The sequence below is a fragment of the Lolium perenne genome, chromosome 2 (genome assembly GCF_019359855.2).
Source record: "Lolium perenne isolate Kyuss_39 chromosome 2, Kyuss_2.0, whole genome shotgun sequence".
Taxonomy (NCBI): domain Eukaryota; kingdom Viridiplantae; phylum Streptophyta; class Magnoliopsida; order Poales; family Poaceae; genus Lolium; species Lolium perenne.
Window position 1 is genome coordinate 302,219,603 of NC_067245.2, and position 70,724 is coordinate 302,290,326.

The 70,724-nt window shown below is 45.3% G+C and overlaps 6 protein-coding genes across 8 annotated transcripts in view; all 6 read right to left on the reverse strand.

Moving 5' to 3' along the window:
* Positions 1–22,552: 22,552 nt before the first annotated feature.
* On the reverse strand, positions 22,553–23,721 carry LOC127330853 (uncharacterized). The gene has a single exon (XM_051356930.2). The coding sequence runs from the start codon at positions 23,662–23,664 to the stop codon at positions 22,615–22,617; it is 1,050 nt and encodes a 349-aa protein (XP_051212890.1). The 5' UTR covers positions 23,665–23,721; the 3' UTR covers positions 22,553–22,614.
* Positions 23,722–32,835: 9,114 nt separating this feature from the next.
* LOC127337053 (protein FAR1-RELATED SEQUENCE 5-like) lies at positions 32,836–36,932 on the reverse strand. Its single transcript, XM_071826774.1, has 7 exons — positions 36,724–36,932; positions 36,364–36,615; positions 35,664–35,928; positions 34,806–35,497; positions 34,223–34,680; positions 33,860–34,141; positions 32,836–33,733 (listed from the first exon to the last, which is right to left on the reverse strand). Exons 4-7 carry the CDS (start codon positions 35,227–35,229, stop codon positions 33,437–33,439), a joined length of 1,461 nt encoding a protein of 486 aa, XP_071682875.1. The 5' UTR covers positions 35,230–35,497; positions 35,664–35,928; positions 36,364–36,615; positions 36,724–36,932; the 3' UTR covers positions 32,836–33,436.
* Positions 36,933–41,195: 4,263 nt separating this feature from the next.
* LOC139835861 (uncharacterized mitochondrial protein AtMg00810-like) lies at positions 41,196–42,886 on the reverse strand. Its single transcript, XM_071825743.1, has 3 exons — positions 42,800–42,886; positions 42,737–42,742; positions 41,196–42,182 (listed from the first exon to the last, which is right to left on the reverse strand). The coding sequence occupies exons 1-3, from the start codon at positions 42,884–42,886 to the stop codon at positions 41,196–41,198; spliced, it is 1,080 nt and encodes a 359-aa protein (XP_071681844.1).
* A 4,110-nt stretch (positions 42,887–46,996) lies between these two features.
* On the reverse strand, positions 46,997–49,686 carry LOC127337052 (uncharacterized). The gene is made up of 5 exons (XM_051363939.1): positions 49,573–49,686; positions 49,128–49,492; positions 48,102–49,037; positions 47,726–47,875; positions 46,997–47,602 (listed from the first exon to the last, which is right to left on the reverse strand). Exons 2-5 carry the CDS (start codon positions 49,164–49,166, stop codon positions 47,213–47,215), a joined length of 1,515 nt encoding a protein of 504 aa, XP_051219899.1. The 5' UTR covers positions 49,167–49,492; positions 49,573–49,686; the 3' UTR covers positions 46,997–47,212.
* Positions 49,687–56,621: 6,935 nt separating this feature from the next.
* Positions 56,622–62,048, reverse strand: LOC139836185 (disease resistance protein RGA5-like). Of its 2 annotated transcripts, XM_071826778.1 has the most exons (4): positions 59,425–62,048; positions 57,393–59,112; positions 57,153–57,293; positions 56,622–57,032 (listed from the first exon to the last, which is right to left on the reverse strand). In XM_071826778.1, exons 1-4 carry the CDS (start codon positions 60,333–60,335, stop codon positions 56,922–56,924), a joined length of 2,883 nt encoding a protein of 960 aa, XP_071682879.1. In that variant the 5' UTR covers positions 60,336–62,048; the 3' UTR covers positions 56,622–56,921. The 2 variants fall into 2 exon arrangements, with proteins under 2 accessions (XP_071682879.1, XP_071682878.1); XM_071826777.1 differs by having other exon boundaries at positions 57,153–59,112; positions 59,425–62,045.
* A 266-nt stretch (positions 62,049–62,314) lies between these two features.
* Positions 62,315–70,724, reverse strand: part of LOC127329672 (uncharacterized) — a 16,198-nt gene continuing 7,788 nt past the window's right edge. Inside the window, exons 4-9 of one of the 2 annotated variants that reach the window (XM_071826776.1) lie at positions 65,522–68,102; positions 63,394–65,440; positions 63,123–63,304; positions 62,848–62,938; positions 62,666–62,752; positions 62,315–62,567 (exon numbers count right to left, since the gene is read on the reverse strand). In XM_071826776.1, coding sequence (XP_071682877.1) covers positions 63,415–65,440; positions 65,522–68,102 — 4,607 coding nt within the window. In that variant the 3' untranslated portion in view covers positions 62,315–62,567; positions 62,666–62,752; positions 62,848–62,938; positions 63,123–63,304; positions 63,394–63,414. Of the gene's footprint in view, positions 62,568–62,665; positions 62,758–62,847; positions 62,939–63,122; positions 63,305–63,393; positions 65,441–65,521; positions 68,103–70,724 lie in introns of both variants that reach the window. The other variant, XM_071826775.1, reaches the window with a different exon arrangement.

The following is a 70,724-nucleotide window of genomic DNA, read 5'->3' on the forward strand; positions in this document are numbered from 1 at the left end:
TTCTCTGATTTAAACGAATAACCGTCTTGCATCAAACAAGATCTAGATATAATGTTCATGCTCAACGCATGCACCAAATAACAATTATTGAGGTTTAAAACTAATTCCGAAGGTAGATGTAGAGGGAGCATGCCGACGGCGATCACATCGACCTTGGATCCATTTCCAACGTGCATCGTCACCTCGTCCCTCGCTAGGCTTCGTCTATTCCGCAGTTCCTGTTTCGAGTTACAAATGTGAGCAACTGAACCAGTATCAAATCCCAGGCACTACTGCGAGAACCAGTAAGATAGACATCTATAACATGTATATCAAATATACTTTTCTTTTTCTTGATAAGGCCGCTCTTCAGATCAGCCAAGTATTTGGATCAATTATGCTTCCAGTGCCCCTCCTCCTTGCAGTAATAGCACACAGTATCAGGCTGAGGGCCGGCCTTGGGCTTCTTAGGAGGCGCAACAACTTTCTTGCCGCCCTTCTTGAAGTTGCCCTTGTTGTTAGGCTTGCCCTGCTTCTTGAAACTAGTGGTCTTGTTGACCATCAACACTTGGTGTTCTTTCTGTATCTCAACTTCAGCAGATTTCAACATCGAGAAGAGTTCAGGTAACTCTTTGTTCATGTTCTGCATGTTGTAGTTCATCACGAAGTTCTTGTAACTAGGTGGCAGTGATTGGAGGACACAATGAATACCCAGCTGGTTAGGAATCACAATTCCCAAGTCACAAAGCTTCTTCGCGTGCCCAGACATCTTGAGCACGTGCTCGCTAACGGAGCTGCCCTCTTATCATGCAGCCAAAGAAGTGTTTCGAGGCCTTGATACGTCTCAAACGTATCTATAATTTCTTATGTTCCATGCTACTTTTATGATGATACTCACATGTTTTATACACACTTTATGTCATTATTATGCATTTTCCGGCACTAACCTATTGACGAGATGCCGAAGAGTCAGTTGTTGTTTTCTGCTATTTTTGGTTTCAGAAATCCTACAAAGGAATATTCTCGGAATGGGACGAAATCAACGCCCAGGGTCTTATTTTTCCACGAAGCTTCCAGAAGACCGAAGAGCATACGAAGTGGGGCCACGAGGCGGCCAAACCATAGGGCGGCGCGGCCTGCCTGGGGCCCGCGCCGGCCTATTGTGTGGGCCCCTCGCGCCGCCTCCGACTCTGCCCTTCCGCCTACTTAAAGCCTTCGTCGCGAAAACCCCTGTACCGAGAGCCACGATACGGAAAACCTTCCAGAGACGCCGCCACCGCGAATCCCATCTCGGGGGATTCAGGAGATCGCCTTCGGCACCCTGCCGGAGAGGGGAATCATCTCCCGGAGGACTCTTCATCGCCATGATCGCCTCCGGATCGATGTGTGAGTAGTTCACCCCTGGACTATGGGTCCATAGCAGTAGCTAGATGGTTGTCTTCTCCTCATGTGCTATCATTGTAGATCTTGTGAGCTGCCTATCATGATCAAGATCATCTATTTGTAATGCTACATGTTGTGTTTGTTGGGATCCGATGAATATGGAATACTATGTCAAGTTGATTATCAATCTATCATATATGTGTTGTTTATGATCTTGCATGCTGCTCTCTGTTGCTAGTAGAGGCTCTGGCCAAGTTGATACTTGTAACTCCAAGAGGGAGTATTTATGCTCGATAGTGGGTTCATGCCTCCATTAAATGCAGGACGATGTGAGAAAGTTCTAAGGTTGTGGATGTGCTGTTGCCACTAGGGATAAAACATCGATGCTTTGTCTAAGGATATTTGTGTTGATTACATTACGCACCATACTTAATGCAATTGTCTGTTGTTTGCAACTTAATACTGGAATGCGGATGCTAACCCGAAGGTGGACTTTTTAGGCATAGATGCATGCTGGATAGCGGTCTATGTACTTTGTCGTAAAGCCCGATTGAATATCACTCTACTCATCATGATATGTATGTGCATTGTTATGCCCTCTTTATTTGTCAATTGCCCAACTGTAATTTGTTCACCCAACATGCTATTTCTTATTGGAGAGACACCACTAGTGAACTGTGGACCCCGGTCTAATTCTTTTACATCTGAATACAATCTACTGCAAACATTGTTCTTTACTGTTCTTCGCATACAAACATCATTTTCCACACCATACATTTAATCCTTTGTTTACAGCAAGCCGGTGAGATTGACAACCTACTGTTAAGTTGGGGCAAAGTATTTGGATTATGTTGTGCAGGTTCCACATTGGCGCCGGAATCCCTGGTGTTGCGCCGCACTACACTCCGTCACCAACGACCTTCACGTGCTTCTTGACTCCTACTGGTTCGATAAACCTTGGTTTCTTACTGAGGGAAACTTGCTGCTGTATGCATCACACCTTCCACTTGGGGTTCCCAACGGGCGTGTGCTTTACGCGTCATCAAGCTAAATTTCTGGCGCCGTTGCCGGGGACCTGAAGAAAAGTTACACCACATAGATTTCTAACTCCCACGTCAACTTCACGCCAGCAAGTAAATTTCTCGCGCCGTTGCCGGGGAGATCAAGACACGCTGCAAGGGGAGTCTCCCACTTCCAATCTCTTTACTTTGTTTTTGTCTTGCTTTACTTTATTTTATTTACTGCTTTGTTTGCTTTCTTATATCAAAATACAAAAAAATTAGTTACTTGCTTTACTTTATTTACTGTCTTGTTTGCGTTCTCTATATCAAAAACACAAAAAAATTATTTACTTGCATTTACATTATTTAGTTTGCGTTATTTACTACTACTAAAAAATGAGTAATCCTGAAGTTGAAGTTCATTCATTTAAGCAACAAGGGGGAGAAAGTTTTAAAGATGCTTGGTATAGAATTAGTGATGCTCATCATAGATGCACTAAGAAACACTCCACTATTATCCTCCTTAGAAACTTTTATGTTGGAATCTCTAGCTGGAATAGGTATGTTCTTGATACTCTTGCGGGAGGTAATTTCCTAGGCACTCCTGCTTTAGAAGCTAGTTGCATTATTGAGAGTCTAGTTGGAATACCACCTGTTAATGAAGCTAAAATTGAAATCTCTCTTGAAGATGTCATGAAAAAGTTGGAGACCGTAGAGCAAAATCTTCCAAGTATTAATACTAAATTGGGAATATTACTTAATAGCACTGATAAACTTGATAAATCTCTAGGTGGAATTAATGAGAGAATTGCCGTCTTAGAAACTTGTGCTACTCATGATAATCAAACCCATAGGATTAGTGAACTTGAAGAAGCTATGGGAACCTTGGGTTCAACTTTTTCTTCTCTTAAGTTTAAGGAAAAAGCTTATGTGGGAAAGGAGCAAAAGTTCATGTATGTCTCTAAGGTGCCTAAGCCAAAGAACTATTATAATCCTAAAATTGACCAAGCCCTTAGTACCACTATAGATAATGGAACAACTAAAATACCTATTGTGACAAGTTGTGAAAACTATGATGTTGATGCTTCATCTCTTGATAATACTTGATTCACACTTTCTGCGCCTAGCTGAAAGGCGTTAAAGAAAAGCGCTTATGGGAGATAACCCATTATTTTACTTCTGCACTTTTGTTTTATATTTGTGTCTTGGAAGTTGTTACTACTGTAGCAACCTCTCCTTATCTTTATTTTATTGCATTGTTGTGCCAAGTATAGTCTTTGATAGTAAAGATGATACTAGATTTGGATTACTGCGCAGAAACAGAATTCTTACTGTCACGAAATTGAGTAGCCCCGTCTGTAGGTAACTCACAAAAATCTTCCAATTTACGTGCGTGATCCTCAGATATGTACGCAACTTTCATTCAATTTGAGCATTTTCATCTGAGCAAGTTATGTGCCCCAAAAAAATTCGTCTTTACGTACTGTTCTGTTTTGACAGATTCTGCCTTTTATTTCGCATTGCCTGTTTTGCTATGTTTGATGGATTTATTTGTTCCATTAACTTTCAGTAGCTTTGTGCAATGTCCAGAAGTGTTAAGAATGATTATGTCACCTCTGAATATGTGAATTTTTGATTATGCACTAACCCTCTAATGAGTTTGTTTTGAGTTTGGTGTGGAGGAAGTTTTCAAGGATCAAGAGAGGAGGATGATACAATATGATCAAGGAGAGTGAAAACTCTAAGCTTGGGGATGCCCCCGTGGTTCATCCCTGCATATTTCAAGAATACTCAAGCATCTAAGCTTGGGGATGCCCAATGCATCCCCTTCTTCATCGACAACTTATCAGGTCACCTCTAGTGAAACTATATTTTTATTCCGTCACATCTTATGTGCTTTACTTGGAGCGTCTATATGTTTTTATTTTTGTTTTTGTTTGAATAAAATCGGATCCTAGCATTCTCTATGTGGGATAGAGACACGCTCCGCTGTTTCATATGAACACATGTGTTCTTAGCTTTACTCCTACTATTCATGGCGAAGGTTGAAACTGCTTCGTTCATTGTTATATGGTTGGAAACGGAAAATGCTTCATGTGGTAATTGGTATAATGTCTTGAATAATTTGATACTTGACAATTGTTGTGCTCAAATAGATCATGTTTAAGCTCTTGCATCATGTACTTTGCACCTATTAATGAAGAAACACCATAGAGCTTGTTGAAATTTGGTTTGCATGATTGGTCTCTCTAAGTCTAGATATTTTCTGGTGAGGGTTTGAACAACAAGGAAGACAGTGTAGAGTCTTATAATGCTTGCAATATGTTCTTATGTAAGTTTTGCTATACCAGTTCATACTTGTGTTTGCTTCAAACAACCTTGCTAGCCTAAGCCTTGTATTGAGAGGGATTACTTCTCGTGCATCCAAAATCCTTGAGTCAAAAACTATGCCATTTGTGTCCACCATACCTACCTACCTACTACATGGTATTTTTCTGCCATTCCAAAGTAAATTGCTTGAAGTGCTACCTTTAAAATTCCATTCTTTGTCTTTGCAATATATAGCTCATGGGAAAAATAGCTTTAAAAACTATTGTGGTATTGAATATGTACTTATGTGTCTTATTTCTTATAAGTTGCTTGTTGAGCGGTAACCATGTTTCTGGGGACGCCATCAACTATTTCACCTTTGTTGAATATCGTGTGAGTTGCTATGCATGTTCGTCTTGTCTGAAGTAAGGGTGATTTATCATGATCAAATGGTTTGAGTATGCATATTGTTAGAGAAGAACATTGGGCCGCTAACTAAAGCCATGATCCATGGTGGAAGTTTCAGTTTGGACAACAATCCTCAATCTCTTATGAGTTATGAGAATATTATCTGTTGTTGAATGCTTATGCATTAAAGAGGAGTCCATTATCTGTTGTCTATGTTGTCCCGGTATAGATGTCTAAGTTGATAATAATCAAAAAGCGAGAAATCCAATGCGAACTTTCTCCTTAGACCCTTGTACAGGTGACATAGAGGTACCCTTTTGTGACACTTGGTTGAAACATATGCTATGCAATGATAATCCATGTAAATCCAAGCTAATTAGGACAAGGTGCGGGCACTATTGGTATACTATGCATGAGGCTTGCAGCTTATAGGATATCTTATACATAACACATATGAATTATTACTACCGTTGACAAAATTGTTTCTATGTTTCCAAAATAAAAGCTCTAGCACAAATACAACAATCCATGCTTCCCTCTGCGAAGGGCCATTCTTTTACTTATATGTTGAGTCAGTTTACCTACTTCTTTCTATCTTAGAAGCAAACACTTGTGTCAACTGTGTGCATTGATTCCTACATACTTGCTTATTTGTATTCATCATATTACTTTGTGTTGACAATTATCCATGAGATAAACATGATTGAAGTTGAAAGCAACCGCTGAAACTTATATCTTCCTTTGTGTTGCTTCAAAACTTTCTACTAAGAATCTATTGCTTTATGAGTTAACTCTTATGCAAGTTTTATTGGTGCTTGTTTTGAAAGTACTATTCATGAAAAGTCTTTGCTATATGATTTAGGTGTTTATTCATTGTCTTTACCATTGCTTCGAATCACTGCATTCATCTCATATGCTTTACAATAGTATTGATCAAGATTATGATAGCATGTCACTTCAGAAATTATCCTTGTTATCGTTTACCTACTCGAGGGCGAGTAGGAACTAAGCTTGGGGATGCTTGATACGTCTCAAACGTATCTATAATTTCTTATGTTCCATGCTACTTTTATGATGATACTCACATGTTTTATACACACTTTATGTCATTATTATGCATTTTCCGGCACTAACCTATTGACGAGATGCCGAAGAGCTAGTTGCTATTTTCTGCTGTTTTTGGTTTCAGAAATCCTACAAAGGAAATATTCTCGAAATTGGACGAAATCAACGCCCAGGGTCTTATTTTTCCACGAATCTTCCAGAAGACCGAAGAGCATACGAAGTGGGGCCACGAGGTGGCCAAACCATAGGGCGGCGCGGCCTGCCTGGGGCCAGCGCCGGCCTATGGGTTGGGCCCGTCGCGCCGCCTCCGACTCTGCCCTTCCGCCTACTTAAAGCCTTCATCGCGAAAACCCCTGTACCGAGAGCCACGATACGGAAAACCTTCCAGAGACGCCGCCACCGCGAATCCCATCTCGGGGGATTCAGGAGATCGCCTCCGGCACCCTGCCGGAGAGGGGAATCATCTCCCGGAGGACTCTTCATCGCCATGATCGCCTCTGGATCGATGTGTGAGTAGTTCACCCCTGGACTATGGGTCCATAGCAGTAGCTAGATGGTTGTCTTCTCCTCATGTGCTATCATTGTAGATCTTGTGAGCTGCCTATCATGATCAAGATCATCTATTTGTAATGCTACATGTTGTGTTTGTTGGGATCCAATGAATATGGAATACTATGTCAAGTTGATTATCAATCTATCATATATGTGTTGTTTATGATCTTGCATGCTCTCCGCTGCTAGTAGAGGCTCTGGCCAAGTTGATACTTGTAACTCCAAGAGGGAGTATTTATGCTCGATAGTGGGTTCATGCCTCCATTAAATCTGGGACCGTGACAGAAAGTTCTAAGGTTGTGGATGTGTTGTTGCCACTAGGGATAAAACATCGATGCTTTGTCTAAGGATATTTGTGTTGATTACATTACGCACCATACTTAATGCAATTGTCTGTTGTTTGCAACTTAATACTGGAAGGGGTGCGGATGCTAACCCGAAGGTGGACTTTTTAGCATAGATGCATGCTGGATAGCGGTCTATGTACTTTGTCGTAATGCCCGATTGAATCTCACTCTACTCATCATGATATGTATGTGCATTGTTATGCCCTCTTTATTTGTCAATTGCCCAACTGTAATTTGTCACCCAACATGCAATTTCTTATTGGAGAGACACCACTAGTGAACTGTGGACCCCGGTCCAATTCTTTTACATCTGAATACAATCTACTACAAACATTGTTCTTTACTGTTCTTCGCATACAAACATCATTTTCCACACCATACATTTAATCCTTTGTTTACAGCAAGCCGATGAGATTGACAACCTCACTATTAAGTTGGGGCAAAGTATTTGGATTGTGTTGTGCAGGTTCCACGTTGGCGCCGGAATCCCTGGTGTTGCGCCGCACTACACTCCGTCACCAACGACCTTCACGTGCTTCTTGACTCCTACTGGTTCGATAAACCTTGGTTTCTTACTGAGGGAAACTTGCTGCTGTACGCATCACACCTTCCACTTGGGGTTCCCAACGGGCGTGTGCTTTACGCGTCATCAGGCCTCATAGCTTTCCACGGCCTCATGAGTTTCAAAGATAGATTTTAGCTTATGGACCAGCTCATAAGGGCCGTGATGCTCAAACCTCTTTTGGAGATCCGCCTCTAGGCTGCATGCAGAGGATGGCACACTGAACTTGAGAGTACCGAATCACCCGAGTCTCGTAAACATTCTTTACGTCCTCAGATACCATAGGAAGTGGTGGGGGACCTAGCGGTGCTTCGAGCACATATTGCAGATTTCCACCATTGAGGAAAATCCTCACATGACGAAACCAGTCGGTGAAGTTGCTACCGTTGCTCTTAAGCTTTTCTTTCTCTAGGAACTGGTTAAAACTGATGGTGGGGGACGCCATGATCTACAACATATTTGCAAAGAGTTTAGACTAAGTTTATGATAAATTGAGTTCAAATTTTAATTCTTAAATTAACTAGGTGAACTCCCACTCAAAACAACATCTCTCGCATTGTCTTAGTGATCACACGAACTAAATCCACTACACCAAGTCCGATCTTCACGAGAAAAGATTTAACTTCAGAGGCGAACACTCAAAGTGTTCATCATATCATTCATATGACCATGCTCTACCTTTCGGTATCCCGTGTTCCGAGACCATGTCTGTACATGCTAGGCTCGTCAAGGCAACCTTAGTATCCGCGTGTGCAAAACTGGCTTGCACCCGTTGTATGCACATGTAGAATCTATCACACCCGATCATCACGTGATGCTTCGAAACGACAAGTCTTAGCAACGGTGCATACTAAGGATGAACACTTTATTATCTTGATATTTTAGTGAGAGGGATCATCTTATAATGCTACCGTCGCGATCTAAGCAAAATAAGATGCATAAAGGATTAACATCACATGCAATTCATAATGTGTGATATGATATGGCATTTCTTCTTGTGCTTTTGATCTCCATCTCCAAAGCACGGACATGATCTCCATCATCACCAACATGGCGTCAAGGTCAGTGGCGCCGCTTCATGGTTGTCCATCACTTATAGCTACTATAACAACTACTTGAAATAAAGCTATTACATGATGAATAGATACGCATGTCTTTAACAAAATTAAAGACAACCATTAGGCTCCTGCCGGTTGCCATAATACAATAATGAACATCTCATACATCAAATATAATCATCATCACATGGCCATATCACATCATCAAACCCTGCAAAAACAAGTTAGACGCCTCTAATTTGGTTTGCATATTTTACGTGGTTTAGGGTTTTCGAGTAAGATCCAATCTACCTATGAACATGGACCACAACGGTGATACTAGTGTTGTCAATAGAAAGAGTATATTAAATTTTCACTATGGTGGGAGAGACAGACACCCGCAAAGCCACTTATGCAATACAAGTTGCATGTCAAGCGTGGAGCAAATCTCATGAACGCGGTCATGTAAAGTTAGCCCGAGCCGCTTCATCCCACCATCCCGCAAGATGCAAAGTACACTAACTAACAACAACAAAAGCATCAATGCCCACAAACCATTGTGTTCTACTCGTGCAACAGATCTATGCATAGACACGGCTCTGATACCACTGATGGGTTCGTTGCATAGAAAACAAAAAAATTCCTACCGCAAAGACGAAAAAATCCAAGATCTAATCTATGGAAAACCCAAGATCTAATCTATGATATCGGAGCAACGAGATGGAGATGAGACTAACCCTCGAAGATTCCAAAACCTACGAGATTAATCTCGTTGTTGGTGTAGACGATCGTCCCGGTGCTGCAATCCGGCAACACTTCCGTACTCGGTCGCGCGTACGGTGTCGATGAAGCCCTTCCTCTCCCCGTTCCAGAGGGCAGCGGAGGTGTGGTAGATCTCCTCCAAGTTACAGCAGCACGACGGCGTGGTGGTGGTGGTGGAGGAAGAAAAGCTGCAGGACTTCGCCAAGCCGGAACAGCGTATGGTGGAGGAAGAGAGGGGCGGCCAGAGGAGGAGGCAATGGTTGGGTTGGCCCCCTGTCCTCTCTCCTCTTTATATAGGGGGAGGTTCGGCTAGGGTGTCCCACCTGCCGCCCAAACCCATCTAGGGCCGGCGCACAAGGGGGGAGGGGGGAACTTCCCCCAAGTTGATCCCCCTAGGGTTTTGGGGAAACCCTAGGGGTTGGCCGGCCTGTGCCTTGAGGCTTGGTGCGCCTGGCCCATTAGGGCTGGGCAGCACCCCCTCGGCCCAAGTAGGCCCCTCCTAGGTCGTGGGCCCCATGGTGGACCCCTCCGGAACCTTCTAGAACCTTCCGGTCTTCCACCGGAAAAATTCCGAACTTTTCCGAAACCTAGAAATCAACTTCCCTTATATGAATCTTATTCTCCGGACCATTTCGGACCTCCTCGTGATGTCCTGGATCCCATTCGAGACTCCGAACAAACTTCGTCTGCATACCATATTTCAAATCTACTTATGCGACATCGAACCTTAAGCGCGTCACCCTACGGTTCACGAACTATGCAGACATGGTCGAGACTCCTCTCCGAGCAATAACCAATAGCGGGATCTGGAGATCCATAATGGCTCCCACATATTCAACGATAACTTAGTGATCGATTGAACCATTTACATACGATACCAATTCCCTTTGTCACGCGATACTTTACTTGTCCGAGGTTCGATCATCGGTATCTCCATACCTTATTCAACCTCGTCTCCGACAAGTACTCTTTACTCGTACCGTGGTACGTCATATCTTATGATCTAATTACATGCTTGCAAGCTAATCAGACGACGTTCCACCGAGAGGGCTGATACGCGTACAGCACGCGACCGTTGGGAACCCCAAGAGGAAGGTGTGATGCGTACAGCGGCAAGTTTTCCCTCAGTAAGAAACCAAGGTTTATCGAACCAGTAGGAGCCAAGAAGCACGTTGAAGGTTGATGGTGGCGAGATTTAGTGCGGCGCAACACCAGGGATTCCGGCGCCAACGTGGAACCTGCACAACACAACCAAAGTACTTTGCCCCAACGAAACAGTGAGGTTGTCAATCTCACCGGCTTGTTGTAACAAAGGATTAGATGTATAGTGTGGATGATGATTGTTTGCAGAGAACAGTAGAACAAGTATTGCAGTAGATTGTATTCGATATAAAAGAATGGACCGGGGTCCACAGTTCACTAGAGGTGTCTCTCCCATAAGATAAATAGCATGTTGGGTGAACAAATTATAGTTGGGCAATTGACAAATAGAGAGAGCATGACAATGCACATACATGACATGATGAGTATTGTGAGATTTAATTGGGCATTACGACAAAGTACATAGACCGCTATCCACCATGCATCTATGCCTAAAAAGTCCACCTTCAGGTTATCATCCGAACCCCTTCTAGTATTAAGTTGCAAACAACAGACAATTGCATTAAGTATGGTGCGTAATGTAATCAATAACTACATCCTCGGACATAGCATCAATGTTTTATCCCTAGTGGCAACAGCACATCCACAACCTTAGAACTTTCTGTCACTGTCCCAGATTTAATGGAGGCATGAACCCACTATCGAGCATAAATACTCCCTCTTGGAGTTAAGAGTAAAACTTGGCCAGAGCCTCTACTAATAACGGAGAGCATGCAAGATCATAAACAACACATAGGTAATAGATTGATAATCAACATAACATAGTATTCTCTATCCATCGGATCCCAACAAACACAACATATAGCATTACAGATAGATGATCTTGATCATGTTAGGCAGCTCACAAGATCCGACAATGAAGCACATAAGGAGAAGACAACCATCTAGCTACTGCTATGGACCCATAGTCCAGGGGTGAACTACTCACTCATCACTCCGGAGGCGACCATGGCGGTGAAGAGTCCTCCGGGAGATGATTCCCCTCTCCGGCAGGGTGCCGGAGGCGATCTCCTGAATCCCCCGAGATGGGATTGGCGGCGGCGGCGTCTCTGGAAGGTTTTCCGTATCGTGGCTCTCGGTACTGGGGGTTTCGCGACGAAGGCTTTAAGTAGGCGGAGGAGATAGGTCAGGGGGCCACACGAGGGCCCCACACAACAGGCCGGCGCGGCCAAGGGCTGGGCCGCGCCGCCCTAGTGTGTCGCCAGCTCGTGGCCCCACTTTGTATCATCTTCGGTCTTCTGGAAGCTTCGTGGAAAAATAGGACCCTGGGCGTTGATTTCGTCCAATTCCGAGAATATTTCCTTACTAGGATTTCTGAAACCAAAAACAGCAGAAAACAGCAACTGGCTCTTCGGCATCTCCTTAATAGGTTAGTGCCGGAAAATGCATAAATATGACATAAAGTATGCATAAAACATGTAGATATCATCAATAATGTGGCATGGAACATAAGAAATTATCGATACGTTGGAGACGTATCAGCATCCCCAAGCTTAGTTCCTGCTCGTCCCGAGCAGGTAAACGATAACGAAGATAATTTCTGGAGTGACATGCCATCATAACTTTGATCATACTATTGTAAGCATATGTAATGAATGCAGCGATCAAAACAATGTAAATGACATGAGTAAACAATTGAATCATAAAGCGAAGACTTTTCATGAATAGTACTTCAAGACAAGCATCAATAAGTCTTGCATAAGAGTTAACTCATAAAGCAATAATTCAAAGTAAAGGTATTGAAGCAACACAAAGGAAGAAGAAGTTTCAGCGGTTGCTTTCAACTTGTAACATGTATATCTCATGGATAGTTGTCAATGCAAAGTAATATAACAAGTGCAATATGCAAGTATGTAGGAATCAATGCACAGTTCACACAAGTGTTTGCTTCTTGAGGTAGAGAGAAATAGGTGAACTGACTCAACATAAAAGTAAAAGAAAGGTCCTTCAAAGAGGAAAGCATAGATTGCTATATTTGTGCTAGAGCTTTGGTTTTGAAAACAAGAAACAATTTTGTCAACGGTAGTAATAAAGCATATGTGTTATGTAAATTATATCCTACAAGTTGCAAGCCTCATGCATAGTATACTAATAGTGCCCGCACCTTGTCCTAATTAGCTCGGATTACCGGGATTATCATCGCAATACACATGCTTTAACCAAGTGTCACAAAGGGGTACCTCTATGCCGCATGTACAAAGGTCTAAGGAGAAAGCTCGCATTGGATTTCTCGCTTTTGATTATTCTCAACTTAGACATCCATACCGGGACAACATAGACAACAGATAATGGACTCCTCTTTTATGCATAAGCATGTAGCAACAATTAATTTTCTCATATGAGATTGAGGATATTTGTCCAAAACTGAAACTTCCACCATGGATCATGGCTTTAGTTAGCGGCCCAATGTTCTTCTCTAGCATTATGCATGCTCTAACCATTTTAGTGGTAAATCTCCCTTACTTCAGACAAGACGAACATGCATAGCAACTCACATGATATTCAACAAAGAGTAGTTGATGGCGTCCCCAGGAACATGGTTATCGCACAACAAGCAACTTAATAAGAGATAAAGTGCATAAGTACATATTCAATACCACAATAGTTTTTAGGCTATTTGTCCCATGAGCTATATATTGTAAAGGTGAAGAATGGAAATTTTAAAGGTAGCACTCAAGCAATTTACTTTGGAATGGCGGAGAAATACCATGTAGTAGGTAGGTATGGTGGACACAAATGGCATAGTGGTTGGCTCAAGGATTTTGGATGCATGAGAAGTATTCCCTCTCGATACAAGGTTTAGGCTAGCAAGGTTTATTTGAAACAAACACAAGGATGAAGCGGTGCAGCAAAACTCACATAAAAGACATATTGTAAACATTATAAGACTCTACACCGTCTTCCTTGTTGTTCAAACTCAATACTAGAAATTATCTAGACCTTAGAGAGACCAATTATGCAAACCAAATTTTAGCAAGCTCTATGTATTTCTTCATTAATAGGTGCAAAGTATATGATGCAAGAGCTTAAACATGAGCACAATAATTGCCAAGTATCACATTATCCAAGACATTTTAGCAATTACTACATGTATCATTTTCCAATTCCAACCATATAACAATTTAACGAAGAAGAAACTTTCGCCATGAATATTATGAGTAAAGCCTAAGGACATACTTGTCCATATGCAACAGCGGAGCGTGTCTCTCTCCCACACAATGAATGCTAGGATCCATTTTATTCAAACAAAACAAAAACAAAAACAAACCAACGCTCCAAGCAAAGTACATAAGATGTGATGGAATAAAAATATAGTTTCACTAGAGGAACCTGATAATGTTGTCGATGAAGAAGGGGATGCCTTGGGCATCCCCAAGCTTAGACGCTTGAGTCTTCTTGATATATGCAGGGGTGAACCACCGGGGCATCCCCAAGCTTAGATCTTTCACTCTCCTTGATCATGTTGTATCATCCTCCTCTCTTGATCCTTGAAAAGTTCCTCCACACCAAACTCAAAACAACTCATTAGAGGGTGAGTGCACAATCAAAATTTACATGTTCAGAGGTGACACAATCATTCTTAACACTTCTGGACATTGCACAAAGCTACTGAAAGTCAATGGAATCGAAAAATCCATCAAGCATGGCAAAACAGGCAATGCGAAATAAAAGGCAGAATCTGTCAAAACAGAACAGTTCGTAAAGACGAATTTTATTGAGGCACCAGACTTGCTCAAATGAAAATGCTCAAATTGAATTAAAGTTGCGTACATATCTGAGGATCACTCACGTAAATTGGCATAATTTTCTGAGTTACCTACAGAGAATTAGGCCCAGATTCGTGACAACAAAGAAATCTGTTTCTGCGCAGTAATCCAAATCTAGTATGAACCTTACTATCAACGACTTTACTTGGCACAACAATGCACAAAACTAAGATAAGGAGAGGTTGCTACAGTAGTAACAACTTCCAAGACTCAAATATAAAATAAAAGTACTGTAGTAAAAACATGGGTTGTCTCCCATAAGCGCTTTTCTTTAACGCCTTTCAGCTAGGCGCAGAAAGTGTGTATCGAGTATTATCAAGAGACGAAGTGTCAACATCATAATTTGTTCTAATAATAGAATCAAAAGGTAACTTCATTCTCTTTCTAGGGAAGTGTTCCATACCTTTCTTGAGAGGAAATTGATATTTAATATTACCTTCCTTCATATCAATGATAGGACCAACAGTTCGAAGAAAAGGTCTTCCCAATATAATGGGACAAGATGCATTGCATTCAATATCCAAGACAACAAAATCAACGGGGACAAGATTATTGTTAACGGTAATGCGAACATTATCAACTCTCCCCAAAGGTTTCTTCGTAGAATTATCAGCAAGATTAACATCCAAATAACAAATTTTTCAATGGTGGCAAGTCAAGCATATTATAGATTTTCTTAGGCATAACGGAAATACTTGCACCAAGATCACATAAAGCATTACAATCAAAGTCATTGACCTTCATCTTAATGATGGGCTCCCAACCATCCTCTAGCTTCCTAGGAATAGAAGTTTCGCGATTTAGTTTCTCTTCTCTAGCTTTTATGAGAGCATTTGTAATATGTTTCGTGAAAGCCAAATTTATAGCAAGAGCATTAGGACTCTTAGCAAGTTTTTGTAAGAACTTTATAACTTCAGAGATATGACAATCATCAAAATCCAAACCATTATAATCTAAAGCAATGGGATCATTATCCCCAATGTTGGAAAAAATTTCAGCAGTTTTATCACAGGTAGTTTCAGCAGTTTTAGCAGTTTCAGACAGTTTTTCGCGCTTTGCATTAGAAGTGGAAACATTGCCTACACCAATTATTTTACCATTATTAGTAGTAGGTGCAGCAACATGTGTAGCATTAGCATTGCTAGTGGTGGTAATAGTCCAAACTTTAGCTATATTATTCTCTTTAGCTAGTTTTTCATTTTCTTCTCTTTTCCACATAGCATGCAATTCAGCCATTAATCTTATATTCTCATTAATTCTAACTTGGATGGCATTTGCTGTAGTAATAATCTTATTATTATGATTTTCATGAGGCATAACTTTCGATTTCAAAAGATCAACATCAGCAGCAAGACTATCGACTTTAGAAGCAAGTATATCAATTTTCCCAAGCTTTTCTTCAACAGATTTGTTAAAAGCAGTTTGTGTACTAATAAATTCTTTATGCATAGCTTCAAGTCCAGGGGGTGTGTTCCTATTATTGTTGTAAGAATTCCCATAAGAATTCCCATAACCGTTGCCATTATTATAAGGATATGGCCTATAGTTGTTACTAGAATTGTTCCGGTAAGCATTGTTGTTGAAATTATTATTTTTAATGTAGTTTACATCAACATGTTCTTCTTGAGCAACCAATGAAGCTAACGGAACATTATTAGGATCAATATTTGTCCTATCATTCACAAGCATAGACATAATAGCATCAATCTTATTACTCAAGGAAGAGGTTTCTTCGACAGAATTTACCTTCTTACCTTGTGGAGCTCTTTCCGTGTGCCATTCAGAGTAATTAATCATCATATTATCAAGAAGCTTTGTTGCTTCACCAAGAGTGATGGACATAAAGGTACCTCCAGCAGCTGAATCCAATAGGTTCCGTGAAGAAAAATTCAGTCCTGCATAAAAGGTTTGGATGATCATCCAAGTAGTCAGTCCATGGGTTGGGCAATTTTTAACCAAAGATTTCATTCTTTCCCATGCTTGTGCAACATGCTCAGTATCCAATTGTTTAAAATTCATTATGCTACTCCTCAAAGATATAATTTTAGCAGGGGGATAATATCTACCAATAAAAGCATCCTTGCATTTAGTCCATGAATCAATACTATTCTTAGGCAGAGATAGCAACCAATCTTTAGCTCTTCCTCTTAGTGAGAAAGGGAACAATTTTAATTTTATTATGTCACCATCTACATCTTTATACTTTTGCATTTCACAAAGTTCAACAAAATTATTGAGATGGGCAGCAGCATCATTAGAACTAACACCAGAAAATTGCTCCCGCATAACAAGATTCAGTAAAGCAGGTTTAATTTCAAAGAATTCTGCTGTAGTAGCAGGTGGAGCAATAGGTGTGCATAAGAAATCATTATTATTTGTGGTTGTGAAGTCACACAACTTAGTATTTTCAGGAGTACCCATTTTAGCAACAGTAAATAAAGCAAACTAGATAAAGTAAATGCAAGTAACTAATTTTTTTGTGTTTTTAATATGGCAAACAAGACAGCAAATAAAGTAAAACTAGCAACTAATTTTTTGTGTGTTTTGATTTAGTGCAGCAAACAAAGAAAGTAAATAAAATAAAGCAAGACAAAAACAAAGTAAAGAGATTACGATGTGGAGACTCCCCTTGCAGCGTGTCTTGATCTCCCCGGCAACGGCGCCAGAAAACAGTCTTGATACGCGTACAGCACGCGACCGTTGGAAACCCCAAGAGGAGGTGTGATGCGTACAGCGGCAAGTTTTCCCTCAGTAAGAAACCAAGGTTTATCGAACCAGTAGGAGCCAAGAAGCACGTTGAAGGTTGATGGCGGCGAGATGTAGTGCGGCGCAACACCAGGGATTCCGGCGCCAACGTGGAACCTGCACAACACAACCAAAGTACTTTGCCCCAACGAAACAGTGAGGTTGTCAATCTCACCGGCTTGCTGTAACAAAGGATTAGATGTATAGTGTGGATGATGATTGTTTGCAGAGAACAGTAGAACAAGTATTGCAGTAGATTGTATTCGATATAAAAGAATGGACCGGGGTCCACAGTTCACTAGAGGTGTCTCTCCCATAAGATAAATAGCATATTGGGTGAACAAATTACAATTGGGCAATTGACAAATAGAGAGAGCATGACAATGCACATACATGACATGATGAGTATTGTGAGATTTAATTGGGTATTACGACAAAGTACATACACCGCTATTCAGCATGCATCTATGCCTAAAAAGTCCACCTTCAGGTTATCATCCGAACCCCTTCTAGTATTAAGTTGCAAACAACAGACAATTGCATTAAGTATGGTGCGTAATGTAATCAATAACTACATCCTCGGACATAGCATCAATGTTTTATCCCTAGTGGCAACAGCACATCCACAACCTTAGAACTTTCTGTCACTGTCCCAGATTTAATGGAGGCATGAACCCACTATCGAGCATAAATACTCCCTCTTGGAGTTAAGAGTAAAAACTTGGCCAGAGCCTCTACTAATAACGGAGAGCATGCAAGATCATAAACAACACATAGGTAATAGATTGATAATCAACATAACATAGTATTCTCTATCCATCGAATCCCAACAAACACAACATATAGCATTACAGATAGATGATCTTGATCATGTTAGGCAGCTCACAAGATCCGACAATGAAGCACATAAGGAGAAGACAACCATCTAGCTACTGCTATGGACCCATAGTCCAGGGGTGAACTACTCACTCATCACTCCGAAGGCGACCATGGCGGTGAAGAGTCCTCCGGGAGATGATTCCCCTCTCCGGCAGGGTGCCGGAGGCGATCTCCTGAATCCCCCGAGATGGGATTGGCGGCGGCGGCGTCTCTGGAAGGTTTTCCGTATCGTGGCTCTCGGTACTGGGGGTTTCGCGACGAAGGCTTTAAGTAAGCGGAGGAGATAGGTCAGGGGGCCACACGAGGGCCCCACACAACAGGCCGGCGCGGCCAAGGGCTGGGCCACGCCGCCCTAGTGTGTCGCCAGCTCGTGGCCCCACTTCGTATCATCTTCGGTCTTCTGGAAGCTTCGTGGAAAAATAGGACCCTGGGCGTTGATTTCGTCCAATTCCGAGAATATTTCCTTACTAGGATTTCTGAAACCAAAAACAGCAGAAAACAGCAACTGGCTCTTCGGCATCTCGTTAATAGGTTAGTGCCGAAAAATGCATAAATATGACATAAAGTATGCATAAAACATGTAGATATCATCAATAATGTGGCATGGAACATAAGAAATTATCGATACGTCGGAGACGTATCAAGGGCCCAGAGTATATCTATCCGTCATCGGGATGGACAAATCCCACTCTTGATCCATATGCCTCAACCTTACACTTTCCGAACACTTAATCTCATCTTTATAACCACCCATTTATGCAATATCGTTTGATGTAATCAAAGCATCCTTCCGGTGTAAGTGATTTACATGATCTCATGGTCGAAGGACTTAGGTAACTATGTATCGAAAGCTAATAGCAAGTTGAACTTAATGACTTGATCTTATGCTACACTTATTTGGTTGTGTGTCCATTATATCATTCACCCAATGACATAACCTTGTTATTAATAACATCCAATGTTCATGATCACGAAACCATGATCATCTATTATCAACAAGCTAGTTATACAAGAGGCTTACTAGGGACTCCTTGCTGTTTACATAACTCACATGTATCAATGTTTTGGTTAATACAATTATAGCATGGCATACAAACATTTATCATAAACACAAAGATATATTATAATAACCACTTTATTATCGCCTCTTGCGCATATCTCCAACACTCGGACCCAACATGACTGTGAATGGAGCTCAGCCGGAAGAGTCATCTGGCGGGCTAGAGGACGATGACCCCGACCTCGTGTAGACTCCAAGATATAAACCCTTTCTAACTTCTAGGTCAGAGCATTTTCTGAAAAAATTGGCAGATATTCTTCAACCATTCAATTTGTTACCCGCAAAAAAAGGAACTTGCAAAAAACCCGTTCAATTTGTTTCTTTGGACCGTCGATGCGGATGTGCACAAATGGCTCCCGAACTCCATGGAGCTCTTCAGTTTGAAAAAACTCAAAAAATATTTTAAGGGCACATTTGATTCATGAATATGATAGGAAAATATAGGATAGAAAATGTATATGATTGAGATGCCATGTCTAATTGAATTCTATAGTAGATGAAGTGCGTTTGATTGTAGCAATTTTTTTTCATGAGGTATCACCTAAATTTTATTCCTTTGTGATTTACACTACAAGATTTTTACAGGATTAGTTTTTATTGGACATGTTTCTATAAATCAAACAACTTATGTAGGAAATTTTCCTATAGGACCCAAATTCTACGCAATTCCTATACAAATCCTATGAATCAAATGAGTCCTAAATATTATAAAAAAAATCAGAAAAAGATATTCCATGGGTAATCAGTGATGTATACTATAGGGCATGCAAAAATCTGACAAATTTTGGAGCTTTGAAAACATGGAAGAGCAACACTTTTTTTTGTGCATTGAGATTTTTGCACGCTTATACTACTACCTTCGATTTGTATTACTTGCAGGATGGAGCTAGCAGGGGGATGGCAAAGGGTTAAACTTGTCTACGCCCATGATGATGGACTTGAGTTTCTAGAAAAGAGGACACTGGGGAATCAACAAACCGGTCAGCCAAACTAGGCAGCCGAAGAAAAGTATGATCAAGGGCGAATCGCCAAGATCATATTATATGAAACTAGGGTTACATGGTGTTGCGTCTGGTTGAATCTGTCTCCCCTCGATGGCTCCTCTTAGCCTTATATAGTGGGCTAGGTCTGAGAGTCCCCATCGAGGACGTTTACATAATATGTCGGTTTACCCGATATGGGTCTAGCTTTCCTAATTTACATAGGGTCATTATATTCGGCTTTCGTATGGATTTCTTCATTGGCTTTCCCCTATTTCTTCATGGGCTTCTTACCAGGGACGTCAATGTTAAGGATACGATATGGCATACCCATGTCAAGGGAGGCGAGCTGGGGCCATGGCCTCACCATGCTGATTTTTTGTGTGAAAGACCCCCTATATTTTATGCAGATTGGTCCTTAAATTGGCTAAATTTCCCTATGTGCCCCCTAAACTAAGGTTAATTTGGCTAGTGTGGGTGTACCTAGAATACATCTATATTAGAGACAATTAATATGGATCGGAGGAGTATATATTTCACGACTACAAAAGTTTTTTGAGAATTTTTTAAAACGTTGAAACTTGAAACATAATTTTTGAATTTTTAAAAGCAAAGAACTATTTGGAGCTCGTCCTAGGATCAATGTCAGCGGTGATAGTCAGATACTAGGGGCGTGTTTGGTAGACTGGGGGAGCTCAGATTTTCCCTCCCCAACCCAACTTTTGTTAAGATAAGTTGTTTGTTAGGTCGGCTCGGGCCAACTCCCCACTGCCCAGTTCATACGAAAAACAGGCGAGAGGCCTGCCCGAGAGCGAAGCTCAAATCGAGCTTCGCTACTCATCCGAGACGAGCTCATCCCGCAAAACACTATTTTGCCGGTCCCGCGAGACCCCTAGACCCCCACCCGACGCCTCATTCCCCCTCATCCTCCCCCTCTCATGTCATCTTCTCTCGCGTCTCCAAATCGATGCCCCTCGATGGCTCGACGACGGCCTGCGTTGCCGCCTCATCCTGCGCCGCCACGCTACGCTAGGGAGTAGCTCCGCCACGCCACGGACGAGCGAGGGGCAGCTTCACCAGGGGTCGATGCCTCCTCAACGCTGGCCTGCCCCGCTCCGCCACGGACGAGCCAAGCCAAGGGCGAGCTCCGCCACGCCACAAACGAGGCCCAGCTCCGCCAGGGTCCGCTGGCTCCTCGACGCCCGCCTGCCTCCTCCTCCTCGCACCACCAGCGCCAGATCCAAGCGCCACCATGGACGGCTCATCGCGCCGGCAAGACAGCTCCAAGCCTCGCGCCTCCCGCCGCCTTCTCGCGCCGCTAGGGCCATCTCCAAGCCCTGGAACGGCCGCCAGAGACGCGCCGCCATGGCCTGATTCTCCATGCCAGGGCCGCCAGATACGCACCACCATGGCCGGTTTTTTCCACGATGTGGTGGTTGGATAAACCAAGGACCCGATTGCTTTTTTTCGCTTTAGGGACCTATTTGTAAAATTTCTTGGCTCAGCTTCATCTCACCTCATACAAGCCACCAAACAACTTCTTGGCTCAGCATGGGTGAAACACATGAAAAAATCTAAGAGCAGCTTGTATGAGCTGAGCAAATCTCAGCTGAGAAGGACAATCTGAGGGGGACCGATCTACCAAACACACCCTAGATAGTCAAGTTTAAACTTTAAACCTTCTGTGGTCCTTTACCTCTCTCACCTCTCTCTTGCCTCAGTAGCACGGGCCTTGAGCATATCAATCTCGTGGCGAGGTTTCAGCTTCAAAACCTTCCGAAGAATTTCTTGAGGCGCGCAGAGTCCGTCATGCTTTTTGTCAACACGAGTAAAGTCGTCGACGCATTGCATGCTCCATATCATAGGAACATTCGTGGAAATCATCCCTCAAAGCTATCATCTCAAGGTCGAGCTGCTCGGCGAGCTAGCTCCTCCATGCTGGATGCTGCTCATCTCATCTTTTGTGTCTTCCACCTGACGCCGCGTAACCTTTGAGCTTGCCACACTATTTCTCAGCCCGTTGTAAAACTTAATTGACGAAATTAAAATAACATTGAAGGCATCAACCCCAGAACAGAGTGTCTCCAATTGCTTTTTCTACTTCTTTTCCTGATCAAACGAAAGAACTCAAAACAAGTACTCCTGAACAGTATATTACTACGGATAACTTCTGAACAGAAGTATAAAAGTAAACTATAGCTTCTTAAGTTTACCATTCAGTTTACTATACAAGTGTGACGTAGATCATTCATAACTTTTAGGCTTACGCCTAGCCAATGCAACCACAATATGATGATTATCAGAACTTGGAGTCTAACTCATCACGCAAGCAAGCTGCAATATTACTAAGCAGTTTATTGAGCAGAGTAATAGCAACCCCATCATATTATTCCATCCAAAAATATGCATTCAAACACGGGGACCCAAGAGGCTGAAGATGAGCCATGTCCGACAAAAAAATCATCAGCGCAAATTTTCTTAGGTTAAAAGAATATGGATCCTCCTCCAATTGATTAGGTCTTGCAATCAAGTCCGGAAGTGCAACTCTATTTTTCTGAAGCAGATGCAATAACCTGAATTTAGTTACCTACGCTCCTACTGATTGCGCACACTCAATTACATCTGCCACAGAAATCTGAGTTGCACTCTGTACTCCTCCGGAACAGCATATAACGGCGTGTACAGAGGAGTCGGCGTGGTAGCAAGGATTCTCCTTGCCGAGTTGCGTTTGGGCTGGTACGAAGCTGGAGGCTCGAGGATCTTGTACCCCTTCTGCGGGAACATGCCGTCGAGCTCGTCATCGGAGAGAGGCCTGCTGCGCTCCTCGATGTCTCGCTTCCACGGCAAGTACTGGTACAGCTCCGGAGTCGTCGTTGAGCCACAGGCAGCAATCTGGCTAGCTGCTGGCGTGGGCGTAGCAAGATGCTCTGCTCCGAGTGGCGTCTCCATACTCGCCTCCGTTGTCTCATCGTCCCATCTCGACCTCTGCTTCTTGTGTGTCTCGTCATCCCATCTCGGCCTCTGCTTCTTGGGTGTCTCGTCGTCATCCCATCTCGACCTTTGCTTCTTCCGTGTCGCAGCATCAGGGGCATCGTCGTCGTCGTCCCAAGCTGAGCTAGCGGTGTTGGCCCCGGCGGCGGCGGTAGCATCCCACCTGCCGCGTCGCTTCACCGGCGGCTTCTCTGCCTTGATTTTAGCGATTTCACGCAGAACCTCTTCCTTGCGATGCTGCAGCCTGTTCTCGCGCATGGCGTCGGCGTAGGTCCGCACGGACGGGTGCGGGGTGGCCTCCCCCGCGGCGAAGGCGTCGTGGCGGTCGGGCGATAAGTAGCGGTGGAGGCGGCGGCGCCGATACTCGTCCTCGCGGTCGATGATGCGCCGTGACTTGCCGTTGGTGGCGTGGTCTTCGTGGTCGCTGGGGAGGGCGGCGTCGTAGCCCGTGTATGACGCGAGGCGAGGAACCAGGGTGGGGCTGGCGGCGGATAGATCGTCCTCATCATCCCCGGATACCGGGATGGAGGTGACGTAGCCGTCGAAGCGGTTGCCGGTGGCGCCGTAGAGGTCGGTGTCGAAGGCGCCCTCCAGCTTGCGGTGCTCCTCCTGCGCCCGTGCGAGCGCCAGGTCGATCCCGTCCATGGCGATCGGAAATCGGGAGAGGCGATTCATCAGGGTTCCGCGAGAATTTTTAGATGAGTTCGGCGAGATTGAGGAGCACTCCTGTAGACTGCAGTTTCAGTTTGACGACCCGTGACCGTGAGATTGGGCAAGTAAATAAATGAGACTTTGCATGATACCACCCCTATGTTACTTTGTAACATGGAGTAGTAACTTATGCATGACACCACCTTATGTTACTTCCCACTATGAGTAGTCTCAGGGTAAATACTATCTATCGTAGTCCGATGGACAACAAAACATCGGACCCATCTGATGCCGTCCGATTCCAATTCCATCACATGGCCCGTACGCACGGAGGTTTCGCAGATTTTTTTTTGGGTCCGTTAACATCGCACGTTACCACCTCCACCGCCGATATTTTTGGTCAGCACCTTTCAAATCGATCCCAAAAATCTAGCAACCTTCCTCAGTTTTCGTCGCTACATCTCATCTTCCCTGCCTCGCCGATGACCATGCCTCCATGTGGTTCTCCCCAGCACCGCCGCCTCATGCTTACGAGAAGGATTATGTGGCCCTCCTCGCCATTCTCGATCCAAGCACGTGTCCTAGCGAGGCGATAGCGCCCAATACGACCACGCGGGCCGCTGAACGTGCGGCCGGGACTGGGTCAGGTGCAGCAGCAGCCGGGCACACCGGGGCCGGCGGTCGCAGTGCCATCCGGGTCTCATGCATGATGCACCTGTTGTTGTGGGACTTCACGTCGCCGCCCCTCCCGCCTTACCGTTATCTGAACCACCATCCATGTCATCGTCAATGGAAAGGCTGGTGAGGCACCTCGAGTCGTCGACGAGCACGTCCTCATACAGGCATGCCGAATAATGCTTTCTTCTCCTTTGCGCTGGCTCACCTTGGCAGCGGCCGTGCCGCGTCCTGGACTTGCATAGGTTACAATTCATCTCCTCAACTGATCTACTCATTGTAAGTGATGCCCTTCGCTAACAATGTATCCAAGTTGCAGATTTTTCTCCGCCCATGCCAATCCGACAAGTAGGCCATTCAGAAAAAAACAGCATCGCCACCATCTGTAAGGAACACAACCACCATTTGAAGGAAGCACGACCAGCGTTGGAAAGTAGGATGACCCTCATATGAAGGAAGCACGGCTACCGCCGCGAGGACGCATTCCCCAATTGGACAGAAGCAAGACAACTACGGGAAGGAAGCATATTGGCAAAACCAAAACCAAGATGCCACATTTTATTGTATGGAAGCAAACACAGTACACAGAGAGTATCGGATTCGTCAAGGGCGGGGCTTGCATGCATAGAAGCATGGTGTTGGTGCATATTACTAAAATATGTAAATTCATTTTAACATATATTTTTCCACGGAAGCAAATCTCCATTCAATAGGAGCAAATATTTATTCCGTTAGAAGCACACATCCGGTTCATCCGGTTAGAGAAAATATTTATTTCATGGAAGAAATATGAGCAAATTTTGGGATTTTGAAGCAAGGAGAACCAGTACAGGAAACAAGCAGCGGAAGCATGACTGTTGCTTCGAAGATACAATTTCATGTACATAAGAAGGGAATGTGCTTAATACATGAAACAATTGTAACTTCGTGAGAGTTCATCTACTTGCCACAACTTGTGTACAATGTTGTGTTAAAAGAAATTGTGCATTTGATATAGAATTTGTATCTATAGGAGTTTTAAAAAATGCTATGCAGCAAAGGCTATGTATCAGTGAGCAGAGGGGAGCATATTTGTAAAGTTTTCGAAACATTCTTGATGAAAGATTGGAGCATACAATAGTTGTGACTTAAGCGACTTAACGAAGCAAGACTATGTGAGAAGAAAATGATTGTATGAAATAGTTTATTTTGATTCTTAAAAGTATGGAATTAGTTTCATTCAAATTAAATACCAGCAATAGTAGAACAGGATATGGGAGAAAAGGATTCACCTGATCCGCCTCCATTGCTTTCCAGCAGGAGATAACTGAATTGTTGATTTACTGCCGAGATTGCAAATCCTGGAAGCACCTAGATGCAGAATTTTGGAAGCAGGCGTTGGATTGGATCTGCAGGCGGGACCTGATACGGGAGTAGTTAATTCTAGGCACGCCGTTTAGGGACGTTAACTAAACCTACCTAAAATAACGTGGGGTAGGTTTCCAGATCGTACGGAACGTGTGCTTCCTATCCAACGGCCTTCGACTGGTCCGATCGGAAGCCAATATCGGCATCCGATCTCGCAGTCCAAATTTTGTTGGTTATGTCAATAATTACAGTTTTAATTATCACTTAATTTTTTTTTGCAAATAGACACAAGAAATCAAGTAAGCAACCACTTGTGTTCATCAAATGCAAAACAATCTTCACTCTTTTTCCACAATCTCGGCAAGAACTAGTGATAAACACCATGACTTTCTCCTCCCCGCTACTAACCTCAACATTTCTCTACATAAAATATGGCCTTGGCCACATGATAAACATTTACAATTCTCACCACCTCCAAAACAATCAAAAAAGTGAAATGCATCATCGAAAACTATGGTACGGTATAGCAAAACAATATTAAAATCACTAATAAATAGATCATGCCAAGTCACCCTAAGGCTAACATGAATACCTAAATCTTAGAAAACCTAAACCTAACTAAATCTTACAAAACCATAACCATATCTACCTTCGAGCAATGACCTTAGTGCTTACTAACCATCATACAAAATTACGAACCACCATTTGCAAATGCAATACAAAGAAACCATATATTTTCTCACAAATGCAAAATTTAGGTTTTCAAAATTATGAATAGCGCCAAACAAAATCAAGATTTTAATTGGGAAAAACGAGGGGGTGGGGGAGAGTACTGATACGTCCAATTTGCATCACTATTTTATATCATAATTTGCTGTTATTCATTGATATATTTCATATTTGGGGATAATACTTATGTTATTTCATCTATTTTGCATGATTCATGATTATTGGAGGATCGCGCACCGGAGTCAGGATTCTGCTGGAAAAAGCGCCGTCAGAATGCAATATTTCGGAAGATCAACAGTTGACGGAAATTATATGAAAAATCCTATTTTTCCAGAAGATGAAGGGAGCCAGAAGGGGGAGCCGAGGGGACCCGAGGTGGCCCACCTCATAGGCCGGCGCGGCCCAAGGCCTGGTCGCGCCGCCCTGTGAGGAGGAGGCCCACAGCCCCCTCTCGCCTCCTTTTCTTCGCGAACGTCTTCGTCCCGAAAACCTAAGCTCGAGGGAATAGGTCGCGAAGAGTCACAGCCGCCTCTGCGGGGCGGAGAACACCAGAGAGAAAAGAGCTCTCCGGCAGGCTGAGATCCGCCGGGGAAATTCCCTCCCGGAGGGGGAAATCGACGCCATCGTCACCGCCATCGAGTTGGACATCATCTCCGTCACCATCACCATCATCTCCATCATCATCACCGCCGTCTCCACCGCTGCACATCGTCACCGCTGTAACAATTTGGGTTTGATCTTGATTGTTTGATAGGGGAAACTCTCCCGGTGTTGATTTCTACTCGTTATTGATGCTATTGAGTGAAACCGTTGGACCAAGGTTTATGTTCAGATTGTTATTCATCATCATATCACATCTGATCATGTTACATATGATGTCTCGTGAGTAGTTCGTTTAGTTCTTGAGGACATGGGTGAAGTCTAAATGTTAGTAGTGAAGTATGGTTGAGTAATATTCAATGTTATGATATTTAAGTTGTGGTGTTATTCTTCTAGTGGTGTCGTGTGAACGTCGACTACACGACACTTCACCTTTATGGGCCTAGGGGAATGCATCTTGTACTCGTTTGCCAATTGCGGGGTTGCCGGAGTGACAGAAACCTAAACCCCCGTTGGTATATCGATGCAGGAGGGATAGCAGGATCTCAGAGTTTAAGGCTGTGGTTAGATTTATCTTAATTACTTTCTTGTAGTTGCGGATGCTTGCAAGGGGTATAATCACAAGTATGTATTAGTCCTAGGAAGGGCGGTACATTAGCATAGGTTCACCCACACAACACTTATCAAAACAATGAAGATTAATTAGCCGTATGTAGCGAAAGCACTAGACTAAAATCCCGTGTGTCCTCGAGAACGTTTGGTCATTATAAGTAAACAAACCGGCTTGTCCTTTGTGCTAAAAAGGATTGGGCCACTCGCTGTAATTGTTACTCTCGCACGTTACTTACTCGTACTTTATTCATCTGCTACATCAAAACCCCCTGAATATACTTGTCTGTGAGCATTTATAGTGAATCCTTCATCGAAACTGCTTGTCAACACCTTCTGCTCCTCGTTGGGATCGACATTCTTACTTATTGAAGATACTACGATACACCCCCTATACTTGTGGGTCATCAAGTACCTCTAGGGATGGAGAGGAGTCAAAATCCACAAAGAAATGCCACCAATTCGGGGATATTTGGGAGAAAAATGAGTGTGTGTGTGTGGGGGGGGGGGGGGGATCGAGAGGGGCTCATGGTCCGGAGGAGGCTAGGGGGTGGACGGGTTGGAGGCCCACCAGTGACCCCTAGATACTTAACCCACTTCCTACCTTCATGGTCCCACTGCGGTCATTGAGCCTGGTTGGACGCTACACGGCATGTCAACGAGATGATCACCACGTCATCAAGGAACCATAATACCTTGATTTGGTCTATTATGACATAAAAAATGGCAAACATGTCAGATCTAAAAATATTTTCCACATATGTTCATTTTGCGCTGGATTATTTTTGAGGGGACAATTTGATCATTTCTCATAGCATATAGGTGGTGGACATTGATACGTCTCCGACGTATCGATAATTTCTTATGTTCCATGCCACATTATTGATGATATCTACATGTTTTATGCATACTTTATGTCATATTTATGCGTTTTCCGGAACTAACCTATTGACGAGATGCCGAAGGGCCAGTTGCTGTTTTCTGATGTTTTTGGTTTCAGAAATCCTAGTAAGGAAATATTCTCGGAATTGGACGAAATCAACGCCCAGGGTCCTATTTTGCCCGGAAGCATCCAGAACACCCGAGAGTCGTCAGAGGGGGGCCACAGGCCCACCAGACCATAGGCCGGCGCGGCCTGGGGGTGGCCCGCGCCGCCCTATGGTGTCGTCGCCTCGTTGACCTTCTGACGCCGCCTCTTCGCCTATAAGAAGCCCCTCGACCTAAAACCTCGATACGGAAAAGCCACGGTACGAGAAACCTTCCAGAGCCGCCGCCATCGCGAAGCCAAGATCTGGGGGACAGGAGTCTCTGTTCCGGCACGCCGCCGGGACGGGGAAGTGCCCCCGGAAGGCTCCTCCATCGACACCACCGCCATCTTCATCACCGCTGCTGTCTCCCATGAGGAGGGAGTAGTTCTCCATCGAGGCTCGGGGCTGTACCGGTAGCTATGTGGTTCATCTCTCTCCTATGTACTTCAATACAATAATCTCATGAGCTGCTTTACATGATTGAGATTCATATGATGATGCTTGTAATCTAGATGTCGTTATGCTAGTCAAGTGAATTTTACTTATGTGATCTCCGGAGACTCCTTGTCCCACGTGTGTAAAGGTGACAGTGTGTGCATCGTGTGGGTCTCTTAGGCTATATTTCACAGAATACTTATTCACTGTTATGAATGGCATAGTGAAGTGCTTATTTATATCTCTTTATGATTGCAATGTGTTTTGTATCACAATTCAACTATGTGCTACTCTAGTGATGTTATTAAAGTAGTTTTATTCCTCCTGCACGGTGTAATGGTGACAGTGTGTGCATCCGTGTTAGTACTTGGCGTAGGCTATGATTATGATCTCTTGTAGATTATGAAGTTAACTATTGCTATGATGGTATTGATGTGATCTATTCCTCCTACATAGTGTGAAGGTGACAGTGTGCATGCTATGTTAGTACTTGGTTTAGTCGTGTTGATCTTTCATGCACTCTAAGGTTATTTAAATATGAACATTGAATTGTGGAGCTTGTTAACTCCGGCATTGAGGGTTCGTGTAATCCTACGCAATGGTGTTCATCATCCAACAAGAGTGTAGAGTATGCATTTATCTATTCTGTTATGTGATCAATGTTGAGAGTGTCCACTAGTGAAAGTATGATCCCTAGGCCTTGTTCCTAAATACTGTTATCGCTGCTTGTTTACTGTTTCTTGCGTTACTACTGCTGCGTTACTACTGCTTGTTTACTGTCCTGGGCAAAGCACTTTTCTGGTGCCGTTGCTACTGCTTATATATATTCATACCACCTGTATTTCACTATCTCTTCGCCGAACTAGTGCACCTATTAGGTGTGTTGGGGACACAAGAGACTTCTTGCTTTGTGGTTGCAGGGTTGCATGAGAGGGATATCTTTGACCTCTTCCTCCCTGAGTTCGATAAACCTTGGGTGATCCACTTAAGGGAAAACTTGCTGCTGTTCTACAAACCTCTGCTCTTGGAGGCCCAACACTATCTACAGGAAAAGGAGGGGGCGTAGACATCAGACATTTCAAAATTTGTAAGAGAATTAAAGGTAAACGGGAAAGTGTAAGGGATTTCTGGCAAATATTGTACTTCAATTTGTGTTTACAGTGGTACTACTAATCTTTAAATAATTATTCATGCAGAATTTAGGCATTCAAATCCAAAAGTAGGCCAAATATGGGTTTAATTTGAGGAGAGATGTTGACAATTGGAATGGATCCAACAACCGGCTCCGATCAAACAAGAGAGACCTATTGGATGAGGATGAAGGAGTACTTTGACGCCCACAACACAAGTGGGAATGAGCAGAGCGTGCGTTCTCTTCGGTCTCGTCGGTCGGGCATCAACACCGATTGTCAAAACTGGGCGGACGTGCAAGCCAATGTTGATGTAATTAACCCAAGTGGCACAAATGATATCGATAAGGTAAGAAATTCTACTACTTTGTTGGTCATCTCTACGGACGATTGTTGTTCTATATGGCTCATCTATTCTCTTTTGTTTGCTTTGTAGAACTCTATGGCTCAATGCTTGATTAAAGATGTGGGAAAGAAGAACAAGAAAGGCAACAAGATTCTTGGCAAGCCATTCACGATGCATCATTACTATGAAGTGCTAGGGAACGAAGAAAAGTGGAAGACCCGCGGGAAATTGGATGCGGAAACCATGGCCGCCAATGCAACCGGTGAAGCAAGAATCATCGATGATGATGATTCAAGTGACGAAGGTAGGAAGAGAAGCTCCACTCCTCACTCGGTTACTAATGCAAGGAGGAATGTGCTTGGTAGTAAGGCCGCCAACGATATGAAGGGAAAGAAGGCCGGAGATGATGACATAGCCATTGCCATGGATAGGATTGCAAATGCAAGGTTGCAAGCAAATACAGATAGGAAGGTGGCAAGAAACTTGGAGAAAGAGACTATGGGGGCTATGGAGGCTCGGAGAGCCACTTTGTCGGAGAGGCTAGCCACCAACGAGGAGAGGAATTTGGCTTTGGAGAAGAAGCAAGCCAATGAGGAGCACCTGCGCCTAGTGGAGGAAGAGAGGAAGCTTTTCTTGATGGACACTTCCAACTTGGATGAAAGGCAAAAGGAGTACATCAACCTTGCTCGCGACGAAGTGTTGGCCAAAAAGAGATTGTTGGTGGCTAACATGAACACACCCACATCCGGCATGTTTGGAGGAGGCATGACCATGTTTGGAGGAGGCATGGCGCATGGGAGGCATGGCCATGGGAGGCATGGCAGGCATGGGAGGACCAAGCTATGGAGGAGTCTTCGGAGGGACCATGGGAGCATCGGTGAGTGGTGTCTATGGAGCCATGGGAGCACCACCGGGAGGGTTTGTAGCCTCTATGGATCCTACTCTTCCTCCTTCAAGCCAAGGTGTCGATGAAGAAGAAGCAAAAGATGGCGGTGATTTGGAAAATGTGGAAGTGTGAGATTCTATCTTGCATTTTTGATATGCAAATTGTGTGTTGCACTTTGTGTCCATTCAAACTATATGGTGTGTGTGGTTGTTGAACTGCGTCATGTTGTGTTTGGTTGCTGAACTATATGTTATGTGTGTTGCACTTTCTGTCCATTAATATGAGTATTTGATCTTATTGAATGCATAGTAGTGTATCAAAGTTGTTTTCCGTCGGCGCGCTGTATTTTGGAGCGCCCAGCGGAGGTTCTTTTTTTGCGTCCGCGCTCGTGCTGTAATTTAGCGTCTCCGGTGGAGGAAAACATCTCGCAGCGCGCGGTATACTTTTGCAGCACGGACACAGCGACGAAATATGGCGCGCGTGTTGGAGATGCTCTTAGACCATGTACTATGTGTGAAAAAAGCGGTTCTAACACTCTCTCTCCTCCTATTGAATCGATTCTATACATAACAATGAACCGAATCATTGGTCTGACACAAAAAAGCGGCTCCTATTGCGAAAACTCGCAAGTACGCTCGAGCTAGAGTGATCCTCTTATCTATGTGGCATCGAGCTGTTGGCCTTTCTAAGTGACGTCACTCGCATGTATGCTATACGGCGGTGGGCAATGTATGCCAAGTACATGGTGTAGAAGGGTCCAACCACATTTGACGTAAGAAACACCCCGATGCTAGGATTGCTGGGGCCATAGAACGCGTTTTCTGTTCCACGCCGCGAAAAGATCCTGTTCCGCACCCCCGCTCCTGTCGACATGTGTTTGGAGACTAGGACTGGAGCCTGTACCGACAAAGCATCCTGTTCAAAATGAGGGGTAGTCAGAGCAAGGAAAATGAAAACACAACTCTATCTGGTAAGCACAAACTAACAAAAACCATTGGCGACACTATAATGCCCCCGATTTTTTTTGGGGAACAGCTGGGCAAAGAACTGCTAAGGCAGAGGAACAGGTGTAGCTGAATATGGGTACCTGACCAATTGAGTCCTCGATGACCACCAGCACTGCCCCTACAGGGAGAAATTTTGCATCCATCTGAGATTCCAAAAAAGCGGCAGGATGTAAAGCTGGCTAGATTGCTATGGTTTTCTGGCTCCAGACCACGACCCGCCTGGTTTCTCTATGTTCGTTTGGCTCCAGCCGTGAGCTGAACCAATTTCGCATGGTGCTCTATATATAAGCAGTGGGCATACCAGGTTTGGGCGCCAGTTTTTCAAAAACCCCACAGACGCTCCTCCTCCAGACCTGATCAACAACGATGCAAATACAAAAGGCTCAGTAAAGATAAGAGTCTGTTGAATTGAACAACAAGCCAAGCTGCCCACCGAGGACGGCGTGGGACCAATGGTTGCCAGACATGTATACAAGTTCTCTCCCAACAGAATTCAGTTTGTTTTTGAAGAAAAGTCGCACCTACACTTTCTGATATGCTGACAGCAACACATCAAACAGTCCATTAAATTGTCCTAATAATAAAAAAATATTATTACAAACCAGATAGAGATTTTTTTTGTCTAATTCGCCGATTCAACCGCCTGGTGCGAACCGCCTAAACAGCTTCTGCATTCTTCATACAGTTGTTCTTACGGTGGCCTGGCAGACCGCAGTTTGAACACTTCGCTTCCTTCCGAGGCTTAGCAGCTCCTGGCGGGCGATCTGGACATGTTGTACTTTTGTGTCCAGGCAGCCTGCAGATAGTGCAGAATCTTGTCCTTTCCGATGTTGTCTCGTACGGTGGTTTGTCACGGCTAGTTGTTGGCCTGCCGCCACTTCTATTCTTCGACGGTGCTAGCAGGGATGCATCCAGGCTAATTGCAGCACCGCCATCCTTGGACAAACCGCTCGGCTGCACGAAATGTTGGTCAGCCCCGACATCCACCCTAGCCTTCTTCGCGGTCAGCCTCTGCTCAAGTCCCAACCCTCCCCCTCAACAGCCACTAGCTTCAACTTCGGCACCAAGACCTTTATGGACTCCATTGCCGTGGTGTAAGCATCCACGTTTACATCCCCGAGCCTAACTACCTCCATGCAATTTAGGTACAGCTGAGAATGCATGAAGCTAAAAGATGTCACCAGCCCCTGGTCCTTCTGGTACTGTACAAGGTGAAGCGGCAAAACATCGCGCGCGTCCACTGTCCACCTCTTCATCACATGGAGCGCCGGGATCTCCGTGCACCTGAGGTGTAGAAGCACCTGCGGGGGATTGCGGAAGACACCCGTTAGAACCTTTTTACAGAACTACTTGCGCACGCGGCAGCATTGAATTTTCTCTGGGGTGCACATACTCCCATGGAAGAGAGTCCATAGCACCGTCCTCACCTTAACCACATGGCAGCACAGCATCCCCATGTGTTCGTACATGCCGCACTCGCAAGTGTAGTATCCATTGTGGACCAAAACCTTGTACTCCACCTTGTACCACTTCTCCCGCCTACCGCTGTCGAAATGGGATGCCCTGTACACCTCTCCGGGCACCAATTCGTCGATGTAGTAAGATGCAGACTTGTACAGAACTTCCTGGAACTTCTCGAACATAGTTCTTGTATATATCTTTGCGGCATGCTTCTCCATAGGTCCGCCGACTTTGTAGACCACTCCACCCTGCAGGTAGACTCAGTTAGCATTTTATATGTCGATAATTCATCTACTTGGGGGTTAATGGATCAGGTTTTCAGTCAATACCAGGCGTGTCCTCTTCTCCTGGAAGCTCTCTTCCGAATCCCTATCGTACAACAGTTTGTTAAATTGTTTAACAAACACGTGCATCGCCGAACCGGGGGGCACGTATGTCTTCAACATGTGGTTAGCACTTTCGCTACGCTGAGTACTGGTCATCCTCGCACAAAAAATCCCACTGAAGTACGGCTTCGCCCACTTGTGCCTTGTTTCGTATATTTGGTACAGGTAGGGATTCTTCTCCAATGCGTAAGTACTAAGCATCTGCAGCCAGGCACCCTCGAACTCCTCCTTGGTCAGCATCTGGTTCACAATCTGGTGGAAATCAACCTTGAACTGGCTGTTCTTCCCATACAATGCACCTAGCCTCTCCTTGGCTTTCCTCAGGACATGCCATTTGCACCATCGATGCTTAGTTGCTGGCAGAACATTACTAATAGCCACCTCCATCGCCCTGCACTGATCTGCAGCCAGGAATAATAAACGTAACACTTGTGTCAATTACTTTTCGCGTGCATCTTACGAAAAAGGCTAGCACGGGGAAAAATATGAAATAACGCGAGATTCGCCGATGCACAGATTTTTGTACCTGTTAGTATGGTGACTGGTTTTTTTCCACTCATCATCTTGACAAACTCCCGGAAAACCCATTCGAAGTTCTCAACCTTCTCTTCACGCAGCAGCACACCCGCGAAAATGGCGCTCTGAAAATGGCTATTGACGCCAACGATCAGTCCGAAGGGCATATCATACACATTTGTCCTGTAGGTCGTGTCAAATGTTATAGCATCACCAAAGTAGTGGTACTGTGCCCTCCCCTTCCCCGTAGTCCATAGTAGGTTCATGATCCTACTGTCATCATCCACTTGCACGCTGTACGTGAATTCAGGGTCAGCAGCCCCCATCTCAGAGAAAACCTCAATTGTCTTCCTCACATCATCATCTGCTTGCTCGCTACTGATCTTCCCACACAAAGTCTTCAATGCCCTTTTTGTGAAGGGTATATTCTCCATTTTCCCGAAGAAGCTCCCAATGATACTGTAAACCTTCCCAAGGTTTACATTATTCTCGCGCAGCTGCTTGACCAGATCTTTTGTGTAGCTGTCGATGTGCCTGTGGGACGGCCAATGCGCCCTTTCGCCGAATGAAGCAGACAAATCATGAGTGTGCACGTCCCTGTGCTCGCATATGTACCAACCGTTGTCCTTCGTCCGCAGCAAACGGATTAGAGCCGGGCAAAGGCAAACGGGTGGAGTGCGAATTTGTTGCCCGCGGACGGCCCTGCACACATATAGACAACAGTTATCCGTAGGAAATAATGGCGGACCAGGTCGCCAGCAAAATTATTACACAAACAGACAATGAATAAAAAAATTAGCCGTAGGATACTATGCTTTGTCTGGGGCAGGTAAGAATTCAAGTGTTATGGAGGGAGGAAAAAACTCACCGAACAACCGCATACTATCTCCTGCATGCACTTAACCCGGTCGACATTGAGCCTGCTTTTGCCGTACCTCACCCCAAACCCCCGTTCACACGAGTATAGATTGTAGAAGTCGTAAGCCTCCCCGATAGAATCGAACGACACCCCGACCTCCGGCACAATGACCTCACCGTTAGACCTGGCTGGGAACTCGCGAAGCGTCCGCTCCAGTGCCGTGATGCGGGATGAGTTCAGTGCCCTTTCGGGCGGCGCCTTCCCTACTCGGTTCCTGCAGACAGACATACGGAAATTAGCTAGGTGTTTTTAGATAAAACCAGATCAATGAACCATTGACACACCATCCACATATGTTTTTTCGAAATGCCTGCATTGAATTTTGGCATTGCGGGTTTAAAACTTCCTTTACTGCAAAAATAACGCGCAACGTTGTGAACCTGCGAGAACTACTAGAACCGTATAGGCACTTCATTCGATTAGCAGAATTAGTAATGATGTTTCCCGCATACAAGATCACTGGTTTTGTATCTCTGCAAATAAGTAGAGATGTAACCACTGGTTTGTCAGTCACGAAATTTGCCTTACACGAGGTCGCCAATGTTTACATAGTTTATTTTCTAAACGGATCCAACACCCACGATTTACAGCTACAGCATAGATCAAGCAAATCCGCTTGGAAAATTGGGGGGCGGCGAGCAATACGTACCTCCTTTTCCAACCTGAGACTACAGCGCCCCCGCCAACATCGCCCGCCCTGGTGACGGACGCTTCAGCTTGCGTATGGTCTATGTCTCCCTCCTCGCCGATTGCACCAGCCACAGAATTTCCGGACCCATTGCTGCTGCTGCCGTCCCCTGGGACAACCGCCGGCGCAACGTAGCTCGGTTGCGAAGAGCATCCAACGACGGCCTCCACTCCACCGCCGCAGGATTCCGCTTGCGCCAGCAAGTTTTGCAGGCTGGACAAACCCAAAATTAGTCGCAGGAAAAAAGATTCTAGCAGACCCCTGTGCCGAGCTCAAAAGGGGGTTGGTTTCTACAAGCAGGATTCGCAGCAGGATGCGTACCTGGGCTCCAGATCTCTGAACACGAAGCCGGCCATCCGGCATACAACAGCCTCAACCACACTAGAATACCGCCGGGGACCCTTTTCCCTCGCTCCAGCGCGGTGATTGAGCGCCGCCACATGCAGAGTTACCAGGCCATCGGACCAGGGGGGGGGGACTAGGTAGCAAAGCGGCGGCGGGTGGTGGCTTAGAGCATCTCCACTCCTTTGCCCTCCCCACGCCCGAAATCCGGGGAAATTTCCGTTCGGATTGGACGTAAATTTAGCGTAGGGAGGAGTAGTTTCCTAGCCGCGATCTCAGGCGAAGACGGCGACGTAAATTTGAAAAAGGAAACCTGACAAACTACGGCAAAACACGGTCGAATTTAGACTAAATTTAATGATATTTACTATATAGAGGGCGAAGTTCATACATAGAGGACCGAATTCGAGGCTAGGGAATACAACTGTAAATAGTAAAACACGGCGCTCTACATGCCGAAATGGCGGTAGAACACCGTGTAGTCGCCGTCGCTGCCATCGTCGTCGGAGCTGTCAGCGTCGAACTGCGGCGGCGCCGAAGCCCCCTGGCTGCTGCCTTGGCCGGCGTCTCCCCACCGGCCACTGGTGCGAGGCGGGGACGGCGATGGCCTGTACAGGTCGTCGTCGGAGGCTTCGAGGTCGACGACGGGGACGGCGGCGCCGGATGGAGGAGTCGCAGGCCGGCGGTAGCGGGCGACGTCCTGGAGGAGCCTCGCCTGCCGCTCCGCCTCCTCCTTCTCCCATCTCCCTCGACCGTGCGCAGCCCGGTCAAGCGGCATGGCGTTCTGAGCGGGGACGAGGTCCTGGAGGGACCTCGCGATGACGGCCTCGAGGATGGCCGCGTCCTCGGCGCTCTCGGCCTCCTCCACCTTCACCTTCGCCGGCTTGCGCTTCCGCTCGCCGGAGGTGTCCTGTTCCCGCTTCGGGCGGAGGCGTGCCGCCGAGGCCTTGCGGATGACGATGCCGCCGCCGCGCGTGCGGTTGCTCGGCGGCGAATCCGGCTCCTTTTTCACCGGCGCCAAGGATGGCGCCGACCTGGACAGCGACCTCGACGCCGTATCGGAAGACGATGAGCTGGCAGCCATGCGCCGTGGCTGCCAGCTGTTTCCCCGGCGGCGGTTGGCCAATGCCCTCGATGGAGGAGGCATCGTGAGCGGCGGGGTGTTGCCGCCCTCGATGTGCTCGAGGACGTTGTGGAGCGTCCTATTCGGCGCGCTCCACCATCGCCGGCGACCCGCGGCGTTGTTGCGCGGAGGCGGAGGCGGCGGGCCGTCGTAGGACGCCAGTTCCCGCTCCCACCGCCGGGGGAAAAACGAGTTCCACCGCGTGATATTGTCGGGGTGGTGGCGCGGGTCGGCGCGCTCTTCCTCCGTCATCGCCATCCGAGCCTCCTCGATGGCGGCGTCGAGGGCGTGGCCCTGGGGCGGCGGTGGGATTGGCACGCCGCCAGCGCTTAGCCGCCACCCGCCGCCGGGAGGCCTGGTGTCCGGCGGGCAGGGGTACCCCGCCTGGTGGAGGAGGTGCCCCTCCCACGCGTGCAGCGACCGGCGGGGGAAGCCATTGTTGGCCGCGCCGTCTTCGTCGTAGAACGCCATCGAGGAGAGTGGAGGAGAGTGGAGGGAGAGTGGAGCAGGGGTACGCGTCGCGTCGAGCGGAGCGGCGTATATAGGTGCGGCTGGCGCCGGCGATTAATGCCGCGTGGAATGCGACGCGTCCGCGGCGAGCTGACCGGCGGCAGCCTTTACTGCGCGCGGAAGACGATGCGTGCGCGGAAGACGATGCGAGTGTCGCTGACCGGTCGGGGCCACCTCCGCGGCGAAGCCAAAACGAAAGCGCGGGAGAGATTTCTCGGCGTTTCGCGCGCTTTCGCTTCGTCCGGAGTCCCCGAGCGCTCCCCGGTAGGCCGGGGTTGGCGTGGGCTCGCCGGATGGATGAAAGCCCATATCCGGCAAAAAACGAGGAACCGGGGGCGCGGCTGGACCATTTTTCGCCGTCCGGATGAAAAAATGTCACGTCGGGGACCTGTTCGGGGAGACGAGTGGAGATACTCTTAGTTAAGGGGAAGGTGTTAGGTTTTCGTAGTCTGCAGCTGCGAAAAGGTGCTCACTTAGCCAACGGGCCCCGCTCCCCCCGGAACATGTTCCACCATCCAGTTCGAATCCTGTTCATGTACCATGTCTGGTCCTGCTCCTGCTCGACCGACCTGGACGGGGCATTTAATTAGCATTGCCAACGTATACCCTCCAACCGTGCGTACATACAGCGCACTTGCTCACGTGGCACACCGCGGCATACAACATTTAATGTCAAATTGCTGCCTCCGCGTCGCGCAGTACGTATTCCTATATCAGGCTCACCCAAGCCCGGGCGCCATTCGTCCGCCCTCCTCCTATTGTTGGTTCGCTTCTTTGCTTGTAAACCATGCATGCATGAGATAGGAGAATGGGCCCACATGGCATAGACTAAAAAGAAAAGGAAGATTCATCAATTGGCATGCATGTATGTCAGAGCAAAGTGATTCACACATAGCAGCGAATCAAAGCCGATTCCAAACCCTGCTATGTTTTCCTTTGAACCGAACACACATAGTACATGGTCTTAGAAGCTCAACCCCAAACATGATCCCCTGTAAATATGGAGATATTTGTTGGGAGAAGGCAGTATCCAACATGTTCCAAGTATCTCACCATCGAATCGATGGGTTTATTTTGAATCAAAATATACCGTACTCGTTTGTCACTTTGTTATTAACTAGTTTATTTCCTTGCTCAGCTTTTGCCCCCAAAACCTCAAAGAAAAAAAAAAAGCATATGCTTAAGAATATATGTATTTATCCAATTCGGCAGAGTAGTAGTTGTTGACTTATAATGCAGAATTGGATTTGGTTTTGTGAGAAATCAGGAACTTATACAAAATAACCAAAGGCTATTATTCTTTCTGTTTTTACTTAGGACTTAGGAGATGAAGATAGCCGTCGGATGAACATGAACATGATCTGCTAACTCTGCATCCACAACACGCCCCAAATTTCGAAAACAGCCGCCCGTCTCCTTCCTCCGTCCCCTCCCAAGCTCGCATCCCCTTCCACCATATAAGCGCACTGCAACCCGCCGACCCCTTTCCTTTCCCTCCTCACCCCAAACCCCCACCAAATCGCACCGCCAAATCGCGCAATGACTGGAAGCGACAGCTCCATGTTTCGGAAGAGGTACCGTGACCTCGCCGGGAAGGCGGACTCCGATGTCGCCGCGCTCGGCATCGCCGCCTCGGGGAAGGAGGGTCACGTCGACGCGCTCGACCTGGTCGCCGCGAAGAAGCCCTCCACACCGACCGCCGCGCTCGACATCGCCGCCGCGGGGAAGGAGGAGGGTGTCGACGCGCTCGTCCTCGGCGCGCCGACCACCGCGCTCGACCTCGCCGCTGCGAGGAAGGAGGATGTCGCCGCGCACGAGTTCGCCGCCGAGACGAAGGAGGAGCATGTCGCTGCGCTCGACCTCGACGCCGCGACGAAGGATGCGGACGTCGACGCGCTCCACCTCGACGCCGCGACGAAGGAGGAGAGCGTCAACGCGCTCGACCTCAACGCCGCGACGAAGGATGCGGACGTCGACGCGCTCCACCTCGACGCCGCGACGAAGGAGGAGAGCGTCAACGCGCTCGACCTCGACGCCGCGATGAAGGATGCGGACGTCGACGCGCTCCACCTCGACGCCGCGACGAAGGATGCGGACGTTGACGCGCTCGACCTCGACGCCGCGACGAAGGATGCGAGCGTCCATGCGCTCGGCCTCGCCCCGCCGACCACCGCGCTCGAACTCGCCGCCCTTGAGGAAGGAGGAGGGCGTCGATGCGCTCGAGTTCGCCAGCGCGAGGAGCGAGGACATCGACGCGCTCACCGCGTTCGACCTCACCGCCGGGAAGAAGGTGGACGACCTCGCGGCGCTCGCCGCCTTCCCCGACATCGTCCCGCCGCCGCTCCCTGACCTCGCCTCGGAGGACGCCGCGCAAGGGGGCGAGGGCCAACTGGCCATTTCCATGTTCGATCTTGACCCGGACTCCATCCTCGCCCGCTTCCTCCCCGTCGACCACTCTGAGAAGGGCGTGATCAAGTATCTGCCTGCCAACTCCTCGCGCCTGGAGATCCACCAGGCCGCCGGGTGTCTTCTGATCGGGCATATTGAAGCCCGCCGCCGTGCCCGTCACGCGGCGGACAAGGAAGAAGCCCGCCGCGCTCGCATCGCACGCCGAGAGGCCGAGCGGCGGCCGTCGAAGCCCATCTGGAGGCGCCTATTAGCAAACTAGGGTTTAACCGGTGTCTCGTTAGAGTCCGGGTTTCGTGTTTATATAGGCAGAAATAACCTCTGCCGTGGTTGTTACAGATTCGTATATATCGGAGCGGTGTACTACACCGTGTCCAATACATATCATATACAGGTGTTTCAACACCCCCTCTTAATCTAAACTACGAAGAAGATTTAGATTACGCCTGAATTCTAGAAGACCTCTAACAGGCAGTGCTTTGGTAAACCCATCAGCAACTTGATCTCTACTGGATACAAACTTGATAGCAAGTCTATTTTCTGCCACTCGTTCTCTAACAAAGTGGAAATCAATTTCAATGTGTTTTGTTCGAGCATGAAATATTGGATTTGCTGAAAGATATGTAGCACCAAGATTATCACACCATAGACATGGTTTTTCTCTTAGCCTGACGCCAAGCTCTCTTAAGAGTGCTTCAACCCATATCATCTCTGCTGTGGCATTTGCTAGTGCCTTGTATTCAGCCTCTGTACTTGATCTTGATACTGTAGCTTGTTTCCGTGCACTCCAGGAAACTAAATTTGGCCCAATGAATATTGCAAAACCTCCTGTTGAGCGTCTATCATCGAGGCAACCAGCCCAATCTGCATCTGAAAAGGCACTTAAGAATGTAGAAGAGGACGGCTGAAAGGTGATACCAATGCCAACTGTATCTCTAACATAACGTAGTATCCTTTTTACTGCTGTCCAATGAACTGTAGTAGGAGCATGCAAAAACTGACACACCTTGTTAACTGAGAAGGCAATATCAGGCCGAGTGAGTGTGAGATATTGCAAAGCACCAACAATGCTGCGATATTTTGTACTATCCTCAGGACCTAGGAGCTCTCCTGACACAAGAGAAAGAGGATCTGAAGAGGACAATGGTGTGGGAGAGGGCTTACAATCTCGCATTCCAACTTTATCCAATATGTCCATAGCATACTTTTCTTGTGTAAGCAACAAGCTATTCTGTATTTTCTTCACTTCAATTCCCAAGAAATAATGTAAGTCACCAAGGTCCTTGATAGCAAAATCTTTATTCAAATCTTTAACCAAAGCAGTAATGGCCTGATCTGAAGAACTTGAGACAATTATATCATCAACATAGATTAGCATAAATATTGTAACATGTGCCTTCTGATATAAGAACAAAGATGTATCTGCCTTTGATGATACAAACCCAAGACTATTCAACTTGGAACTTAGTCGAGAGTACCATGCTCGAGGGGCCTGTTTTAAACCATAGAGAGCTTTATCCAATTTGCAAACAAAATTAGGAGAATTTGGATTTTCAAAACCTGGTGGTTGTCTCATATAAACCTCCTCTTCCAGAACACCATGTAGAAACGCGTTCTTGACATCTAGCTGCCGCAACTTCCAACCTCTAGCAACTGAGATAGCTAAGACAATTCTAATAGTGGCTGCTTTAACAACAGGACTAAAAGTATCCTCATAATCTATTCCATATCTTTGTTTAAAACCTTTTGCAACTAAGCGAGCTTTGTACCTGTCAATAGTGCCATCTGCTCGTTTCTTGATGCGATACACCCATTTGCAATCAATCAAATTTTTGTTGGAGCTAGGTGGTACCAGGTGCCAAGTTTGATTTTTAAGCAATGCATCATATTCCTCCTCCATTGCTTTGCGCCATTTGGAATTTCCAAGAGCATCCGAGAGAGAACAAGGTTCACCTGTAGCTGCAAGTAACCCATAACGTATTGTACCATCCGTATAAATTTTCGGAGTTTTAATACCTTTTTGTAGCCTGGTTTGCACTCTTGCTGCAGGAATGACTGCAGCAGACGGAGCCACAGAGGATCCGGCGGAGACAGGAGCAGCATTGGGATCTGCAGAGGATCTTGAACCAGGTTCCTGGCCAATCAGCGGAGGGGACCGCAGCTGACGCGCGGAAGCAGGAGACTGGGACTGCGGCGGAGCCCGCGATGGCGATTGATGGCCTGGGTGCTGCTGCGCTGTCGGAGGAGCATTGATTGCTGGCGGGTCCCGCGACAGGGACGGCTGCCCCAGTCGACGCGTGTAAACGCGTAACGGGACAGAGCCAGCTTGAGTGTGCTGCTGTCCACTGCGTGCAGCAGGAGCAGCAGGGGAGGCAGGATCCGCCTCGGGATCGGCGAGGTCCGAGGTTGCAGGAGAATCCTCCTCAGATTCAGCGCCTAGTTCGTCATTTTCAGTAGGATTTTCCTGGGAGCTGTTCTCACTCGTTTCTTCTTCATTTTGACTCAAATTTTCGTCACTGTGATCAGCATCAGATAGGGATTCATCATCATCATCAGGTGGAGGTGTTTCCTGGCCATGGTTAGTGACAATTGGAATAATGGGTAAAGGCATATGATCATCATGTGAGACATCCCCATTTGTACATGCAATATTTTGTGGTGGTAGCAAGAGAGTTTCTTCACGGAGACGTTTTCCAGCATTGGGATGTAGGAATGCAAATGGAAAAACATTCTCATCAAAAACTACATCTCGAGAAATGTAAACACGACCAGTGGTCACATCTAGACACTTGACCCCTTTATGAAGGGGACTATATCCCAAGAACACACACCTTTTTGATCTATAAGCAAGCTTTCGTTTGTTATAAGGACGAAGATTGGGCCAACAAGCACACCCAAAAATCCGAAGAGAATCATAGTTTGGAGAAGTGTGGAGGAGGCGTTCTACAGGAGTTTCATTGTTGATGACTTTGCTAGGAAGTAGATTGATTAGGAATGTGGCTGTAAGGAAGGCTTCATCCCAGAATTTTAGAGGCATAGATGCATGTGCAAGCAAAGATAGCCCTACTTCCACAATATGACGATGTTTACGCTCAGCGGAACCATTTTGTTGATGAGCATGGGGGCAAGACACATGATGAGTAATGCCAATTTTCTGAAAGAAGGTGTTGAGTTTTTCATACTCACCACCCCAATCTGTTTGCATAGTCACTATCTTCCTACCAAACTTACGCTCGACATAGGCTTGGTAGTTAAGGAAAACTTGATAAACATCAGAATGTTTCTTGAGCAAATATATCCATGAAAATTTACTGAAATCATCGATAAAGCTTACATAGTATGAATGCTTGCTAACAGAGGCAGGTGCTGGACCCCATACATCAGAGAACACAAGCTCAAAAGGAACTGTGGACACACTGGTGGACACAGGATATGGCAACTGATGACTCTTAGCTAGTTGACAAGAATCACACACATAAGGGTTTATTTCTGGACTATATGAAAGCTGATTTTTCCTAACAATCTGTTGCACCACAAATGAAGAGGGATGTCCTAAACGGCGATGCCACGTGGATGAAGATGGCTTTATTATGACGAAGGCTTGCTTGGACGACCCGGTAGATAGAGGCACTAGCGGGTAGAGACCACCATAGCATGGTCCCTTAAACAGAATTCTTCGAGTTTCCCGATCCTTGATAAGAAAGAACCAAGGGTGAAATTCAATGAAAATATCATTATCAAGTGTAAGTTTGTGAACAGATAAGAGATTCTTTGATGCAGTGGGAATGTGAAGAATGTTGTTTAAATGCAATGTACTATGGGGAGTTTGCAACATAGAATGACCAACATGCGATATAACCATACCATTGCCATCGGCAGTGTGGACGCGGTCTTGTCCCTTGTACTTCTCGCTGGTTATGAGCTTGTTCAACTCACTTGTGATGTGATCGGTTGCTCCAGTGTCAGAGTACCAATTCGAGTCTACACCATATGAAGCAATGTTTGCTCCTTTCTTCCCACGCCCAGAGTCCTCATCGTCGCTGTCATCTTTCTTGAACCGCCACCAGCAATCTGAGGCCGGGTGTCCATGGATGGTGCAGATCTGGCACGTCACATCCACGAACGGAGTGGGGACACGGCCATGTCCACGGCGACGTCCTCCATCATCACGGCGGCGATCATAGCCACCATCACGTCGCTGTTGTGGGCGGCGATCATCCCAGCGCTGGCCACCACCATCACGGCGGCCCTGTCCACCACCGTCATCACGGCGGCGATCATCCCAGCGGGCGCCATCATCACGACGCCTGTCACTGTCGTCGCGGCGTCTGTCACCATCGTCACGGCGCCTGTCGCTATCGTCACGACGGCGGTCTTCCCAGCGTTGTCCATAGGCACGGTCACCGCGGTCACCACGCCCAGTATCTTGTCCGCGTCGAGCCGCATTTGCAGATGAAGTGAAGCCAACGTTGCCACTTTCAGAGAGCATCTCTTGACGCATATCATGAGCAACAATCTGATCATAGAGATCGTCGATGGTTGTGTCACTGTTGCCGTTTACAGCTGCGGCAACGTCATTGTATGAGGCATCCAGTCCATTGACCAGGTACCCAACCATCTCATCTTCCTCAACTGGTTTCCCTGCAGCGGCGAGCTCAGAGGTGAAGGCCTTCATCTTGGCAAAGAACACAGAGGCCGTCATGTCTAGTTTTTTTGTGCTTTGAAGAGCTCCGCGAAGCTGATTGATTCGGGAGCGGGAACGGGAGCCGCACAGGTTGTTGATGATTGCCCAGACTGCGGCTGTCGAGTCGACACCGATGGTGTGAGCAAGGATTTCCGGCGAGAGCGAATTCAGGATCCAGCTCAGCACCGTGGAGTCGCGTGCCACCCAGGCTGCATAGGCCGGATTTGCGACTTTGTGCTTGTTCTTGTCTGCGTCTTCCTCCTCCAGCTGCTTCACCGGTGCGACATCAGTGCCATCGAGGAGCTCAAGCACCTGAGCACCACGAAGGGCAGGGTGGACAAGTGTCTTCCAGAAGAGGAAGTTGGACCTGGTGAGCTTCTGGGAAGGTGGAGCTCCGAGAGAGGCAGCCAGAGCAGATGCTGTGGATGAAGATGCCATGGCTCGAAGCTGGTTTCCGATCTATGATCGTGGGGTTAATTTCCGATCGAAGGGATCGTGGGATTGGCTTCCGATCAGAGGGATCGTAGGAGGATTTCTGGGAACTTTCCGATCTAGAGGATCGTAGGCAACTGTTGTTTGGTTTTTGGGTTTCCGATTGTAAAGATCGTGGAGGGTTTCTGGTTTCCGATCTTGAAGATCGTGGAGGATTTCGTCGGCGGCTAGATCATGGAAGAGAGTCGCTCTGATACCATATTAGCAAACTAGGGTTTAACCGGTGTCTCGTTAGAGTCCGGGTTTCGTGTTTATATAGGCAGAAATAACCTCTGCCGTGGTTGTTACAGATTCGTATATATCGGAGCGGTGTACTACACCGTGTCCAATACATATCATATACAGGTGTTTCAACAGCGCCCAGCGGCCGAGCGCAGCAGTCCCACCTCCGCTGCCTCCCTCGCAGCAGTCCCACCGGGCACCTCCGCTGCCTCCCTCGCCGCAGCGAAGGCAATTGCGCCGGTTACCTGGGGTTTCACAGCTCCGGATGGCCAGTTTGTCACGCGGGAGTGGACGCCAAGTGCACATGACCTTGCCATGGATGGCTTTCTTGGGTTTCTTGGTCCAAGTTCCTCCTCACAGATGCCGCCAACTCCTGTACAAGTTTGTTCCTACTCCTCCTCCTCCTCTTCCTCCTCCTCGGACGACGATGACTACGACGAGCTTTACTAGTTGGTTGTTGCTTGGTTCCATTGCTCAGATAGTCGTGATGTGTTGATATCCCTTATAACTGTCGCGTTCCTTAGTTCCATTGCTCGGATAGTCGTGATGTGTTGATATTCCTTATAATTGTGGTGTTCCTGTTCTATCAAATTTGTTGGACGCAAGCAAGGTAAACATGCAGTAGAATATTTGCACAATGCTGATTGTTTTCTTTTATATAATGATGATAATAACAATGCCCAGTTGTATTTGATTTGGACCATTTTTGGGGGGAGTTGGGTACTTGGGCATGGTTTCTTCGTTGTGGTTCAAGATGAATCTTCTATCTACCAATCTGCATCTCAAAATTGTGCCTGAATTGCTGCATTATGCAGTAGCTGATTTGGCAGGATCTTGACGCCAAGAAGTTTTATTGTTCCTGTGCAAATTTCTGTACAATCTGTGACTTAACTGCCCATCATCTACTCAGATTTGGGTGGCAAATGCTCCTATGAGCCAAATTGAATATCCCCGCAATATTCTGTTTCTTTAAGAAAAAGTTACAAAAATATTCTAACAACTGCTATTGTCACGCAAAACCGCATTTAAGTTCAGAATACAACTGTTGAAACAATACTTCTGAAAATTATCTGCGGTGAGGACGAGACCCTATTGTCTCTAAGTTGTTTGACTATGGTTTCTTGCTCATCTTTGCTCCTTGGAAACATGCCTCCTACTCGAGGAGGTACTGCAGCCATTTTGTCACAATCCTTGCATCGTCTTAATTCTTTGAAGAGAACTGTCTCCAAATTTGGTGCGTGATCCATCACAGCACGTACAAATGACATATAATGGCCCACCAGGGTACTAAAGTTTGCAACCTGGAGCTCTCTCAATTGCCACTTACTGCAGCTTGTAAAACAAGGCATCTTCCATGAAGGTTGCACTCTTTGAGCACCAACGCTTAACCAATATGGTTTGACACATGAATGTTCAAACATCTGTATTCAAGAGCAAAGACAGAATTATGTAAGAGACACTATTCTAAATTTTGTCATTAGATGACCAGAAAATGCTTATATATGTTCAACTACCACAATCGAGAAAGGAATGAGTAAAAGTACCTCGATATCAAATATCTCAACAGTTGGAGCAGCTTCAAGGAGATTCATTGTAAATAACAGGTCAAATTCAACAGATATGCCATGAATAGATAGCTTCCTTAGTTTTTTGAATGCATAGCGGAGTTGCTCTCTTTCTGGCTGAATCCAGAGCTAAGAAAAAAAATGCAACGCTGTGTTAACTTTAGTCCTTTCCAAAAAAGACAAGGTTATTCATTTGCTATTAATAATATTAACAAACACTATGTAGCAATAATAAGAAAGAAAATATCTTGGAACACGACATGAAACAGAAAAACCTAATCTTGTGCAAGTATAAAATCCCTAGTTATGAAATTAGAAGCACATCTTACAAATAGGTACTGAGATATGAAATTACCTTTTCTCCTTGGAAGTTTAAATTGAGAGTATGTATGCTGGTGGCACCATTTAGAAGCTGGCTTAAACTAAACTCCGGTTGTTCGAGTTTTGCATCAGATAGGAGGAATAATTCATTAAGGGATGGGACAGAACCAAAACGCAGGGGGGGCTCATAATGCACCCACATGTCCAAACGGAGCTGCTCTAGTTTAGGCAGGCAGAGCAAGTCAAGCCTCTTCAAGCAAGAATAGTAGATTTCGAGAACTCTCAGACTCGAATTTGGTGCATTTATCTGCCACACGGAACAGTTCCCGGCATCACAATGATCCAGACTAAGGTGCTGCAGCTGCTTGCAGCAATCAAATAAGATGTGATGAATGTCCCCCTCAGCAAAATGCAGGTTATAAAGCTGGAGCCTCGTGAGGCAAGGAAGCATGTTAGGATAGGTACCGAAAAAACTGTTCACGTCCTGAGCTTTCTGCAGCATATCCGCATCTTTGCAAGCATTGGGAGCCTTGTCATCCGCAATGGTGAGGTTCAGTTCTTTTACCATGCCGTTGTCAATGGCGCCGTGGACCAGCAGGCCAATGTCATGTGAGTAGTTGCCACCCAGGTACATCTCAACGGACATCCTTGCGACGGTGTTGCTGCGTTTGATGCGCGAGAAACTCCTAGCAGCTCTTGCCAGGGATGCCATTGACTGATCTATGTGTTGAGCTGGTATCTGAGAGTAAAAATCTATCCAATGAGTGGGATCGGTAGGGTAATCTGCGCGTGGGGCGGGCAGGAAATCCCTGACATGGAGGTTGATCTCGGGGAGCAACCATGGCAGGTTCCTCCACCGTGTCGACAGAGTGCAGGTCCTTGCCGCCGTCAAAAGGTCAACCCTCCCCAAGATTAAGAGCAAAACATCATCGGACAGCATGCCGAGCCTGTCTTCCTCGTGTCGCGCTTTCTGCAACCCATGAATAGATACAGTGAGCAAGAACACTGCATTACCTTATACTAGGATGAACAAAATTAAAAAAGTTCAGCAAGAGCTTACACAGAGGTGACGGCAGACATTATTGGACGCCATGTCCATGGATAACAACGATGAGCTCGGAACCTCGGAGGCTCGGACCCCCCTAGGAAGCCATGAGCCAGAAGCGATGCCCTTTATTTAAAGGAAGGGGGAGGAGACAGCAGCGCCGGGTCCGACTAGAACAAGAAGTGGAAGACGGGTGCGAGCTCCCAGATGGAAACCGTGCAAGCTCCAGCTATCGTGCTACCACCATGATTCATGTATGTACAGCCTCCATGGTGATAATAGGTGCTCCACAAATTAGGGCATCGTAGAGCTACAAATCGACCGACGAAATTTCTCCACAAACGAATTGTCGATGATAAATAATAATAATACACGCCCCCCTGAAAATCAAGCGGATCTGCTCGTCAGAAAAGGGACACACCGACCGACGGCACAAGGAACACCAGAGAAGGGGGGATACCTTGTTCCTTCGTTCCTTCTCCTTTTCCGGCGACGGCGACGGGTGGCGGCGTTCCGTCCGTCCGAGCGTGTTCCTGGGAGCGCAGCGTCTAGACTCTAGACTGACTAGATGCCCTCCACAACCCAAAGTCCCAAACCAGGCCTGTACTCTGTCTGTGCCAAAATGGGCTGCTTTGGGCTATCGTTAGTCCGATGGCCCAATTTAACAAGATTTGACTCGATTCAAGTAAGGTAGCAGCGGCTGAAAAAGTGAGTCTTGTTCCCAGGTTTAATTGGATTTATTGCATTTTTAGGTAGATCATAGGGTTCAAACAAACAAACAAACAAACAAAAAAGGTAGATCATAGGTACATTCCACTATTCGTCAATCTAGAGAAAGCATACTTCATAATCCGATTGGGGGTTAAATATAGATCGATTGATTGCAATATCTATAGATACTGGTACCAATGGGGAGATTCAAAGACAAGGAGGCAGCCAAACGCAGCAAGGGAGAGCCAATACTGTTCTATTCAGGAGCACATGACGTCAACTCATCAACACAACGAGTTATCAATTTTTGTTTTACTCTGAGGGAACTTCAAACCTCATTCGGTACTTTGTTCCAGACTGGAGCTCTGAATTTCATCTTCGGTTCGAAAGACTGCACGCCTTGCACCGGAGTCATATTTCATCAATTCGCATACGTAGGAGGCAGAATAAATTTTCAGCTGGTATACAATTGGTTCTTAACAGAGATACGGCAAATCGTCCGAACATGATGTTGCAGGATAGGAGACACCGTCAGTTCGGTCGTTCCTACAAACAAACATGACATACAGGCAGGCTACATACAGAACCCTACTACAGGCCTGCGGGTTATATTCTACTACAGCTTAAGGTAAAAAAAAAAAACTACTACAGCCGTCTTATCTATATTCACAAAAAATATGACACCCTCCCCTAGACCACCATTACACTCTCGTGCAGGAAACTGCTTCCATGCTTTTTTGGCCACTGCCTCCGCTTCCCTTGTCTTTGCTAAACCTCGGATGCTGCTGGGGGCTCGTCACTGAATGATCCATAAGAGACTGTTACCAAATCATATAAGTCTGGGGCCCACTTAACACGGCAGTTTTCAGTTGGCGATGCTACCGTCTTTCTCGCGGCCTCCTTTCATAGCAGAGATGAGCCTCAGCGCAGGCTAGACAGAAACGGAACAGAGGAATAAATCAAGTTAAGCATGGATAAAATTAACTGCACAATGCTCCCAAAATTACAGTATCATCCATATAAAATGCAGAGCTTAAATGTACAAACACCAGGCAGCAAGTGAAGTAACACTAAGACACTAAGTGCAGTTTCAGGATCATTCAGAATTACAATGCTTTTAAGATTTAGCCTAATCATATTCACACCACAACATGACTGGCCTAGATTGCTAGCATTGATCAGCTTATCTGCAACAAAATACCACAACTAGTCTGAGACTGAAAAATAAAGAGCCTAAGCACTCTGGAAAAGCAATTATAACTTTTTTTTATTTCCCAATGCAGCTCAGATCATTCAGCAATAGAGTTTCCATTGATTGAGATAACTTTTCATGCCCGATTTTCCATTACACCGTGTATGCTAACAGCATGTACAGACAAAGGAAAGCCAACATAATTTAACATGCTGGCTCACCACAAAGGTAGGGCACTGTATGCCCCCGAGTGTTAGATTTCCCTTTGATGCACACAATCTCCTTTGCCTCTCTTTATTCCTGACTGATACAACCTGGGATATCCACTTCAATCTGTAGAGGATGTGGTTTATGAGTTACACAAATACAACTGTGTCATCCTTGCAACTCTGTCATCCTATCCTAATGATTGATAGAGTTCCTCACTAGAACATGGAGTCTGCCTGCTGGAGAAAGTCCTAACAGAACTGTGCCATCCTTGCAACTGGAATAAAGCATCATCCTCCATTGGTACTCCTTCAGAACCAGAAGGTAAATCACCCATGATATCGTATACCCATGCAAGAAATCTGCAAGAAAGCGGTTTTCAGAATTAGTGGTTAGCTTGTAGAGAACACAAGACTACGGAAGAGATCTCTTTGCTTGTGTTTAGAATACATTCAGAGGGTCATAAGGAGCATAAAAAGTGCCAATAACTGGTCCAAATTTTCTGACAAATTAACTACATGAGAAAAAAAATTGGTGGCAGTCTACTTTGAATTCATCTAGGATTTGAAAACTGTAAATCCCCAGGCTCAGTTGCACGAACTACCTACTTTGCTACAATATTTGTGATTTCGTGAACGATATCTATTAATTGGTAAATCAGATAGCCTATTTTCGATATCAAAGCATAAAGTGTGCTCCATTGACTTGACACTTCTGGCAGGGTGCTCAGTAGTGGGCACTGGCCAAAAGTAGACATAACCTTGTAGGCATGAACGGCTGATTTCAAATCGCACTATGGCTGCTTATGTCCAGCTAGATTGCTGGCGACACTCATCCCACACTATGTCTTCTAGGAATGAAACAGTTACCTACACGATTTTTTGTCCCCGGTCAAATTGTAGACGAGAAAGGAACAAAACTTCAATCACCATGATATTGGCTTGAACTACCATTCATATAGAGTACTAAGTTGTATGATACTTTAACAGATTGACCACCATATGGTCAATTTTAGCTCCTAATTTAGGGGTTTTTTGTCCTTTGCAAGGACGTAGCACTAAAACAATCAAGAAATCAATGTGCCAGGAGAATTAAAAGGCCATGCAGAGAAGACCTTACGGCAGTACTAATATTATTGTTGTTTATTTGGCCAGAATAGACATCAAAACAGATAGTTCAAATTTGTCTAATTATCGAAAACTCTGGACTAACAACTTTTGATACCGAAGGAAAAATCTGCGCAAACTTTGAACTGACTGGGCTGCTAAGATATGCCAATTAAATGAACAGGAAATCATGCGAAAAAAGTCATTTCGTTTAAATCTCGCAGGTGTGCAAACGATCTTTTCTCTCTAAGTGCCCATAAAATATTTTCCTCAAATCCATTGATAGATACATTGCATTAGATAATTTGGAAGTGTTGGCACAAAAGAGACCAACAACCAACAACCGGAAAAATCTTACTTGAGAAGTGATTACTTCTTATCATCACTTTAAAACTGACAATATATTGATAAGATCCCGAAAACATGATAAGACCCCCAAAACAAGAAAAAAGTAAAAGAAGTGAATTTGTTAGAAGAGCAAAAGTAACCCTCCCTCTCTCACCATAACATTATAAGTCCTGCCAACCATACGGAACTCTTGCATGACGACTTACTCCAGCGACGGACCAGCCAGCCCAGCTGCCATCGCTTCCCAGGAATGCTAGCCAGTGGCTTTTTTAGGAACGTTCAGTTAAGAGGGGTGCTACGCATGCATGCTCCGTCTGAAACATCTCTAGTGCCCCTTACTCAAGTGGTTGCCTCAAATTTTTTTTGGCGGAGGACTGCACTCGTTCCAGGCACACAAGTTTTGCTGCAATGTCAGATACGTCGCTTGGGACTCTTGAAATATCAGTACTAGTTAAAATTCAGTTCCTACATCTGATACTAGTTCCAATTCAGTTCCTACATCCGATACTCTTGGAATGTCAACACCAGCTGAGGAGCTTAGAAGACCATGGGATGCGGTTGGTTAGGCCGAGACTTCAAAGTAATCAGATAGTGTATTCTAGAAAGAGTAATAAAAAATTGTCCAGTTACTTCTAAAAATTGTAAGTCAATCATATAGGCTCAAGGATCTATCAGCCTGTTTGGTTGGAGGGAATTAGAGCTAGGGAATGGGAAGTACGGAGATATGGCACGAAAAATCTCTCGTATGGTTGGAGGGATTGGGAATTAACCACGGAAGGGGAAAGAGAATTATGGAGGCGAATTCCCTCGTAACTCTTCCCTAGGGGACCCCTGGTAATTTAACCGAGACTGGGAATTAACAAAGGGAAAAAAGAACGTGCGTTCATTGTACCGTCCGCGATCCAAGGATCCACTCGAAATAACCGCATCTTGAACTCCTGCTCTACAGAGACGATACCAGGCGAATAGATCTGCTCTGTAAGAAGGTAGGCCTCCTCTTCCTCTTGTTGTCCCGTATTCTAGGATTTTGCATGCAAATCTTGCCTGCTAATTTCTTTTGTATCCATCTCATCTGACCGTACCAACAATTCTGATTTGTCTAGCTTTTCTCATCACGGATCAACAGAATTATTCACTTTCTAATTCCATTTTCTCTATCACTAGTTCACATATCGATTTGTTTAATTATTTTGTCTCTGCAGATCATAGCAAAATTCACAAAAAAGACTACAGATGTGTACAGCGGCAACTATGCTTTGATGGAGTACCTAATAACGGCTGATTTCTCAATTCCCCACGGTAAGTCTCAACGCACACCAAACAAGGGAATGAGACTAAAAGTCTATTTCCCATCTATAACCCATCAGCCAACTCCCACCTCTAAACTCACATTCCCCATCCCTTAGGTTGCCAAACACGCTGTAAAGGTATTTGGCATAGAAGTGTATAAAACGAGAAAAAATAGATAAAAGTGTGGGAGGATCCCACCAATTAATTTTAATTTTATTCTTATCTTATAGGTAATTTTGCTGCAATGTCAGATACGTCGCTTGGGACTCTTGAAATATCAGTACTAGTTAAAATTCAGTTCCTACATCTGGTACTAGTTCCAATTCAGTTCCTACATCCGGTACTCTTTGAATGTCAACACCAGCTCAGGAGCTTAGAAGACCATGGGATGCGGTTGGTTAGGCTGAGACTTCAAAGTAATCAGATAGTGTATTCTAGAAAGAGTAATAAAAAATTGTCCAGTTACTTCTAAAAATTGTAAGTCAATCATATAGGCTCAAGTGTTCATCTTTGTTCTTATTATAGGTAATTTTGAATTGAACCCCCCAAACCCCCCTTTGCTGATCATATTCCTGAGAGGCATAGCTCCCCCCTGTAGCCCCCTCCTCTGCCTGACTGCCGAGGGTGGCACAGCCTCCCCCAAGCCGTCCTCCGGGGGTGCATACCCTCCCCCCAACCCCGCACCCCACTGTCGCCTGCGGCAGAGCTCCCCCCTATACCCGCGCCCCTGGTGCATAGCTCCCCCCTCTACTCGCGCCCATCTAACCCTAACCCTATACACACCTACACTAGACGCCGTACTCTATTCCTATTCTACTTGTGATGCCCTCGCTGAGACGAGCGTTTATAAATCCCTCTAATCGCTCCTAAACTTTCGATGTGGGACTAACCGAGTCGCAGCAGTAGCGGCTGGCGGCAGCTGCCGTCTTACCCGAGTGGCCTGCTCCGGCGCGCGCGCGCGCGCCTCCCCATGCTCCGCCGCACGTCTTCCGCCCCCGAACGGCGCCGCAGATGCGCTCGCGCCCTCCATCCCAGGTCACAGGTCGCCGGCGATGCTCGCGGCCGATCTCCTGCGCCGCGCCAAGAAACGGAGTCGTCGAGCTGGTCACCTACGGCGCGGAGGCCAGAGGTCGGTTCTGGTGGAAGAGAAGCCACGCGCGGCTTCAGGACGGCGGCGGTGGTGGAACAGAATTCCGGTGGGCGGTGGCGTGAGCAATGTGGACGGAGACTGGACGGAGTGAGACTGAGCCAGGTCGAGCTAGAATAGATAGTCTATTAAGCGAGTGGGCAGGCCGAAAGTGGCGACTTCGGCCCATGAGACTGCCACAAGTGCCAATGAAAAAGTAGGCTGTTTTCTCGCTCGGGCCAGAGCAGTTGCTTTCTTTATAGTTGTGTATATATTTCTTTCTCTCAAAAAAAAAAAGTTGTGTATATATTTCTCTGATTCGAAAAAAAAGGTTATATAGAGTACTTTATTTACTCAAAATAAACTTCATGTTTCTATAGACGTAGTCCTGCAACTGTATTTGCTCTGTTTACAACACTTTACACAAACAGTTTGATATTCCTTCATCTAAAAAAAAATCAGTTTGATATTCCTTGATATTCTTCACCTCGTCTGGCCCAGGGACTTCAGCTCTGAGTCTCACACCAACTTCACCAATTTCTTCAGGCAAGGAACTGACAGGATAGGACATCTCGACTACGAGTAACTCATAACGACGTAACGTACAAGAGAATGCACGCATCTCCTCTACGAATGGAGGGAAGAAATGGTTTCCACATTTGGCACCATAGGTTTAGTGTTGGCTCCATGCATCACACACCACGTGATCTTCATCTTGATGTTGTCTCGGTGGTCGATACCTTGAAACCCAATGGAATACAGAGTTCACACATATTTGCTAGCTAGGCCGCAGTTGGCACAAAAATCCATGGTCTTCTAAGCGCCCACTCTTGACTCCAGCCTTCAATTTCTCTAGGAGATCATGGTCGCCCACTGATTGCTTTACAATCTTCAGTTTCTCATGGACATGGCCAAATTTGCCAATACACACCTGACGCCATCATATATAGTGATCCTCAGTAAATTCATCATACTTAATATGAGATTTGTGTTGCAGTCTCCAGGGTAAGACAAAAACAAATAAGAGCCTGATTAATTAAGCTTGTAGGATGAAGATATGGACAGGAACCAAATACTTTTATAAACTAGCTTTTACGCCAACATGGCATTTTTTTAAAAATTATCTTTATAAGCAAACTTATTTTAAATTTTTGTTTTCTTCTATTTTTCTTTGTTACAATATAACTTGGCTAAAAGATTAAACCAATGTCCACCACCTAAAAGCAGGCATAGAATTGTAGCTCCTGGCATCCAGCAAAATATGTAGTCATCTCATCGCTAATCAGGTAAGCCCTGGTTGACTGCAGATTCCAGGTGTTGTGATATAACACAAAGACTTAAAACATCCTATCTGAGGTTGGGTTCCAAGCAACTAATGAATAATACGGTAATGCCTGGCAATTATGAACATTGCACCTAGTTCCTCACTGAAAGAGAATAAACAAAGGACGCGTGATCCACTTTGAACCACTGGACGAAGTAAATAAGTCATGCAATACTTTGAGTTATTCGGTATGCAACCTGTCACACCTTACACAGAGGGCACTGAATTGATAAACGAACGTGTACATACATGCGTATGAAGAAACAACACTTAACAGGAAAATGCAGATAACAAGAGGTGCAAACTGAAAGCGGCATATTGCAATCAGAAGTTTCCTTGATGGATCTCAGCAGGGTCAACAATTTTGCATGTACCCTTTATGTGAAGCTTTCCAAACGAAAATAAAACTCTATGTGAAATCTAGTGTACATGTTGATTCATCATTGCCGCTTCATTTTAATTGGGATAATGTTCCCTGAATTTAAATTGTGGAGATTGAATCTGACTAGGTAGTTTCTGCACGGAATTTACGAAATTTCCCCGGGAGCTTCCTTTGCTCTCTAATCAGTTCTTCATCAAAGAAAAACTCTGGATTCATTTCACTTGCCCTCTGTGCCTGAGAAATCAGGATGAGAGAAAAAGTTGAAAACATAATCATGAAATTAACACATGAGCTAGGTAGGACATAAAACACAATAGGCCTGTGAGAAAGAAAGCATTGGTTAGGTGTTTGTACCTCCTCTTGTTGTATAAGCGGCCTAATATCAAAGGTGATGACAGGATGAAGGGGATGGACATTAACTGTCTGCCTCAATGCAACCACTGCATCCTTCACGTCTGCAAGTGTGACACCATGACGATCAATTCCCACAGTGACCTGCCCAAGGGATAAGAGGTTCAGCAGGCCGAAGTAGAAATCGCCATTGCCATCATCTTTTTCCTTCTTGACATTGAAGTTAAAGAGAACCCCCTCAACCTTTGGAAAAGCGCCTCGCTGAAACACTATCTGCCTGGGTGATTCACAGTATAGTGTGAAGCTTGTTAGATAGTGGAAACCATCAGCGCCAATGGACAGCACCTTCGGCGTTTGCTTGGCACTCCACAACCAGAGACGACGAAGAACTGGCAACCTCCCAAGGATCAGTAGGTCCTCCTCTCGTAGTTCCACGAAGCCAATTACCAACTCGGCGAGGTCCGAGAGACACAGTGGATCCCTCTTTATCCACTCCGGCACCCCAGAGAATGCTCCGCACCTGACCGACTCAAATGCGCGGAGCTGCTGAGGTGGCAGCCAACTTTTCTCCAGGAGATCCATGGAAGGGAAATACCCACGAATAATTACACTTTGGATATTTTTCAGGTGACGTAAAGACTCAAGAAAAGCTTCCCCATACTCTAGGCTTGCATTACGCTCAAACTTAACTTTGAGCTCCCTTAGCATTGATAGCTTGCGCAACTCTTTCACAATGTTTAGGGTGGCACAGATCTTTTTCAACACTTCCATGGATGTAAGATTTCCCAGCCCATCAGGGAGGCTCGTGCGGTAACCATTAACAAGTAGACACATCAATCTTCTCAGCTTGCAGATACTGGATGGTAATTCTTTTAGGTTGGAATTGTATCTTACATCCAACACCTGCAAAAATAGCAGATTTCCTATTCCAGCTGGGAGCTGGCAAATATTTGTACCGGCAAGACCAAGGTACCTTAAGTGAAATAAATTCACAACATCCTCGAGGTTAAGGTTTTTGCTTTTCCCCAGATGACATCCATTTAGATCCAATACACGTAAAACATCAAATCTCGACAGTGACATCATTTGATTAATAGCAGGTGGAAAGGTAGTAACAGACCTCACTTGTGATTTACTCATGAAAGCAAGTGGCTTCCTTTGATCATCTTCATTTCTATTTTGGATTGACAGCCTGCGAACATTGACGGGTGAAGATATGCCGCAACCACCGCTGTGATTCAATATAGTAACAAAGTTTTCTTCACTAGACAATGAACAGATTAGGCCAAGCACCATATCATGCAGACGGCAATGTGTTACATCACCTTTAAAATCTATGCACGGCAGGATCATGCCACTATTTATCAGCTCAGTAAAGTAACTGCGTCCAACCTCAAATAAGCTATCATCTGAATTTTTATGTTGGATGAAACCTTCGGCTATCCATTTCCATATCAAGTCATCTCTATGGATCTCATGATCTTCTGGATATATACTTAGATACAATAGGCAAGTTCTCAGATGATAGGGTAAGTGGTAATAGCTTAGGGACAATATTATCCGCATGGTCTTCACATGAGGACTATGTTCAAGTCCAGAACCAATATAGGCACACACCTTATCCCACACTGCTTGGTTTTGGATTTTACTAGGTACATTCAATACACTAGCGATGGTAATGATAGCTAGTGGTACACCACCACATTTATCCAATATCTTTGTGGACGCTTCACCCAAATGTCGAGGTAATTTATCCTCAGAACCAAATATTCTTCCACAAAATAAGGTTTTTGAGCTCTTTAGATTAAGGGGATTTATCTTAAAAGAACCACCAACATTTGTAGCAATATCAAGGTCACGAGTTGTTGTGATTATTCTGCTTGCACAACTATTCTCATTCAAAGCATGTTTGATTTCTATCCATGATTGTAGGTTCCATATATCATCAATAACAATGAGGTACCTATAGATGTGTATGAGTTGTAATATTTGAGAACCATATCAAGAAATGAATAAGGATAAAATGTGTATGTTAATATAAGCAGCATGGGCAAAAATAATAAAATTCATGGAGAAATAAGACAAGGATGAAATAGGGGTTAAATGAAATAAGACAACAGAAAACGTGAAATTTAAATAAAGAATGCAATTGTTTCTAACTATTTGTACACATGTTCTATTCACCGTCTTGAGCAAAATGCATCGATGCACTTCACAATCACATCAATGAAAGTACATACAAACTATATATGAGAAAGCAAAGAATGATCAATACCTCTTGTTTCGGAGGAACATTCTGAGTTCATCAATGAGCTCTGTTGCATCGCGCGATGCTTCATTGATGTGGGCATAGTTTTTCTTATCAAGCTGATGTAGCATCTTCCTGAAAATCCCTACCATATCAGGAGTCTGCGACACGGAAACAAAGGCCGTGCAATCAAATTGTGGTTTGAGACTGTCATATACAGCTTTAGCCAAAGTAGTTTTGCCCAAGCCTCCAAATCCAACAATAGAGACTATCTCTATTTGGTCATTTTTGTTTGTTAACCTCTTGATTAACTCATCTCTTGGCTCATTGATGCCAACAAGGTCAGATACATTGTTGTACAAAGCAGGTAGACGAGGATCAAAAGTTGTTGTTGTAGCAGCTACATTAGCAGCAACAATACCACTGACCCTGTACCTCTTATGTTGTTTGGCCACATAATTGACTTGGTTCTTGATGTCCTTGATCTCGTTGGCGATCTGATGACAAGATTTCCAGTTGGTGAACAAGCCAATAATATTATCCCCAAGCTGTTTGATCTTGTTGGAGTTGGGGTCAGAGCTCTCGCCATTGACATGCACCAGGAACTTGTCTACAACGTCTTCCATGTTGTAGGACAGCTCCCTGAGCTCCCCTGCCCAGATCTTGATGCCCTCCTCAAGTTGGTCCCGTGGCACCTCTGCCACCTTGTGAAGAGCAGCACGCATGATCTTCATCTCTTTCTCCAGAGACTTGATGTCTTCCTTGACGCCCTTCTGCAACTTGTACTCATTAAGGAGTTTGCCAAGCTTGGGGAGAAGGGAGCCCATGGCCCCTGTTACGAGATCCATGAATACTCTCTCTTTCTCTCTCACTCGCCCCCTTCGTTGTTTGGTTGACAAGTGCCAATTAGGCTGGTGTGTAGGAGCGGTGGTATGCATGGATTGCTTTTTATAGATTTCAAACTTATAGTGTATATACGCATATAGCTAGCTTGAAGCATGTATTCAACTACCAATGGGATATATATATATAGTATGAAGTACCCAAAAAAAAAGGAATATGTTCATCTCGACCAATTTTCTTGCACGGAGAGACGTGGGTTTGTTTCTATGCAGAGGTACGCAAATTGTAAAATAATGGACACAATAATTTAATACACATACCGTGTTTTAGGTCAAGCAGTCTAGTGCTTGCCATCGAAATGCTGACGCAAATGTCCCTTGCTATGATTAACTACACACCACCATTTAGATAAGAAAAATTACCGGGTTCGATGTATCTAGCTAGACAGCCGTCATCATACTTGCCACTATAGTCAATTAATCATGCATGCTCGCTGGATGCGGTTGAATAAATGTATTTAGACGGTCGTCATTATACACTATTTTATAAATGCCAACGTAAGGTTTGGAACCGATTGCAGCATAATCTAATTAGTGACGTGTCACCTTATCTTTTCGAGACATCGTGATATGATCACCATTTTAAACCACAAACTGGATCCATCACATATATATATATCATGTCTACTCAATCTATTGAAGCATATATAGTTGTGATTGTTGCAGCGTCATTTTTATTTTCTCGTCTTAGAGTCAACGCACTCACTGACTTCGACTTAAATGGTTAAAGCGCTGGCCTGTTCCTTTGTATTAAACACACCTTGGCGTGTTAGGTTAGCTAGCTAGCTGTATGTCCCATCAAATTATATAACGTTAAAACTTGTAACAATATAATGCGCTAAATCAGCAGGTGAACTGCCTCGACAGGCCTATTCAAACAATGAAACAACTATTCATAAAAATATGTACACCAACTATTTATAAAAAGATGTACACTACGCCATGAAATGTGCAGGCCACCACGCATAATTATCTTTAGGTCGATTATATGAGGTAGAATCTTGAAGTATGAATCGATGGTGAAAACTACACCGGTAGGTAGCGGCCGGTAAATTTCCAGGTTACTATTACTGGATCCTCACTCACTAATTGAGATGGTTAATGTTGAAGGTTTCTGATAGGTATGTTACGTATGTATAACCCCTCCCATGCTAGCCTGAAGGGGAGTAGACACCATAATCAACCAACTTGGTCAGTACTGATTCAGAACGACGAGACTTTAGTTACCTGTGTGCCGCGTACCAGTGAGGGTGAGCCGCCAGGGCCAAGGGGATAGCCGGGGCCAAGATGAGCCCACCACGTCACTCCACCATTCGACGGGATGCTTGGATGCCTTGGATGGAGATCGCCGATGTTGACGGCACCCCGGGCGTTGGCCCCGCATGGACTTTGGCTGCAGGTTTTCTGGTGGGGCATTTCCTCGAACACGTTGAGGGCTTAATAGCCGCACTGGAAGGCCATGGCCTGGACCGGGTCGGTACGCGGACAGGCGCGCGCTTCTGCACGCCGAGGTAGATGGGCTTGCACATGAGTACCGCCACGGTGGTCGGACGGTTGAATCTGATGCGGTTGCCGGCGGCGCGGAAACGCTCGAGAAGAGATATGTACTATCTATTTTGACGGGGGAAACAGTGGCGCGGTGGCGCCCGAGGGCGTGACGACTGACCAGACCTTGAGTGTTGTAGTCTCCAGAGCAGCACGGCCCCGTTGGCGTTGGTGGTGACTTCGGTCGCAATTTCAACGATTTTACGGAATACAGTCTCATGACGATTCTAGGGTGTGTTTCATTTTTGCCAAGGTTTGCCCTACCAAATGTTTGGACTTTGGATGGCCAGAATTTTGGGTTGACTGACCATGATTTGGACAACGTTAGTTAGAAAAACGAACGGTGAAGTAGCATCCCTGCAAAAAAAAAAAGTAGCATTGACATGCCAAAAAATTGGCAACTGTCAAGCATACACCATTTTTGGGTAATGATAAAAAGCAAGCGGTAGGGGTGCCCACAATATCCAAAATAGCTAGAAAATAAATTAGAACACAAGGTAATACTATATCACAATTATGTAGGAAGTACAGCAACTAAATTTATCACGCGAATATAAATCTCCAAAAGTACTGAAAAATTGTCTGGCCGGTCTACAAACTACACTAATAAGATTATATAAATCTCCAAAACTGCCCAAAAAAAAGTATTCTTGGCATTTCACCAGGGGCAGGTTTGTGTTTTAAAGCTTCTAAATCAGTCATCACCGAAAGTGGTCTTCTTCCCTGCGAAAGAAAGGACAAATGTATGGTAAGACTGGTGGTTCTACCAATGAAAAGACAGCTAGAGCAATTTGCACTTTCACATAACAGAGTCAACTTACCCTTTGCTTGCACCAGTTTCATAGTCCTTCGGACTTGAAACTCTTGTGATCTCTCCACCTGAGCTAAAATGTTGCAGAAGTGAACTTCTGATCTGCCAATGGAAAATAGTAAGCGTAATACAAGAGGCATATGGATGTCAAACAGATGTACCCAAAAAAACATGTTTAGCGCTTCAAACTACCTGATCCTCCCCAAGAGCTGAATCAAAGCATCTAATAAAGACAGTACTGCTAGAGCTGTGATCAGGCTTCTTGTAAGAACTGTTCTCCCTCCTGAACACAGAAAATTGAGGGTCAATAATGATTATCTCATCACAGAAATTTTTAGGAAGATAACACACACACATACAGTGGGATAAAAAGTCAACCGAGAAGGAATAATATTGCCAACACCATCACTGCGCCACTGACGGCACTAATCAAGATAAATGTGAAGGCACACAAATTCTTTACATACCGTGGTAAGGCTTGCTATAGCATAGGTTCATCATAACAAAAGAGTTTGCTACTTTCAACACATGGTTTATGTGTCCAGCCATCATGTGATTCGAGTGCCTCGTGGAAAACCAAAAGGGTATATCACACTGGCACGATTGTGCCAGTGGTGGCAAACCTCAGCAATATGTGCATCGCTGATGGCTGCAGTCAGCAAAGGTAACAATTACTTTAAGCAAGAAGAGGGCAAAGGTACTGAGTAATAGTAAAGAGAAAATGGTCCAGAAGTGTACCTTGGAAGAAGACACTGTTGATTAATTCACTCGCTCACTATTAATCCTGACCTTTAGCTTCTCCGTTGCTGCCATTCTGCATTGTGAACCTAGCTCCTCACTGCAACAGGATAACTGAAGGTGTCTGAGCGAAGGTGGGAGGCCCATGTCTGGAAGCCTTGTGATGCTGCTACAATGAGTGATGGATAAGCTCTCGAGGGAGGTCAAGTTATGTAGGTTTGCAGGAAGCGATAAGAGTTTCGGGTGTTTCCAATATGTAAGGTCTTGCAGGGAGGTTAGAAGCTGCAGTGCTCTCTCTTGTTCCTCTGTTAGGCTCACCATGCTGTCTTTCGGTTCACTATCCCAAGATGTGAACTGTAGGTGCGTTAGAGATGTGAGCTGTTTGCAGAAGGGCATAGAAAGTACAGACGCGTCACTAGCCTCAAGAATTCTCAGTCTAGACCAGATTTCACAAGCCCCATGCTGGTGAGACACGAGCTCCAAACAGGAAGGTTGGCTGGGGGAGTAAGATAGTCTCAAGGATGTCAGGCTTCTAATGAGCTGGAAGCCCTCAACCGAAGCAAGAAACTCACAGTTTCTAATTTCCAAGTCTTGAAGTGTTGTGCAGCATCTCAGCTGTAGAGACGTCAGTTCTGGACTTCGTGATATCATTAACCTGGTGATGTTGGGGAGGCAGCTTAGGAGACCAGACTGGACCCTATCTGTGAGCATCCAGATCCTAAGTTCTTTAAGAGAGGGAGGGAGAAGCTGAATTTGACTTCCATCATTCTCTTGCTCCTGCAGTTTGAGCTCCCATGTACAAGACAGATCCGGATTCATCTCCATATGCAAAATTCGAAGGGAGGTGAGGAATCGCAAGCCCTCCAGTGCAGCCAGCTGGACACACCCCCAGATTCGCAGCTCCTCTAGGGCTGTACAGGAATGCAGCTGTACATACTTCAAACAAGGGCTGTTCGCGAGACTTAACCTTTTGAGGCAGAGAAGTCCCTCGGGAGTGAAGGACTGATAATTTTCTTGGAAAGAACTTATCGACAGGCCTTCAAGTGATGGCGGGAGTAATCCAACATCCATGTTACCATCATCTTTCCTTTCGCCCATGTGACCCACCAGCGATGAGACCAGCTTGGGGCAATCTTGAAGGACTAGCTCTGTAAGGGAGGTAAGTCCCGCGAAGTGTTTGTTACCCCCAACGAACTCCAGATCCAGGCTGCGCTGAATCCATAACCTCTTGAGAGAACACAGGAGATTATATGGCAGCTTCAATTGATGTTCATCTTGGGATGACGTCATCACTCCTGAAACCAAACTGCTGGTCCCTTCGGTTTCTGAAAGTTCACTGATTGATAGATACTTTATCGCTGGACATGCAGTTAATTCCAACACCTCAAGGGACTGCGTTTGTGAAAGCATTTGTGTTAGCCAGCTCCCTGTTAAGCCGCATCTGTCCATGACGAACAATTTGAGAGATGGTAGCAGAAGGCTTCTTACAGACCTACTATTTTCCACAACAACTCCTGACATAATGTTTGACTTGGCCAGATTTGGGCAGTCGTATATACTTAAATTCTCTAAGGCACTGAGCTGGCTGAAAACTTCACTTGAAAGAGATACCAGATTTGGACACTTTCTTATGTGCAACGATGTTATGCCCCTAAGGTTACTGAATGCCAAGAAACGGTCATCCAACACACTCAACTCATTAGATTCGATACTGAACTTTCTCTGTTTTATACTCATTTTTGGAAGTGCCGGAACTCCCATGATGGACAACTCAGAAGACGGAAGAGGATGTGACACTATCAAACAAGGGCAATCATGGATGGTGAGTCTACGGATACTACATAGCCATCTCTTTTGATCTCCTTGAGAAGGTAAAAATTGCAAAGATGGAGAATCTGTTAGACTGCCACAAATTTCCAGGTTTGGCATTTGAATCAACACTAACTTCTCCAGAGAAGGGACTGCCAACTCTCTCACATCATGTAGGCCCATCAGCTCCAACTCCTTGAGGGCCGCCATTTCTCTTAGTGGAAACATTTCCCACTTGCTGCAACATCATTTATCAAAGTAAGTGCCTAAGAATTCGCAAATGTACTGAACAGGAACAAAATTGAGAACAAAATTATACATTATTTGAGGACAATGCTCGATGGAGAGTTTGTTGAGTGACGGAAACCACGATTTCTGCTCAGCGTCGAAAGAAGAGTAACTCTGGAAATGAGTGCACTCATTCAGTTGAGGGCAGTTCTTGATAATCAAAACCTTTAGATGGGAAGTCAATTCCATTCCATAAGAACCAACACATTTTTCCAATTTTGGCATATCGGTCAAGATCAACTCTTCCAAGGAAGGAACTGCGACTACCATTACATTTAACATCCTGATCAATGCCAGCTTCCTAAGGAAAGGCATTTCAAGAGTTGGAAGAATTCGCCATTCCTTGCACTTCTCTAAATGAAGTATCTGCAGTGAGATAACTGAAAAGTTACCGGAAAGCCAGGTTGGGGAGGTAGCACCACCGTATCCAGTTATTTCTAGAGTTTTGAGGTTCTCGTGTGGTTGAAGACCTTCAAGCACATCTTTTGCTGTTTCAGGTTGAAGGGACATGCTGCTATCCTCCCATGACAAGGACAACTTGTCTAGATGCTCTTTATCTAACAGCCTGGCCCCACTCGCCTCTTCTTTAGTCTTCACATTTTGAAGTTGAGAAATTTCAAGTACTACAAGCACATTCATAGACTGAAGTTGTCTTGTCCCAAAACTGCCAACATTTTGAACCTTGAATCTTAGTTCCTGGAGAGAGGTCATTTTGCCAACACAAGCTATTGCACGATGCACTTTCTCATGAGAAACAAGATGGCGCAAATTAACAAGATTATGCATATCAGTGGGCACAACAAAATTGCCTGAAACACCCACGTCCAATACTTGAAGGTGATAAAATCTTGTCAAAGCTTGAGGAGACACATTGTACTTGTAGACTCTGTATAACCATGTTTGTGTGCTGGCAACACAAACACATTCAAGATAGCGAACATGGCATGGATTTAACAAACTGATTATAGAGCTGATGTCAGCACCTGTCACAAAACAATTTAGGAGCCGTAAACATTTTGCCTCCTTGCATAAAGTACGCAAGGACTCCAATAAACTCATACTGCTTCGCCCAAATAACATCAAGGTCCTCAATTTTGGCAAAGGGCCAATCTTCTGAAGTACTTTCTCAAACATCTCAGTAGGAAAACTGCCACGGTCTTTATCAAAAGCAGTAGTTATGATTGACAAATGGCGAACCCTTGGTCGAATTGCCTCAGCTTTCAATCCATGTATAGTAGCACATTCATGTGATGAAACTTTACCTGCCAATTCATGCATTAGGTCATGCATAACATAGCGTAAGCCAACCTTTTGGAAGAAACCTAAATCCACTAATCTATCCAAATATTTCTGCCCTGTTTCTTCCAATCTCATGGTAGGGTCTTCACACTGCACAAAATTCTGTGATATCCAAGCACAGACCAATTTTTCTCCATTAAATTGGTAGTCCTCTGGAAACAAAGAGCAGAATGAGAAACAGCGCTGAAGGTGGACCGGTAGGTAATCATAACTGAGCTTCAAGATGGGCAAAATGTCATCAGCATCTTCTTGAAGAGATTTCCATTTGTCTTGGACTGTCCTCCAATGCTTATAGCTAACACATGTATTCAAAAGTGCACCAACACTTTGTGCAGCTAGTGGGCAGCCCTTTAATGCTTTAGCAATCTGTTTGCCAATAGATTGCAAACTAGGATGACCCTCGTACTTCTCATTACCAAATGCAAATGCCTTGAATAAAAGCCAGAAGTCCTTTTCATCCAGACCATTCAATTCAACTTCAATCATTGTTCCTAGCAATTTTGCAACTGATTTTCTTCTAGTTGTTGCTAAAATCATGCAGCCACTTACTTGACTATGCCTCAATGGGGCTAACAGTTCATCCCATCCACTCTTGTCCCTGTCTTCCCACACATCATCTAATACAAGTAGAAATCTTTTGTTTCTGATGTACTTCAAAAGGATCTCCTGTAGTACATTAAAATTGCTTATATTTTCATACTCTTGTCTATCTTTACATACATGCTCTAAAATCTCAAGTGTAAGTCTTCTTTCAGTGAAGTCCGTGGATACACAAACCCACATTTGCAAATCGAAATGATCTGTAGTTCTTTGATCACAGTATACATACCTAGCAAGTGTCGTCTTCCCAACACCACCAATGCCAACCACTGGCAACACATTCAGATCATTACATCCCTTGTTTATCAACATGTCTATTATCATGTCTCTCTCTGCATCTCTCCCATATACCTTACTTTCAATTGGAACAGAGGTTGTCATGCGGGCATTCCTAGCAATAATCCGACTCTCACTTGGTGTTGTAATGGGGTGAGCGATCACAAGCTGAAGAACTCTCTGTACAGCATTGCCAATAGTGCACAAATGATTCACTATTCTATTGATCCTCTTAGAAATGTCATGTTTAACCTCAATAGTGAGCAAGGTGCTATGAGCTGGCCCCTCATCTTCCCGTTTCCTCTTTCTATCGCATGATGCCCAACTAGTTACTTGTCTTGTGGCATTGTATACGAATTCAAAAGCAGAAGATGGAGTGGATGATGACGTGTGGCTTCCTTCGGGATTAAAACCACTAGGAACACTAGAACCATTTCCTGCATTAAAAGAAGAAGTTATTTGGGGACAAGCATACGAAAGCCACTTGAGCAAAAGCAGATATTATCATGTAACTGTTAATCTGCTAATAATTCACAAAAGTTACATGGTGTACAGAAGTCCTCTACTTTTCTCCTAAACATATAGTAACAAAAAATGAATCGTTGAAAAAAGATCATATCTAAGCAAGAGATAACTGAAAAGTGGTGCCTAACTGCCAATGATATGCGGCTGCTCTTAGAGCATTTCTAGTCGCGTCCCCCAAAGGGTTTTGGGGCGCGCCGGACATATTTTGGGCCCCGGTCGTGCGCCCCAAACGCCCCTTCTGTCCGGCGCGGCCCAATACTGTGTCCGGCGCCCCGAGCCTGTCCCCGCTCCACAGGGGACGCTCCGGGTGCGCCGGACAAAGTGAGAAGCGAGGCAAGGAGTGGCGGGACCGACGCGTCATTGACACACTGAAATTTAACCAGTCTCCCGCCACATCGTGCCTCTCCCGCCACAACCCGCACTCCTGCCGCACATTTCCATCCTGCCAAAAGATTTCATTTCTCCCTCCGCCACCGCTACTCTCTCCCAGTCATAGCGCCGCCGACATGCCCCAAAAAAAGTGGCCAAGAAAGCGGCCACCAAGCCACCGGGCAAGGAGCTAGTGACGAAGGGGCCGAAGGCGCCCTTCGCAAAGCCGCTAGCGCTAGAGGGGTACACAACTTCTACAAAGGCATGATCCTCGGTGACATCGAAGCCAAAATGGCGGCGGCCGAGGCAGCAGTAGCAACCCCACCCTCGGAGGCAGAGCCGGCACCAGCAGGGGCGTCGGCGACAGCGTTGCTAGTACACCTAAGTCGGCGGCATCGGTATCGGCATCTGCATTTGCAACGGCGTTGGCCTCAGCATCGGCGACGAGCAGCCAGACCGGGCAGAGCACGATGAAGTCGTCGTGCTCGACGGGCCTACGTCGACTCAGGATGCGCCGTCGGCGTAGCCGAACCCCTTCTTCTAATTTATGTTCAATTTGCACCACTGATCTGTAATACGATCGCGCGTCCAGTACTTTGATCGCGACGACTTCAGCGGGAACGATCTCTTTTGAATTAAACTATTTGAATTTATGTTTGGGAGTGGTTTTGGGGGACGCGGCTGGGCAGCGACGTCCCCCAAATGCGGCCAAACGCTCGATCCGGCGCCGTTTGGGGGACGATTTGGGGGATGCGACCGGAGATACTCTTAGCTTTTTAGAGATAAGGCCTTAGCCCAGCTTTAAATTAATGACAGATACAAACGTGCTTACAAACAACTCACAGGAACAGGCAACACAAGCAAACTAAAGATCGAAACATGAACATCACTTGGAACGCCTACACCACAACTAGACATCGAGGAGAGCACCACGAAGGCAGAGAGAGCTTGGGGAGGCCACCGGACCGTGTCGTCATCCGCACCCACTGGGCAAATCTAGATCCAACCTCCACCGTATCCGCCTCCGGAAAGAGACCCCTTGTCCCTCGCCCTGGATCGAAGGGCACCGTACCGTCGGGAGGCGAAGGAGTTCCCCCAAGAACACAGCGGAAAAGATGGAGCTAGACTGCCAAAGGGGAAGCCATTAGAGACGGCAGGGAACATCGCCGAGACCACCACCATCGCCAGAGCAACCACCACATCAAACTGAAGTTGCAGGAAGACGCAACGAAGAAGAAACGAAGGAAGAGGGCACAACCAGCCCCCACGGATGAACAGGACCACCATGGCATGGCCGCTCGCCAACCCAACGTCGCTACTACCGTAAAGGGGAACCCTTTCCCCTTTCACCCAGGCTCGAGGGCGTCGCCACCGGCCAGCAGGGGCAGTTGTAACACCCCAACTTTTGCAACCTTGTTTATGTGTCCAATGTGCAAAAATCAAGGGGAACAAAAACTTTTTTTTCTCTAGTGTTGACATGTTTTGATTGCAATGCTTGTCTGGCTTTGTTTGTTGAGTGATAATAGCTAGTGCTAAATGAAGTACCTCAACCCAAATCTTCTAGTCTCAAGAAAAACACTCATGCTATGGTCCCTCTTGTATTACTTTAATCTACTCTCTTCAAAAGTATTTGAACTTTTTGACACAACACAAAATCTCTTTTGTTTTGTCTTTTGACTCAAAGTCTAAATTCAAAAGGTCTTGACAAAAATATTTTATTTAAATTGGCTAGGGTCACTTAGATAATAGTATCACAATATGGGTTTCTAAAATTGTTGTTGACACAAAGTATTTTCCAAATGGCATACCCCTACTTTGTGTGACATTAAATTTTTATAAAAGCTTTTATATGCAGTTTTGATTTCCAAACGTAAAATGGAGTGATCATATTTTTAGTTTTATTCGACTTTGGATCATACTACTCTTCTAAAAACCCTCTCTCATCTCAAAGGTTTCAATTAAACTTTTTATCTATTTTAAATCAAATAAGGGTCGTAGACACCAAAAATAATTAGAGGACTATTTGATATGTGATCAAATATCGTTGGCATTTTCCTTCCCAATAATATGTCTCATTGATCAATCAATCAGCATCCCCACTTCATCTAGTCATGATCTTGTTAGATGATCATTTGGCCAACAAATGAGTAATCTCCAATTGTATT

Bases quoted from the DNA above. Each gene is read 5' to 3' on its own strand.
- LOC127330853 (XM_051356930.2), bottom strand. From the start codon at position 23,664: ATGAATCGCCTCTCCCGATTTCCGATCGCCATGGACGGGATCGACCTG.
- LOC127337053 (XM_071826774.1), bottom strand. From the start codon at position 35,229: ATGGAGAATATACCCTTCACAAAAAGGGCATTGAAGACTTTGTGTGGG. The intron at 34,142-34,222 runs GTATTGACTGAA...GTCTACCTGCAG, and splicing joins AGGAGAAGAGGACACGCCTG to GGTGGAGTGGTCTACAAAGT. The intron at 33,734-33,859 runs GTGAGGACGGTG...AATCCCCCGCAG, and splicing joins TGTGCTGCCATGTGGTTAAG to GTGCTTCTACACCTCAGGTG.
- LOC139835861 (XM_071825743.1), bottom strand. From the start codon at position 42,886: ATGCTGCTCCTGTCTCCGCCGGATCCTCTGTGGCTCCGTCTGCTGCAG.
- LOC127337052 (XM_051363939.1), bottom strand. From the start codon at position 49,166: ATGGACATGGCGTCCAATAATGTCTGCCGTCACCTCTGT. The intron at 49,038-49,127 runs GTAAGCTCTTGC...CATGGGTTGCAG, and splicing joins ATGTCTGCCGTCACCTCTGT to AAAGCGCGACACGAGGAAGA. The intron at 47,876-48,101 runs GTAATTTCATAT...TTTTTTTCTTAG, and splicing joins TAAACTTCCAAGGAGAAAAG to CTCTGGATTCAGCCAGAAAG.
- LOC139836185 (XM_071826777.1), bottom strand. From the start codon at position 60,335: ATGCATACCACCGCTCCTACACACCAGCCTAATTGGCACTTGTCAACC. The intron at 59,113-59,424 runs GTATTGATCATT...ACACATCTATAG, and splicing joins ATGTTCCTCCGAAACAAGAG to GTACCTCATTGTTATTGATG. The intron at 57,033-57,152 runs GTACAAACACCT...CTGATTTCTCAG, and splicing joins CGCTTATACAACAAGAGGAG to GCACAGAGGGCAAGTGAAAT.